This window comes from Miscanthus floridulus, chromosome 4 (genome assembly GCF_019320115.1).
Source record: "Miscanthus floridulus cultivar M001 chromosome 4, ASM1932011v1, whole genome shotgun sequence".
NCBI lineage: Eukaryota > Viridiplantae > Streptophyta > Magnoliopsida > Poales > Poaceae > Miscanthus > Miscanthus floridulus.
Window position 1 is genome coordinate 45,881,999 of NC_089583.1, and position 72,089 is coordinate 45,954,087.

At 43.8% G+C, this 72,089-nt stretch overlaps 1 long non-coding RNA gene and 3 pseudogenes across 2 annotated transcripts; 1 reads left to right on the top strand and 3 right to left on the bottom strand.

Annotated features, from left to right (window-relative positions):
* Nucleotides 1-17,206: 17,206 nt before the first annotated feature.
* LOC136549663 (uncharacterized) lies at nucleotides 17,207-21,545 on the bottom strand. Of its 2 annotated transcripts, XR_010781990.1 has the most exons (4): nucleotides 20,877-21,545; nucleotides 18,276-20,610; nucleotides 17,880-17,964; nucleotides 17,207-17,543 (listed from the first exon to the last, which is right to left on the bottom strand). It is a non-coding gene; the product is annotated as an uncharacterized lncRNA (long non-coding RNA). The 2 variants fall into 2 exon arrangements; XR_010781989.1 differs by having other exon boundaries at nucleotides 18,276-21,545.
* Nucleotides 21,546-47,443: 25,898 nt separating this feature from the next.
* Nucleotides 47,444-50,930, bottom strand: LOC136549662 (FBD-associated F-box protein At1g66310-like; annotated as a pseudogene).
* Nucleotides 50,931-52,681: 1,751 nt separating this feature from the next.
* Nucleotides 52,682-55,508, bottom strand: LOC136551459 (uncharacterized; annotated as a pseudogene).
* Nucleotides 55,509-67,565: 12,057 nt separating this feature from the next.
* LOC136551460 (cis-prenyltransferase 4, chloroplastic-like) lies at nucleotides 67,566-68,628 on the top strand (annotated as a pseudogene).
* The last annotated feature ends 3,461 nt before the right edge of the window (nucleotides 68,629-72,089 follow it).

Below are 72,089 nucleotides of genomic sequence, written 5' to 3' on the forward strand. Positions count from 1 at the left end.
TCTTGTAAGGCTTCTGGGGTCCATAGAAATTCTGACTTCTCTGCTGAGGTGGCCTGAACCTCGTGCCAAGTGCCGATGGGCGATATGGAGGACAACCTCCCGTAGGTGCTCTAGCTTGGGACGGACCACCTTCAAGGGCTCTCTTGCTTGTCTTGGCTACGGTGCTGGCGTTGTTATTCTTCTCCTGCTTCAGACAGTCGCTGATGAAGTCATTGAATCTAACGCAGTTGTTGGTACCAACATGCTTCATCATTTTTGGATTGAGTCTCCTCTTGAAACTGGCTATTCTCTTAGCGTCTGTGTCAACCATGTCGGGAGCATAACGACATAAGTTGTTGAAGGCATGCAGATATTGCGTCACGGTCTTGGTGCCCTGATTTAACGCCAAGAACTCTCCCAACTTCATCTCGGTCAGCCCAGGTGGAATATAAACTCCACGGAAGGCCTCAGCAAACTCTCTCCATGAAATCTAAGCATTTGGAGGGAAGGTGGTGCGATGGTGCTTCCACCACATTCCCGCTGGTCCTTGCAACTGAAGTGCAGCATACTTCGTTTTCAACAACTCAGTCATCCTCAACACACGAAATTTATCTTCCATAGTGTTGATCCATTCCTCAGCATCGAGTGGCTCTATTGCTTCCTTGAATACTGGTGGCCTGGTGTCCATAAAATCTTTGAAGCTGCTATATTGGTTCACCCTAAGGCCACCACCCTGATTATTACCACGTTGAACGTTGTTGGCGATGGTACGCAGAAAATCCTCCATGTTCTTCTAGGATTGTTCCGCATTGCGCTGACTCCTGAGCAACTATGCGAGGAACATCTCGGGGGTAAATGGGGGAGGAGGTGGCAAATGTGGTTCATGGGGAGGTTCATTGTTGTTGCTGTGGTTTCCACCACCACCACCGGTCCCCGCACCGTTAGCACCGGTCTCAGTGGCCTCATACGTGGTTCGGCGAGTGTTTGTCATCTGCATATTTTAGCAACAAGTAATAATTAAGTGAAGCTGTAATAATTGTGAGTGAAGGAAAAATTATGCCATACTAAATTTACTGGAGAGAATAAATTCATACAATAAAATAGAGGCACAACAATCGCATCCCAATTAAAATAACATCACTTAATCAAATTACTTCAACAACAAACATCACGTCCATACAACCAAATTGCCAACATACATACACTGGACTTTTATGCGTTCAAATATCGCATTCCTAATCAAGTTCCAACCACATGCCAAGTCTCATAAGTTCAAAGCAAAACACATTAGGTTACATGCCAACAAAAGAAAGGTCATCGCGATAGGACCTAGATACTAGCGCAAGGCAACTAGCCTACTCCTCAGGGCCATCATCGGGATCGGAGACGTCACCATTGCCCCTAGGTGAAACTACAGGCTCGTCCTCGTTGTCGTCATCGATGTCCATGCCAGCGGCGTCTGGTGGAGCATATGGGCCAACCCCATTGTAGAGCGCATGAAACTCCTCATGCAGGTTGCCGTTGTATTCCTCTAGCTCATCGACCCTCTGCAGCAGAAGGTCCCTCTCGTCCTAGGCTTCATTCCTTTCCTGAACCAACTGTCCAATCATGCGGTCTGTATTGTTGTTGGCTTGAGTCAACATATGCACCCGCTGCATAGCTCTATCACCTCTCTCAACCGCCTGGTCTCGCTGTAAGTTCATATCAGCCAACTGCTCCTACAAACTAGCTATAGCACGTGCCTATTTCTTCTTCTACTTTCTCCCCTTGAGCTTATCCTGACCACGCAAGCCAGTCAAAGTCCAGTAGGTACTCTCGAGACCCTCATACGCTCTGATGGCGGCGAACATAGCACTCATAGAATGGTTGTCGCTAGCCTGTCCCTCAGCTGGACCTCTGACCAAGGCACTTCCCTGGGGCTGAACCCAAATGGCATCACGAGGATCATCCCTAGGAAAAGTGCCAGCTAGAGCTGCTACAAGCTCACTAGGAAATCTGCTCATGATATCCCTGATGACACGGAAAGCTGCTCCCTCTGCACCCTCAGCAGGAGTGCAACCCTCAAACTCCAAGTGCCAGCCATCCCAATCTAGAGCATCCCCGAGAGCAGGAACCATGACCTCTACCACTGTGAGTCCATCCTTTGCTAACTGGCTCTCATTCCAGGAGTACACCGGTTCTTGACCCTCTGGGTACCCCACATCATGGAGCACTCTCCAAAGCAAAGTCAGCATGCCAAACTCGCTCAAGGTGTCCATGGTGCGGTGCTCCCTCAGGGCCAACGGACGTTGAGGTGCTCTTCCTCCGGTGGACTTACATGCAGTCTGCTTCGTGCGGGCCATCTGTAGCAAAAGTTCTTTTATTACCTCGTGGAAACATATTTTAGGTGATACAACTTTTATCAAAATGAGATAATCAATTTATAAGGGGAGGAATGCATGACATGAATGAAATGCACAAGTAATATGATGTATGTACGTGCCATACGTTCTCACAAACTTATGAAATGAATAATTTCTAACGACGAATTCGGTGGCATACAAACGATCTCTCAAATACGTAACTAATACGTTCTACATGATAGCGTTGTTATGTACCTGCAGAAGATTCATTTCAGCCCAATTCCCAATGAATGCATAAAAGCAGTAAAATTTTATCTACATGCTCTACACGAATCCTGCTGAGGATTATACGAAATTAAGTAAGAAAATCATCCGCCAGAGCAGACAATTTAGCGAACTTAAGCCCGTATAACCCGATAGTCCGTGAAATCACGAAGGATTTCAAACCAACTTCCATTCCAGCCAAGATCATAATAAGTTTAGCGGTCACCATCATATATTACATAAAAGTTTGCATCTCAGATACATCAGAGTTTAAACATAGTTATTACAAAACAAGTTCGAATAAAAGTAGCGGAAACCATTTGTTCAAACCACACACACTCACACGGAGTTCAAATATAGTGCTAGCGAATGATCATCTCCAACAAAAGCATCAGACGAGACATAAGGAATGACCATGCCCATAGTCCTAAGCATCACCCATCGTAGGATAAAGGCAGTTGATACAGTAGCCGTAATACATCTGCCCATCTGCAACAAGTGGGAATAAAACCCTGAGTACGAGAAGGTACTCAGCTAGACCTATCCGACATAACCGAAAATAAGTGACACCAAGGATTATGAAGGCTTTATAGTAGGGTAGCTGACTCATTTGCAAAAAGAAGCATTTTTAGCATTTCAAGACCCTATTCAAAAGCATTATTGTCAAGTTAATTGTCATTAACCTGTCGACTAGATTTGCACCTATACTAGAGCAAACATGTGATTAAGCAGATAATGATAACCAATGATCATTAAACAACTTCCATAATGTCATATTCATTATAACTGTCCAAGTGTTCCATCAACATTACTACGATGAAGTAACTCAAGTCAAGTGCTCACTATCCAGGAGCGATGGCGATTCGAATCGATTCCTAACCAGCTGGTGATTTATTCCTTACACAAACCTCACTCACCCGCTAAAGTGAGATATTGATCACCGAGTCAACTATCCAGGAATCTTGAGTTTGCCAGGAACCACATGTACCCGGGGGCCGACCGACTGCACTTTGGTCTTATCATCTCGCCTCCTGTGTCCTACCACACCTGCTCCGGCACAGTGCGCTGCGGGCAATCTAATCGGCCTGAATAATCTCCCAGCTTTGCGGTCGGAAGGTACTTTATCCGGCCAGCTAAATGTAAGGCATGCGTTCAACATGACTCGAGGCCCAACAATGACCGGTCCTTAATCGACACAGACGGAAAGCACTACAGTCCAAAACTCTACAAGTCTCCGTCTGGTCTCAACTTCATTTAACACTTAGTTATACCATGACTTCATAGTCATCCAAGCAGAACCAGGTAACCACCTATAGCTCGCAGGTGACAGGAAATCACCCAATATCTACCGGTCTAAGCCAGCTAAGCATTGACTCGACTGCGGATACTAGGGTAACAAGGATATAGTATAACAAAGGTAGACAAGGTATAATACAGCAACGGTTGCAAACAACTCCGGAACGTAATACATCAATTAAAGTAAAGCATTGAATTAATAATTGCAAACCGGGAGAAAATGCTCCGGGGCTTGCCTCTCTCGAAGGAGCTCAGGCGGTGATCGGGGCACTCTGGAAGTTCCTCAACGTCCTCCTCGTCGGCTTCAGGCACTTCCTGCGGCTGCACCTCGAGCTGCTCCTCGGGCTCCTCGAGTATGACGACTGGGTTCTCGGTTTGCGATCCTGTATGATGCAATATGCGTAAGCGCTTATGCAATCGATGCATCGAATGAGATGAATACAATGGATATGTTTGAATGCAAGGTAGTTAACATCATCCAAGAACATATACTACAAGCACATGTCATCTACTGCATTCTCTTCTACTACTAATATGTTAAGTCAACACATCTTATTAAATGCTTCAAAGATACACCAAAGCTTCACTAATTTCTTAATCACACATAAAGCAACACTTGATTAAACCCTAATTAATAATAGGTTTGAATAGCAACATCTATTTTTATTGCTTAGAAAAATCTTAGAAAATTACTATAGCACAGTACTACCCTAAATAGTCTACCATCAGATTTTCATGGTATTTGAATGAGTGGATTAGCCTACACAAAAATAACAAGCTATGGCATGATTATGAACATGAAAATATTTTGTACTGTGAAAAGTGTCAAACAATAGAGTTAGCATTTTTCCTATGATCTTCATAGCATACAATCACTGTACAAAAAATATCACATGCATATTTTATACAAAGTTTGTTCTCTAGCAAAAATAACAAAAATCAGCCATTAAAGGCACTTGAACTATACCTCAAAATTTCTCTACAGCACATGCATGACACATATTTTTCCTAGGAAGTATATTACATAAGAAGATTAACAAACTTAGAAATCATATTTTTCTGAAGCTTATAGGTTTTTCTACACATTTTTCAATTTATCAGCAATATCCATGATTAAATAAAGTTCTACAGAAAAGTATCTAAAAATGACATGCAATAATTTTCCCAAGTAGATCTGGTGATAAGGAACCTAGCAAAATTTATTTCAATAGATTTGGAGCAATTTTGAGTATCCAAACATTTTCCAAATCATTTCTTTTTTCAAATAATAAAGAAAAACTGAAAATAAAACATCATATTGCTACTGGGCCAGCCTGCGGGAATCAGCTGGCCCACGGCCACACTCGGCCTGCGTGGCCCGAGCGAAGGGAAAGAGCGGCGGCCTGGCAGGGGCTTCGGCCCACGGCCTCTTGGCCCAGCTCAGCCGAGGCGAAGAGCGTTCACGCCGGCGCCGAGACGTCGCGGCGGCGCGGCTCGGCCAGTGGGCCGGCGGCCATTGCCGGCCGGGTCAGGGCAAGCGGGCGAGCGCCTGAGGTTCGCGAGGAGCTGGCGAATGCGGGCAGGCAGCTAGGCAGGGAGGAGAAGGGGAGGAAGGGGGAGTTCCACGGCGGCCAAGCACGGTGGCGCCATGGCCGACGGTGGCGAGGCGCGAGAATGCGCTACCTGGGCTCAACAGATGGCACAATCGCGAGCACCAAGTGCTGGAGAGCGAGGCAGAGCTACTGGTGCTTGATTGCTGGCCGAGGTGGAGGAGGGGTGGCGAATTCGCCCGGCGGCTACGGTGGCGCTCGGTGGCGAGCTGGCTGCGCGCGGGAGGAGAAGCGAGCACGGGAGAGCAAGAGAGCGGGCAGGATGGAGTGGAGAGGGGCACAGCGCGGTCAGCAGGTGTAGGCGGGCACGTGGGGGCGACTGTAGGCCAGCTGCGACGCGCAGCGACGTCGACGGCGCATGGCCGCCACGCGGCGGGCGTGTTCTGCCGTGGTCGGGACGCGGCGCGGGCGAACAGCGCGGCTCAGCGCGGTCAGTAGGCCAGACGCGCATGGGGTTGGGCTGGGCCGAGGCGAGGCGCGCGGTGCTGCGGGAGGCTCGCTGGGCCGGCTTCGGCCGTGGGCCGAGAAGTGGAGCGGCGGCCTGTTAAGCGAAAATGAAAAATTTTTCTTTTTATTTCTTAAATAAACAGAATTAAATTCCCATTTTTGAGCCATTTAAAAGCATTTTCACAAATTGGTGTAAAAATGAAATTTGTTCCATTTTTCAATATCTACAACTTTGATTTATAACCAAAGTCCAATTCTTGATAGATTTTGAATTATAAAATTAAAGTCAATTTTAACTCAAAACCCTAATTTTGGAGAATTATTTTTAAAACAAAAGTTGGCAATAATTTGAATACAAACTTTGCTCCAAAAATTATACTAAATAATTCTAGATGATTTACAATCATAACCAAACAAGTTCTACTAACCTAGCAAGCATAATCAGGGCAAAACAACTCTAACAAGTGTATGCATCATTTACGTTTCACAAGCATGTTTTGTATGTTTCGAAGCAGTGTTTCAGTTATTATTTACATGATTAGGCATGTATGATTATGATGCTTGATGATGCATGATATGCATGATTTGCAGTGCCTAAATGCTGGCATAACACCGGGGTGTTACAGTGTGTTACGCGACTGCTGAGCCTGGTCGTGTCAGTATGCTGTGTGTCGGTGCACATAATCCAGGCGGGGCTGTGTGGCCTTATCGACGTTGTACCGGCTCTGCCATTGGGGGGATCTCAATTTCCCCATCCTTATGCGTGCATCTGACATTGGCTATGACCTCCCGTGGTTTGGCACGCGGCGCGGGGGTCTCGGGATGCTCAATCTGCCTTTGGACCTATAAATAAGGGCCTTTCTTCCGTTTGAACCACCTACAGCTACTTCTATAGACTTGCTCTTAGGCTAAGCGAGGGAGAGAGAGATCCTAAGGAGATAGTGAGGTTTCTAGCATGCGACCTGCTAGGGGTTGCCCCTTCCAACAACTGGTGCTAGGAGTCTTGCGAGTGGGGGAGGACGAGGTGGTGCGGCCTCTGAATATATGGCCTTGTGACCTCCCCATCTTCCAAGTCCTATAGGCTCAGATGCGTGAGGTGGTCCTAAGCTTTGGATGGTTTCATGGCTCCATGCTCGTCCTGGTGGGATGACGGTGGCATGGTTTTTCCCTAGAGATCAGGCAGCCGCATCATATGATGGTTCTTTCCTGCCCCTATTCATACCATGGTGGTGCACTTGAAACCTCACAGGTGTATGTGGGGTGTCTCTAGGACCACCGTGCTTTCCGCCCCTTGCCTTGCTTCTTCGGCTTCGTAGGCTGCGGTGCCGGAGGGGGTTTTACGAAGTGTCCCTTTCCACCAAGATTTTCAAGCGACGTCAGAGGGGAACATCCCGCAAGCCTCCTTCTAGCATCGTGGCCTTGGGAGGTTGCGACCTGTCCACCGTGTTGGTGTCATCGGGATTTTGATGTGGCGTGTGGCTTAGCCGCACTTGTAATCGCTGACCACGGATGAATGGAGATCCTTTGTCGGAGAATCACGATTACTTGGGGGATCACGGCAGGCCTATGAGCCGTTTGCTCGGGTTTAGGTTTCTTAGTTCAAGGTCATGATCTTCGAGCAGGTCGTCGACTTACCGCCACACTAGATGGGTGTTGGCGATCCTTATAATTTTAACCGCCAACATTTGTATAAAATTCACTCAAATAAAAACCAAACCTAGGAATAGGGCCTTAAACTAATGATTTCCATAGGTTTTGGTAAGTTGTGAATTTGCAGGATACATACATGGAATACATATGAAAAACAGTCAAAGTGTGCAACCAGGAAACTGTAAACACAGACTCTACACAAAGGAAGAAGAAGAAGGCCCACTTACCTTAAGAACCTAGGCCCAAAACCTATGTGGCTGCGCTCCTGGCCCAACAACAAACTGTCATGCAGAAGGCGGTGGCGGCAAGGACACACCTGGGTGTGCCCGCACCACTAGCTAGGCCAACCACCTCCCGCTACCACGTGTCGTCTCCTGGTGATCCCTCCATGGCGGTTGCTTGGGTGCATGCAAGGAAATCCTCCCCAAACCGACCATCTCAAGACTATATATAGATGGGGGAGGCCTCCTCATTCAACACACAACACAAGAGACAACACCATGTGACAAGAAGAGAAGAGCTACACTCCTATTTTTAGTTTTAGCTAAGTTTAGTGTAGGGAGTGAGTGAGGAAGATAAAGAGATGAAGAAGTACCGGAATTGTCGGATAGCTCCACTTGTGTACCGAGGCCCCTTTGTACACCGAGTGGAAGGAATGCCGAGAATGTTGGCTCCCTCTTAACTTGTACGTCGACGAATCTAGTACTATTTAGACTATAAGGTTCATGTTTATCTTCGGTGGTGAGTTCTACTTTAAGTTAGTCTTATTCATTATTCACTTACGGGTTTATCGTTCGTCCTTGTGATGAATACTCTAGTAGAGGGCCCTAATAAAGATGGATAACCCTGATCGATACTAGAGTAGTAGTCGATAGTGTAGACATGGTGTCTAGGCTAGAGGTTACCTTCATTTACCTCGTATCCTTCGGTTGAGGGGTAGGTGATAGGTTGTGATAGCCATATCCATCCTTCGTAATCTCCCACATTCGAATATGGCGTAGAGCTATAGGTCGGCAATGCTTGGCAGACCAAGTGTTATCTGGCACCTGAAGCAAGTATATAGTGGCAAAGCCATCTTAACTTAGGATCTCTATCCCTAGAAAACCTCGCTACATGAGCTATCCTTCTTCTTGTTATCATTAGATGAACTAGCTTAAGAGACTCTTACACCTCTGTTCCTCATGGAAACACGATACCCTGAATACTTCCGGGTGAAATGCTACAATGGTAATTCCATGTGCTTGTGGATTATTTCTATATGCATTAAGAAATACCAACAAGCCTTTCCGACATAGTTGCCGAGGAATGGTTGGTGTATTATCTCGGAACCTAGTTTACCCGTGTATCCTTGTGTTTTACCTTTCAAAAAAATACATTCCCTTTTCCTTTTTATCATGAAGCCTTCAACTCAAAATCTTTTTGCTCCTAAGGACGAGTTCTTAGAGCCACCACCATCGAAGCCAATCACAACTTCTGGCTATGAACTCTGTCCTAGCTTTATAGCCATGGTTCAGGAACAAACCTTCTCATGTTTAGTTTATGAAAACTCTTGCCATCATCTATGGGAGTTTTGAGAAGCTCTGTGCATGCTTGACAATCTCAAGCATGGCACAAGAAAAACCTTTGGTAGAAATTGTTTCCCTTCTTTTGAGACGGCAAAACAATCTCCACCCACAACGTAGAGAAGGTAAACAGAGATTAGAAAGAATTGAGGAACAAATTCTATTTTGCATTCTTCCCTATATCTCAAATCGCTTCCCTACGATAAGAGATTCTCAGCTCCCGCCAACATGAGAAGGAAACCATAGGTGCAACCTGGGCTAGATTTTCAATCTTAACACACTCTAGCCCAGCCTTGTCTATACCAGACCATGTGTTGTTATAGCACTTTTGGTCAAGTCTTAGCAAGGAATCTACCCTATAGCTTGATATCATTACCGGAGGGTCCTTTGACCATAGAACCTTAGCAGAAGGAGAAGCGCTTCTAGATCACATCCTAGAAAACACTCTTTCCATCGAATCCCTTCATTTAGAAATGAATCAAGCCATGAGGAAGTATCTTCGGCTAAGGCTAAACCAATACCTCCCATATAGAGACCCTCACCCGAACTGGATACTCCAGAGGAACTTTTTTGAATATCTTGGAAATACCTTGAATCAATCAACAAAACCGGGGTCCATTTGGATTTCCACATCCTTGTTAAGCCTCAATTTTGATCTTCTCATAGGCTACCCTTTCAAAAAACTTCCAATGGGAGCCTTGATGAAGAGGTTGGGAAAACTGTTGACGCCACGGTTATAACTCCCTAGAAAATCATATGGCGAAGCATAATCACAAAGCACCAACTCTGGAGACCTTGGAGAAGGTTTTCACCATTGAGCATGAGAGTTTCTCTTTCGAGACCCTCATGTTTCATGCTCACTTTTGAAATCTCTAGAGTTCGTCTCGCTTAGTGTCGCTTGCTTCTATGTGGATCGCAACCACCCCTTGACCCTCATCTTTTAAATTTTAAAGAGGATGGTTGTGGATGCTTTGTTTTCCACAAATTTTGCAAATCCCATAGAAGCATTGTGGCACTAACCTTGCAGCTTGAATATTAATGCTAAATGTTTGGTGGTGAAGCTAGGGATTATACAACCATTGATAGCTGCAAGATGAAGTCCCCATGGTCAAGCTTATGACCATAAACTAAGCACTGCCGAGAGATACCCCGGATTATCATGAAAAAAAATGAAAATAAAAAACACACAATCTTTCTTTTTTAATAAAAGCAAGAACATGTTGTCAAGTTATTATGCACCTTCGGGCATTCTTGGTCACTAACCATTACAGGTTGAGATAAAGAACAATGGTACATATGAAGCTAGAAAATGTGGGAGCTACATTAACCATACACCTCGATGCTCTTTGATGATGGAACACACTCAAGAGGATGCCCTGACTCTACACACATGACTTTTACACAAAAAGTTCAAGTATGGGGGAGGATGGTGGGAGTCTCACTACAAAGTTCCATCCATGCCAAAGGCCATCCAAAAGAAAATAATGTCAGCTCTGCCTTGCTAAAAAAAGAGAGAAAGGAAGGAAAAATATACTCAGACTACGTGGTAGTGGCAGCAAACACCCTCATGTCCTTACAATCCAGGCACATTATCAACGGCAACCCAGTCACATCATCAATCGGCGTCGGTAGCTCAACAATAGTGGGCGGAGGCACAGCAACAACAATAGCAAGGGGTGTGGGTTGCAGGAAAACCCTAGCTGCGCTTGACCACCGAGTGCGAGTGGTAGATGACGACGCCTGCGACATGAGAACTTGAGAGAGCAGGGATTCATTAGGCCTCACACATCAACTGGAAAGGGGGAAGGTGAGTGACGGGGAAAGGCAATGGAGGGGGGATGAGGGTGGCACTACCACAATGGCGCACCTGGGGACTAGGAGCACGCTGCCAACCAACGAGATGAAGTCACCGCCGGTCACCGGAGATACGCGCTCCGCTGGGCGGGCATGCAGCAGATCTGTGCGCTGGCTCTGCCCAGAGGCCGTCGCGCCGTCAGTTGGGGAGATAGGGAGCTGGCTCCGCCCAGAGGCCGCCCATCGCCGTCTTCGGTTGGGGAAATGGGGAATGAAACTGGTCAACAGAGAGGGGTCAAGGGTCCACCTCCTATTGGGGGTATATTGATGTTGGGGGCCATCATATTTGAAATAACAAACAGTGACGCTCCACAGCCGTCACATAAAAACAACACATCATCATAAAAACACCACCGCCAACCGGCTCCTGGCAATTTATATTTTGTGACGACACTTGGTACCTTTATGTGACAAAAAAAATAGTGTCATCATAAATAGTTCTGACTGTCCTGATTTTATGACGCTACAGACTTTTGCGTCATATTATGATATATTATATGACAAAAATTTGCCCCGTCATGAGAATTTTTGTCATAGAAAGAAGGTTTTCTTGTATGACTCCAATTTAGTGCTCTCCACATGCATAGTGCTTAGCGAAATATTAGGTGATTAGCGTAGATGCTTTGTGAAGTGCTTAGGTTAGTTAGACCACCGCTCATGCGCTTGCTCTAGGTTTAGGCCTAGTGTTTAGTGAGATTTGCACACCTCTTGCCACTCGGTGCATGCGCGCACCATTGTTGTACTTGGCGAGGCTTATAGTCTTGCGAGACCACACCAACCGTGTTTGTGGTGTGGCCGTCACCGTGTACCGAAGGGAACAAGGCCCGCGGCGATTCGGCCGAAAGCTTGATAGTGAAGACGGCGGGGAGCGATCCGGGAGAGGCTTGCCAGAAGGCACACCGGAGACCCACTTGCTCGTGGGGAAGGCCTAGGGCTATCTACAGAGTTACCCGACCGGGAGCTTGGCCCTTGCGAGGGATTCCTTACGAGGGACTCCAACGAGGACTAGGGAGAAACTTGAGTGCTTCTCGATACCTCGGCAAAAATATCGGAGTCATCGATGGGAGTTTGCATCTCTACCTTATCTTTACCTTCCGCATTTATATTGCTACCTTTTGTTATGTGCTTTACTTTCCTAACTTAATTGATAGGCTAATTGATAGGATTAGAACCTAGGTTGCATAACTCTTTTGCGGTAGAGATAGCAACACACCTAGTAAAACCATAGTTGTATATTTAGATAGATTATTTTCTTGCATATGTTTTGACTAGGTAGAATTAGAGGCTTTAGTTAGAAATAAAATTTTAAGTTGCCTAATTCAACCCCCTTAAGCATTACGGTCCCTTACATGGACAATGCATGAGATTTTCTAGAAGAAAATGGTGGGGAATACCTGTTACTTATGGCTGGTGAATCTGCTTTTTCCGGAGGACCTGGTTTGGGAGCTACGCTCGTTTGGCGCGCGTCCTTCCGTAAGCGCGCGGAGCTCTCCCACTCTTTCTTCTTTCCTTATCTAGCAAGCAGGTTTGGTTGGTTTCCCAAAATGGAGTGTGCAGTCGGATAGTGGGTTTCCTGCACGCCCAGGCCGTAGTAAAGTCCTAATTTGTTTAGAGGCGACGGGCAGGGGCACGGCAAGGGCGCCGGTAGCGGAGGGAGCAAGGGCAGCAAGGGGAAACCATATCCCGAAGGCAACTTGGCAAGGGCGTCCTATCCCCTTTATACGGTGCGGGTGGCCAGCCACCGTCTAGACCTACTGGGCCTAAAGGCCGCCTGTGTTGTGACCCAGGTTTGACAGGCCTAGCCAAAAATAAGAAGGAAAATAAAATGGGAGAGAAAAAGTTGAGAGGGAGGGGGTGCTAATATTGATATATCATCTGCAATAAAAATAAGTTATTTTCCTTCCTAGATGATGAGTCTAGGGATAACCTCACAACAGAGTTTGCATCGGCTGAAGATAATGATTCATTTACATAACGGAACCTTCGAGCATTTAAGTAGTTAACAAACACAAACATGGATACATAATAAGTTCAAAATATTTCAACTGTCTTGAGTTCCAACCTCTAATTCTTAATTGTAAATATATATATATAGATATATACATATAAATCAGACACCTAACCTGTATCTTACTAGCGGGTAACCCCGCGCTTCACACAGGTCGCTAACCGACAATATACACGATACGCAACAGATTTAGGTGGAGCGGCCAAAAGCAGTATATATTAGCCAATTATAATTCAAACGTAAGATTTAGTCTGTCTTGGAAGGGGATAAATTAAGCAATACTTGAAGACCAAAACAATATCAAAGAAGTAAAGTAGCATGAGTTACGTAAGGGCACACATAAGTAAAGGTATGTGTAACCGTGTATAAAGAGTTTACAAATAATGGCATACTTTGTACATGGAGAATAGGACCATAAAACTTAGAAGTATTTGTGCTATGATTAACAATTGGTATAAACAGCAAGAACCATGGAAGAATGAGCACAGGGCAGTAAAGGGGCCAGATAAATGTTTGTGCATCTCTTGTATGTTTATACCAGCTATGACACTACGAAGTAGGACATGGAATGCATAGAGATAGGCAGGCAGAAGACAGTAGGAGATTTTGTAAAGCATAACAATAATACCAAAGGTAACCAAGGTGTCAGAAATCAGCAAATAGAGTAAAGCGGATCATATGTATATATATTTTTAGGGAAAAAATATTCAGGCAGGTAACAATGCGTGGGTCCAAGGAGCTGGAATGTACAGGTAGTGAAATCCGTAATATTTGCTGCGCAATGTGCACATGAACTTTTCTCTGCAAACTGCATTCTCTTCTTTTTAGAACGGATGACAAAAGCTTTGACGTAGATTTATTAGACGATAGAAAAGAAAAAAAAGAGAGATTTACAAGTATTTACAGGACGGCAATAGACTCCGTAGAGCTACCACAACTAGGGGGTCGACTACCCAAAACTGCAAAAGATAAGACAAAACACCTGAAACTACTGAAAACTGCACATGAAACCAGCAACAAGAGACTGAAGACGATCACCACGAGGACTTTAGGATTCAGCCACAAGTGCCCTTGGCGCCATGGCCAAACTGTATTGCATAATCTCATCTTTGCATAACCCGGCCACTTGAGTTGGACTATATTCTTGTATTCAAATTATGTACAGAAGAAGACTGTAGTTAGGTCGATAGTTTGACATTCACCAGCAAGTATAGAGTAGGGAAAATATTCGCAGGTGCGGCTAGCAATCTGTCAGAGATATTCCCTACAAAAACAAGGTACTTCAGTTAGAGAAAAAACTTTTTTTTTTTGTTTGCAGGCTGGGCATATAGCAAATGTTCAGTTTAGCTTTGGATATTTGACTGTGATCCTGTGCAAAAGAAAAGAATACATAAGGTTGATGTGCTTATATTTCTCTTCCTTCCTGCATCTGTGTTCCAACAGTCGCACCCAGCTTCTTTCTGAATTCCATGAGTTGGACAAGAATGAATCATGAGAACTGAACTCCAGATAATCCAGTGATGCTATACGTATAAGATTGGTTACGAATCAGGATTTAGCATTCATGAGCACTGAACTTTTTGACAGGTTTGCAAGATAGCTTTGTCAGACTCACTGATTCATAGTACGTTCTCTGATTTTGAATGTTTATCTGATTTGATATTTCTTATCTGTGCAGTAGGCTGTAGAAGTTAATTTGTAAGGCCATTTGTGCTCCTCTGAATTAGTGAATTGTTTTACCTTACTGTGCTTATGATATTTTCGGTGATGTGTACAAACAGACCATTCTTGTTCTTCCTTGTGCTAGTACACCTTTACACAACCTTTCTTGGCTGTATATAAGGGTTGTTTGCTAGCAGTCTTGTTCTACCCTAATTAAAAACATAATGACAACGAGACCTTATTGCAGCTGATGACGAGCTGTTCTAGCAAGATTTGTAATATGAGTACCTTAACGCTTTGCCGAGATGTAAGGGGCCATTTTCGGATCCCATTTCTTAGTACCATGACCAAAACATCATTCCCATATTATTTAATGTTCTCTAAATTTATTTGTTGTGTGCGTTGGGTATATACACATTTGCTTCATTGATCTACTAAAACACATTGATTTCACAGAGCCAACGGAAGATGAAAAGTTGAAAACACACTTATAGGTCCACAAAGAGAAATTCCAATGAAGAATCCTGTTTATTTACAGAGAAATATTACAAGCTCAATGATGTCCCTGGGCTGAGGTAACAAACCATATAGATATAAACTGCACTCTCAGCTTTTTATTTTGTACAAGCAATAAGTACTATTATACTCTATTTTTTTACCTTTCTCAGTCACCGTTCTAGAGGATTTGAGATACAATTTATATTCATTTTATAAAGATAATACATTTCAGTTCCTACAGACAGTACATTTCTTTCGGTTCCTACAGATTTAGATGTGTGCTTCCCTACATCCCTAAACATAGCTCGGTTCTCGGCTCCCACCAATCTCTCTTAATTTGCAAGGTTAACATAACAAACTGCACCATTGCTTGTGCTGGTTGATGTGCTACCTGTGCGACCAATTGGCAAAGAGTTGCGATTCACGAACACATTATGCAAGCGATTAGCGATTGAGGATTCCTTCTGATTGGTTGTAGTGATTTCTTCTCTTCAGGTGCAGTGGTCTATGGACCTGTTGGATCCAATTTGATTGTTTTCTGCACCTCTACAATCATTTATCAGGTTAGCCTCATTGTCATTGGAACCTTCATGCTTCAGTTATCCATCTGCTCAAGATCAGTTTTAGACATTATCTAGTTGATTGCTATTTGGCTTATAAGGAGCTGGTTGATATCATGAAAGATGGGAGGTAAGGTTGCTTCCAATGAGCACACATGGCCCATGGGGGTTCATTGGAGTTCCAAAGTTTGTTGCTCTTCATCTAGTTTGAAGCACTGGCTTTTATTATAATTTTTTTGTTCTGAGCACTAGCTTTTATTTAGGTCTTTACAATGTTATAACAATCATTTTAACAATCATAATGTGCTTGCCTAATAAGTTAAGCATGCATGTTATCTCAAAGGCTGAAACATGAATCTTTTTCAAAAAGCAATACCTTTCTGAGGCAACCGTGCATAGGATACTTAATTTTTAGGTGTGGTAAATAGTTTGTAGAATACAGAGTTAGTTCCGTTCACAACTATTTTGATTGTGTTATGTAGTAGACCCCAGATAGCTTCTGATATTCAAATTAACTGTAATAAGAACCAACTCATTTTATCTAATCATCGTAAGTATTTGATGATTGCATATAGAATATATGTACTTATTATCTTTATGTGACTACTAGAGCTTGCAATACTTCTTTCCTGGAGATTAACATAAGTGAGAGAAACAATGTGTTTTGGCGCCCATTACAATATAAGATTTTCCACTAGCAATATCTAACCCTAATAAAGCTTTCATGTCTTTCAAAATTGGACCAGCTTTCTTTTTATTTGTATTAACAGAGAAAGAAAGGCTTGTGTAGTGCAGGTGAGTCCCTACTCCCTGGATATGGTTCTCATGCTATCAATAACATTTGTACGTTGAGGCTATAGTTGTGCTTAAGCTGCAGGTAGCTTCATTGGCTAGTAGCTGCTAAATGCGTCTAATGCTTGGACAAAGTCTGCTGCTGCCTTCCTGATGACGTTGCATTTTGTGCCGTGTCATCAAATCGTCTGCTTGCTGCTTGCTTTTGAGTTGCTGTATTGGTATTGTAGTAAACATACCAATGTGAGAGAATCATGGAAGTGCAGATTCTGTTTGAGTTTTACTTCTGAATAGTTAATCTGTAAATATCTATGAAAATATTTGCACTTGAGTGAATATGATAATTGTGACTCTTAGATTTCTCCCGCAAAAATGGGCGGGTGCCATCTATTATCTATTAATACATCCCATCCCTAAGCTAAATCTGAAACTACAAAAAAAATTCTAGCTGGATAAGATCATGACCAAATTTCAGCTTCTCCGCACTTATATTCATGTGCAACACTAAAATAACCACTGGCGAGCTCAAAGATGGCGCAGCCACGCCGCGCCCTGAGTTTTCTAGTAACTAGCCAGAACCCCCGTGCTTCGCGCGGGTAGATACTAGGGTTGTGTGGATTATTTGTGTGTGATTGTATGCATACAGAAGCATAGAAGTTTGGTATGCAACCATAAGCAACGATTGTAAAAGTGTAAAGGACGATGAATCATATATCTGTACATATTGCAACCAAAGTATGTTTAGTACACATAGGGGAAGTACTGCAAATAGTAGGAATTTTTGGTTCTGTGAAGGGGGAACACAGATGGCTGGCAAAATATTGGTGTTACATGTTATAGTTGACCAAAAGATGCATATATTTGTCTCGATCTGTCGACTCGTTGACAATTGGTTGTGACTGCAAATATTCAGAAGCAGCTTTGGTACTTTGGCACCACATACGGGCAGGACATGCAGATCCATCATGAGCCCACTCCCCGACTGTTAGTGAAATGAGTGGGTGTAGCTGTATTGCTGATTGTGTGAAATGCAATGAAACCTGAAGTAGAAAGAGTTGCATTACAAAATGAATAATTAGAGACAACTGCTGGCACAGGAAAATAAGTATAGTGGGAATATATCATCCTATGAGCAGGGAGCTTATATCATTGTCTTTGTAAAGAATTTAATTCATGAATAACTATGGTATGTGCGTTAAAAAAATCTTTCAGCAAATATGTTAGGATGGCATGTGTGTCCAGGCAACAGCAATAGCAATAGCAATAGCAAAGGGGGAGAATCAAAACAGGACACATGACTGAGGACATGACATGCTGTGCAAGGCTGGGCCTGTCAGCCAGAGCAATGATTTGGCACTCTGATATATTATACTTACCCAAATTAGTAACCAAACAGGATATGATGAAGGTTCAGATTGTCCAAAGCAATTTCATAGTTTCTAAAACTGTCAGGTGAACAGGCTGAAAATAGAACACCCATTAGGTAAACAGAAGCAGCACAGAGTAAGTAATGGATAAATTACTCAAATTGTTGAGATTTGTTTCATGAGATCAAGCTATAAAAGCTGCGTCATGGTCTTTCATGAGAGCAAGCTTCACATAAATCTGTAAGGTAAGCAGAACTATAGGAAAATGATAGCCATAAGCAGAGTCACCATGTTGACTAACTGGAAAAGAACCGTGATTATAAGAACCATCCTAAATCCTTCCAAGGCATCATAATATTCATAGTTATTATTGCGGTGGGAATTGTATAGGGAAAAAATGGACACCTGTTTTAGTTCAGCTCAGTCAATCAACAATTGTCAGAATGGCTATGGCCATGTGGAAAGTCGTCAATGTAAGTGGATAATGACCTGCAAAATAATAGCAAATGCAACCAATGTGTATCATGTCAAATGAAATATATGGACGGAACATCTGGGGTACGACCGAAGTCAAAAGCAATACAACACATCACTTTATTTTGCCAAAGGAATAATAATTTTATAAACCCGTCTGTTCCATTAATCGGTAAGTGGTAAACAACCTTGGCTTCAACCATGAAATCTGCTTTTGTGGTACTCCATAATAGCATTGAGAGGTTTAAAGGATCCTGTTCTTAATAATTGGTTCCTGTTTGTGTACATAAAGAAATAAAAGGAATGATTCACAGTAAGGAAACCTAAATATGTCCACAAATCTGAGTTTAGATATCCTGTTTTATTCTATTTCATGCATCATATTGGGCAACCACTATGGAAATAATGGGATACGTTTGGTCATGCACATAAAAATGGAGCAGATCTACGAAGGACCAAATATCGTGGTATGTGGAGACGTTCGAGGTTGGGGAGCAGGTCGTCTGACAAAACCAAATTGCCAAACCTGCTCTGATGTTTACTATTAGGCACCGAAACATTGGTAATATCAGGAAAATGTGGACATGGTTTTCATAAACATAAACAGAGCAGCAGGTGATGGCATAAGTAGTTCTTTAGGATAATTTAGAAAAGTAATAGGGTGAGGTTCAATTAACCTGTTATGAATAACATAAAGGACTCCAAGGGACAGGGCGAATCATTTTTTCAGGAAAACATTCATATAATAGCATCACACAATGTGTAAATGAGCCATTGTTGACTGTTGCTACAAAAGGAAACCCAAAGCGTAGATGAGATTACTCCTGAAGGAAATCTAAGTCTGCATAAATTTCTTAATAGGCCATATTAGAAAAATATGACCATATGTTGGCAAAAATTTGCTTGAAGATATGAGATACTGAGCAATGAGGGTCATATTCCAGGTTGTCCCTGGATCACAGCACCTAAATTAGATAACATATTTCACATTTCTGTTATTTGTATGTACTCACTACTCAGGATATGTATGATTTGGCTTGGTCCCCATCTTGGCTGCAAAAGTCAGAATGGATGCACATATGCCACCAATAACAAATTCTTAGCACAACTCCAGGAAAGGGATGTGCTGAAAGGTACGATGCATGAGGTATTAGTGCAGAATTTCACCAGTTCAGTCCCCCTCTTCAGCATGTGTGGATGCAACCAGGAGGGATGCAAAAAGTTCGGAGAGGCCACCAAAATTCACATCCTGTATCAGGCAACAGTATACATCAGTGGCTGGGTGAATGCATTTATCTATGTGGTAAAATCAAAGATGCAACCTGGAGGGATGCAAACAGTTCAGAGAGGCCATCAAGATTCACATCTTGTATCAGGCAACGGTATACATCAGTGGCTGTGTGAATGCATTTACCTGGTAAAAACAAATGCTCTGGATCTTCTGGTTGGAAACTATTGGTACGTAAATTCCTTATAGCCCCTATTAGGAACATACTTTGGGAAAAAATCGTAGCACTTGAAAAATCAAGTTGCACGCACCAAATCGAAAGGTATAGAAATAAAGCAATCAAACTGGACCTCAGACATGGAGATCTACAACTATAAATCACTGGATGCACAGTGCCATAGCTTAGTAAGGCTGGCCAATATAATATTTCACTGCAGCTCTGCACGTAGATAGGGCCAAAAGGTTGACTGGGGCTGTAGGTTGAGTAGTTGTGATGGAACTATGGAAGTAACTGCATGAATACGATACAGAGTGAGGATAAGAGGTGCATATTCGGCCCATATTAAAGGTAGTAGAGATGAATAGCATGTAGGGAATCGAAATAAGCATACTGTGTACAGTATGATGGTTACATGGAAGCAAAGTTTAGTAGGATTAGAGAAGCCATTTGTTTGTACGGTAGTCTAAGCTTAAGCAAATTTATGCCATGCTTTGTAAGGGTATCAGGTGCACAGGATCAAATTTTTCAGCGTGCGTGTTTTTGGGACAGCACTGAAAATATTGTGAGGGTGAGAGTAAATATAAATGATCAATGTTGCATGGAAAAAAATATCAGCGTGCATGTTTCGAGGAAAAAATTGCATGTTTGGCAAAAGGAATGTGAATACCCAGAGGAGAGGTTGCATTGACGAAGGCTGGAGCACCGTAACGAAGCAGCATAGACCGACGCCTCAGTGCTTCACGATGCAGTGTTTCTGATTGCGATATTCTTTGTCCATGGGCAGAGAAGTGTTCCGTTGGCCGCGGCGTCATCGTTGGCTACCAAAGATGCGCGGAGTATTTTGAAGCAGTAAGGCAAAAGCACCGAACAAAGATAGGGTACATATGGCATACGCGACAACAAACCTGGTGTAAATAAGTTTAAAAGCAGTACCATAACACAATAGGACACAGGCAGACAAATGCAAGTTGCAGCTGACAGGAGGCAATTGGTATGCACATCTGAATGCTTATGTACTGAATCGGCATGTGTATATCGTTTGGAGAAGCTGAGGAAATAGGTAGAGGAAAAAAGAAGGTCGCACCTGTTGCCGAGGGTTGAGGACCAAAACCATCTATATCTGAATGCTTACGTACTGAATCCTGCCTTCGTCGTCAACCGCCGGCTTCGGCCCACCATGGCCGCCCCTGCCTCCCGCCATGGAGGACGAGGATGACGGGCCAGGAGACGCAGCACCCGCCACCGCTACCTCTCGGAGCACCGCATCCTCTCCGACGACCACCGCGCCGGCCACCGCCCCCTCGACGGCCACCTCTCGGTCTGTCCGCAGCCTCCTGGATGGCCACCTCTCGGTCAGCGGCCTCCTCGACGGCCACCTCTCTGCCCGCCGTCTCTCCTACGGCCCCCAATGGAGGCGCGCGCGGAGAGCCAGGAGGCGCTGCAGCCACCGCTTCCTCTACGTCGGCCCAGACCCGGCGGCGTCCCGGGGCCGCGAAGGCGGCCGCGCTCGCCCGAGCAGCAGGCGCGTTCGACGTACCTGTGGCCCGAGCCACCGCCACGGGTGCACCGAAGCGCACCGCCCCCATGACATCCGAGGTCCCGCGTCCAGCTCCCAGCCCCAGTGCGGACCATGACTGCTACGAGGAGAGCCGCCACAGCCGCGGAGGGACCAGACCGTCGCAACACGAAGAGGTAATTTGGTAATTTCGTTGGTTTGGTGGTGAATTTGCTGGCTACTGTGGTTCAGGATACCTGTAGGAATATATTGCTAGATTGCCATGGTTGCAGGATAGGTAATCACCAGATGATTTTATATAGAAGCTGATGATTACGGCCCGTTTGCGTGCCCTTAAAGCCGGCTTGATCCGCTTTTTTTTTCATCCGGAATCATGTTTTCCTCTTACAGATTCCTCCAGCATTCCTCCAAACCATCCAAATTCCTCCAGAATTACTCTAAGCGAGCAGGCCCTCCATGTTTTACTCTCGGTGGGGATTGAAGTCGCTATCGTATCAATTATGTCAGCCTGACAAAAGTGTTTGGTTGGCAATTAAGTTTAGGCAAGATTCTTTTGGGTTTCGCGTGTCATAGTAGACTGAAAAAGTGTGGCAAGATTCCCTTAGGCATGGCACAAAGTGTGGCTTGCCATTTCTTGGACACACTTGCCTAACATTAGTTGTGGCAATCCATTTCTAGGAACCGGTTGTTGTTAGTTTTTCATCTTATGCGCGGTTGCTATAAATTCTGCATCGTTCTTAGTATGGCATCGGGCACTGGGATTATGGTTTTGTTCATCTAGTTTGCTGTCAGTTTTTCATCTTGCAAAAACTACGTGTCAGAGGGCTATTACATTCTTTTTGGCTGTTGTAAGTGTTGTAATTGTGCTGCTTATTGATTTGATGTGTGTAACTAAATGATCTATGTTGGTTGTCTGTTGTATACTGATTAGCTGAAACCACTTTCTAAGAAGTACCGTTAAATTCTTGTTTATTGTTTGTTCTAAGAAGCTAGCTCTTATTTAAATTTTTCCGATGTGGAGGAGAGAAGTAGTGAGATAGCCTCACATAAACTCCCAGTCATAATTGTGGTGAGATGTCTCTCATCTCTTTTTATGAAACAATAAAATAACATATACTTGAAGGGGTCCACGTAATTGATACTACATAGTTGATAAAAAGTGATGACATGGTACATTAGAGATAGATCTATCTCTTACTTTTAGAGGAGGCCTAATTTTGCTACTTATTGAGTTGACAAGTGTAACTAAACGCTCTCTGTTGGTTGACTGACTAGTTGAAACTTGAAATTAGGTTTTAGAGTTGTCGGGTTCATAAACCCAGGGTCCCTCGTGGACCGGCTTCCCAACAAAGGCTCGGCCCAAGCAGACAACACACAACTCATGGGCCGACCCGAGTACCTGAACGATAGGCAAAAGGCGCGACCCAATCTCCGACCGGAAGGCCTAACTGAGGAGGAATGACACCCGTTTTCCATCTCCGGCCCACCTCTCTGACTAGAGCGCTCGCTTCAGTCTCTAGCTCGTCTCCGGACGGCCTCTCCGACCGAAAGGCCTGGCCAAACACCGCTTCAGACTCCGACCCACGTCTTCGACCGGGGATGCGCCAAAACCCCTGCTCACTGCTCTTCTCCGACTGGCGCGATTAGAGCCGACTGGGACCGACCGATCGGGGACGCCCGCTCGATAAGGACCAGGAAATGGAAGGAGAAAGTAGGGCTGGGCGTACAAGTCAAACCACAATACCAAGGTCCGTACCCTGTACACCTGCAGAAATAGTGCTCTGCAACTCCCCTGACATGGCAGAGCCCAAACAGTATTATAGGCGCCGACATTTTCCCCTACAGTGTTGTGGGCGCCATTAACTCTCATACGGTAAGGCTCCCCCCACATGCTCTCTGGACATCGACAGTGTTGTGGGCGCCGGCATTTACCGTACCGAATGAACATGGTGAAACTCTTCACATGCCTCTAGGCATCAACAGTATAGCAGGTACCGACATCTGCCATACTAGAACAAGACGACGTAACCTCCCACGTATATCTGGCACTCAACAGTGTTGTGGGCGCCTACCATCATCATGTACCTGCCGGCATGGGCAGCAAGATTCAGTAGCATACGTACTCTCTCCCTCTCGCTTGTAAAGTTATCCCCTTCATCTATAAAAGGGGATACGCTCTCTCCCAAAAGACCAGGTCGATTCAAGTCATTCCGGTCCATTGAGATCGATCAAGTTCATTAGTCCACCACAATAGAACTACCAGGTTCAAACCACGAGCACACACTCAAACACTTAGCTTATAGCGGGGTTCCTGTCGCTTTCGGTCCCTCTAACCAGAGTCCGTCCGGACCTCTTGTATCCCCCATCTTTCTCCTTCTCGTTTGTAACCCCACAGCAAACTTTGAGCACATGGGCTAAGGAATAAAGTCACCGACCGACCCAAACTGGACATAGGGCACGTTGCCTGAACTAGTATAAACCCTGTGTCATTGAGTGCTAGCCCACCTCCGATCACAACGTATGGCAAAATTACAAATATTTACTTGTTGGTCACTTTCTGCACCGACAAGAATACTCTTATATTCTTTTTTGCTGTTGTAATCGTGCTGCTTATTGATTTGATAAGTCCAACTAATGCTCTTTGATGGCTATGTCTGTTGACTGACTAGTTTCATTTTAAATTTCATGAAAGTCGACTTTGCTTCTTAGTTTGAAAAACTTGCCAATTCTGTGGCTACTATTGGTGGTGGATTTGGTGTAAAGATTGTTGATAAGGCAGAGAAGGAAAGGAGAGCTGCAGAAGAGAAGGAAGCTACTGAACACAAAAGGAATGATGAGCAGAAGGCTTTAGAGGAAGAGAAAGCCCTTAGCCCTGAGGATGCTGTGATCTGGCAGAAGAAGGAGGAGGAGGAGAAGAAAAAGGAAGAGGAGGAAGAGAAAGAGAAGAGGGTGGCATTTCTTTTAGCCATACCCAGATGCCTGGTCAATACTTCAACAATTTTTCATGGAATCAAGGAAATTGCTTCTGGTGGCAGAGATTCAATTTTCACGGTGAGTACCATGATGCGAGGCATCCCATCTGTAATGGCATGGAAAAGAGGCAGTGCCATGGGATCTAGAAGAGAAGGCCATGAAAATATGACATCTGCTGCAAGTCTTGGTACCAGAACACTAGGCCTAAGGACAGCAATTGATAGATAGATCCTGACAAGAGCCTATGATGGTAGGATTGTAGTTTATAGATGGTTTTGGTCCAAGGAGACAGACAATTTCTCGTAACCTCATGGGTACTCTCCTTATTACAACTATGGCAGAACTTAATCAAGCAATTGCTGACTTCAAACATGGCATCTTAAGTCAGCTGGTTGACATTGGCAAGAAACAGGTGACTTTGTTGACAGCGTATCATATGTGGCTTCTTCTATGCAGTAAGAATCTTACAGGCATTCTTCATCCAAATTCTCCTTTGCTAGAGATGGCACTGAGAGCAAGTATTATCTTGGAAGAAGAACGGGCTGTCAAGTCTCGATTAGATGATATTCATAATGCGACAAGTGGACTTGATTCTCTTATTTTGGGGCTCAGAGATAAGCTCGAAGAGAAACTCCCAAAGGTGAAGTTAGAATAGAGAAGTTGGGAGACAAAATATGTTTCCTTTCATAGGGGCAATACTACTTGAGATCTGGTCCTTCTGTTGTTGGACTCGCTATGCTCCAACCTGCATAGCAATCTTCTTATGATCTGATTTTGAAGTTTTGCACTTTTGGGCATTGAAGTTGTAGGGTGTTATGATTCTGAACTTTTGCAGTTATGGACTCTATTTCAGCTGTAGGGTGCTATGGTTCTGAACATTTGCAGTTATGGACACTGTTTCAGCTGTAAGGTGCTATGGTTCTGAACTTTTGCAGTTTTGGACATTGTTGTCTGTTCATCTGTAGAGTGATATGGTGGGCACTGAACATGGTTCTGAACTTCTGCTGTGGAATTCTTGCGTCCTGTCAATAATTCCTTTTTTGGAGATTGTTCCTGATTCCTTAGGAATGTTCTAATACAAACTTAGCTAGAGGCTATGTGCAACATAGCCTGCACATAGCCTCTAGCTAAGTTTGTATTAGAACATTCCTAAGGAATCAGGAACAATCTCCAAAAAAAAGGAATTATTGACAGGACGCAAGAATTCCATAGCAGAAGTTCAGAACCATGTTCAGTGCCCACCATATCACTCTACAGATGAACAGACAATAATGTTCAAAACTGCAAAAGTTCAGAACCATAGCACCTTACAGCTGAAACAGTGTCCATAACTGCAAATGTTCAGAACCATAGCACCCTACAGCTAAAACAAAGTCCATAACTGCAAAAGTTCAGAATCATAACACCCTACAACTTCAATGCCCAAAAGTGCAAAACTTCAAAATCAGATCGTAAGAAGATTGCTATGCAGGTTGGAGCATAGCGAGTCCAACAACAAAAGGACCAGATCTCAAGTAGTATTGCCCCTATGCAAGGAAACATATTATGTCTCCCAACTTCTCTATTCTAACATCACCTTTGGGAGTTTCTCTTCGAGCTTATCTCTGAGCCCCAAAATAAGAGAATCAAGTCCACTTGTCGCATTATGAATATCATCTAATTGAGACTTGACAGCCCGTTCTTCTTCCAAGATAATACTTGCTCTCAGTGCCATCTCCGGCAAAGGAGAATTTGGATGAAGAATGCCTGTAAGATTTTTACTGCATAGAAGAAGCCACATATGATACGCTGTCAACAAAGTCACCTGTTTCTTGTCAATGTCAACCAGCTAACTTAAGATGCCATGTTTGAAGTTAGCAATTGCTTGATCAAGTTCTGCCATAGTTGTAATGAGGAGGGTACCCATGAGGTTACGAGAAATTGTCTGTCTCCTTGGACCAAAACCATCTATAACTGCAATCCTACCATCATAGGCTCTTGTCAGGATCTATCTATCAATTGTTATCCTTAGGCCTAGTGTTCCAGTACCAAGACTTGCAGCAGAGGTCATATTTTCATGGCCTTCTATTCTAGATCCCATGGCATTGCCTCTTTTCCATGCCATTACAGATCGGATGCCTCGCATCATGGTACTCACCGCGAAAAGCGAATCTCTACCACCAGAAGCAATTTCCTTGATTCCATGAAAAATTGTTAAAGTATTGACCAGGCATCCGGGTATGGCTAAAAGAAATGCCACCCTCTTCTCTTTCTCTTCCTCCTCTTCCTTTTTCTTCTTCTCCTCCTCCTTCTTCTGCCAGATCACAGCATCCTCAAGGCTAAGGGCTTTCTCTTCCTCTAAAGCCTTCTGCTCATCATTCCTTTTGTGTTCAGTAGCTTCCTTCTCTTCTGCAGCTCTCCTTTCCTTCTCTGCCTTATCAACAATCTTCACACCAAATCCACCAAAGATTTTTGCTAAGCCACCACCAATAGTAGCCACAGAATTGGCAAGTTTTTCAAACTAAGAAGCAAAGTCGACTTCCCTGAAATTTAAAATGAAACTAGTCAGTCAATAGACATAGCCATCAAAGGGCATTAGTTGGACTTGTCAAATCAATAAGCAGCACGATTACAACGACTGCAATAGCCAAAAAGAATATAAGAGTACTCTAAAACCTAGTTTCAAGTTTCAACTAGTCAGTCAACCAACAGAGAGCATTTAGTTACACTTGTCAACTCAATAAGTTGCAAAATTAGGCCTCCTCTAAAAGTAAGAGATAGATCTATCTCTAATGTACCATGTCATCACTTTTTATCAACTATGTAGTGCCAATTACGTGGACCCCTACAAGTATATGTTATTTTATTGTTTCATAAAAAGAGACGAGAGACATCTCACTTGATTGGCCCCACAATTATGCCTGGGAGTTTATGTGAGGCTATCTCACTACTTCTCCCCTCCACATCAGAAAAATTTAAATAAGAGCTAGCTTCTTAGAACAAACAATAAACAAGAATTTAACAGTACTACTTCTTAGAAAGTAGTTTCAGCTAATCAGTAAGATATATACAACAGACAGCCAACATAGATCATTTAGTTACACACATCAAATCAATAAACAGCACAATTACAACACTTACAACAGCCAAAAAGAATGTAATAGCCCTCTCACACGTAGTTTTTGCAAGATGAAAAATAAACAGCAAACTTGATGAACAAAACCATAATCCCAGTCCCCGATGCCATACCAAGAACGATGCAGAATTTATAGCAACCACGCATAAGATGAAAAACTAACAACAACTGGTTCCTAGACATGGATTGCCACAACTAATGTTAGGCAAGTGTGGCCAAGAAATGGCAAGCCATACTTTGTGCCATGCCTAAGGGAATCTTGCCACACTTTTTCACTCTACTATGACATGCGAAACCCAAAAGAATCTTGCCTAAACTTAGTTGCCAACCAACACTTTTGCAAGGCAGACATAATTGACACGATAGCGACTTCAATCCCCACTGAGAGTAAAACATGTAATCATCAGGCTTCTAGATGAAATCATCTAGTGATTACCTATCCTGCAACCACGGCAATCTAGCATATATTCCTACAGGTATCCTGAACCACAATAGCCAGCAAATTCACCACCAAACCTACGAAATTACCAAATTACCTCTTCATGTTGCGACAGTCTGGTCCCTCCGCGGCTGTGGCAGCCCTCCTCGTAGCAGTCATGATCTACACTAGGGCTAGAGTTGGACACGGGACCTCGGATGTCATGGGGGCGGTGCGCTTCGGTGCACCCGTGGCGGTGGCGCGGGCCACAGGTACGTCGGACACGCCTGCTGCTTAGGTGAGCGCGGCGGCCTTCGCGTCCCTGGGATGCTGCCGGGTCTGGGCCAACGTAGAGGAAGCGGTGGCTGCAGCGCCTCCTAGCTCTTCGCACGCGCCTCCATTGGGGGCCGTAGGAGAGATGGCGAGCAGAGAGGTGGCCGTCGAGGAGGCCGCTGACTGAGAGGTGGCCATCCAGGAGGCTGCGGACCGAGCGGTGGCCTTCTAGGAGGCTACGGACCGAGAGGTGGCCGTCGAGGGGGCGGTGGCCAGCGCAGTGGTCGTCGGAGCGGATGCGGTTGTCGCAGAACTGACCAATTTATAAGAGTACAAGTATAATGGCAGCCCACAAGTGGTCGCACTGTCATACTTGAACCCATATAAACTCGGTAGTCCGTCGAGTACCACAACGGGTCTCGATAAACGATTTACAACAACCAAGATCGTACATGATTCAACATACATGCCACATATTACATAAAGTTCACAGATACATTTCATCATCAGAGTACGAATAAAAGTTATTACAAACCGAGTTTGATAGATAAAGCGGAAGCAATTAAGTTCGAAAATAAAGTTTCCAACATAGTTTGATACAGTGCCAAATAGGATCACGGTCCACAAAAGCAAGGATAGGAATTAATAAAGAAGCATGCCCAAGGCTTACTCCTCATCCACGGCGGGATAGAAGCAACTCTTGCAATAACCATGATACACAGTGCCATCTGCAACAATGGGAAATAAAACCCTGAGTACGAGAAGGTACTCAGCTAGACTTACCCATCATGAACCAGAAATAAAATGACTCCAAGGATTATGCAAGGCTGTATAAGTGGACGTAACTAGACAACATTTTGCGTAAAAGGCAATTGACTCATTTTACAATTATGATTCCTTTATCAAGTTAATTATAACTATCCATTTCTAGATTAGCAACTATCCTATGCCAAACATGTGGTATATCAATTTAAAAGTATACAATAGTAACTATAGCAGGTATTGTACTTCCATATTCATCCGAACCATCATGTTCCATAACACAGTTACTATGATGTTGGGACTAGCCAAGTTTCTCACTATCCGGGAGAGATGGCGATTCGAATCGATTTCAACCAGCTGGGAATTTATTCCTAACACAAACCCAGGTCTACCAACCATGATAGCCTTAGGTCACCTTTGGTACAACTCAGGTACACATTTCGTGGGTCCGTACCGTGCCGCATAATCTGGAACACCAGATGCCAAGACGTTCAGGCCTAGCCTGCCCTTGGGCTCAGTCTGATTGTTCCCCGGAAGGAGCGCACAATAGAATGGGTCCCGGCCTAAGTTGAATTACTCGGCTTCGTGGTCAGAACGAGTTATCCGGCCAACTAAGTGAGAGGCATGCGTTCAATCTTGTCAGAAGCGCCAACAACGGTACGATCCTTAATCGACACAGACGGGGATAGATCCACACCCAAGACCTCCATGTCTTGTTACTTCTCTATCGACATCCCGCCCGGTCTCGATTTTCTTTTACCCTATGGTTCTGTTCCATGATAGCAAATATAGCCAACCGTGCTCTGGTATCCACCTATGTCTCGTAGGTGATAGGACATCACCCGACTTCTACCGGTCTAAGCATGGCTAAGCATATATTCGATCCTGGACCTATACCGGTTAAAGGTGTAATATCTGGACAAGGAATTTATATGCATCAAGTGGTTACATTCAACTCTTATAACCTAATGCGTCAATCATAAGTACTTAAGTAAACATTTGTAAAAAACTGGGAGACTTAGAATGCTCTGGGGCTTGCCTTTCAGAAAAGAAGTAGGGCAGTGGTCAGGACACTCTAGAAGATCTTCAGGATTCTGCTCCACGCCTTCGGGAGCTGCGGCTTGCGGATTCTCCTGCTGGTCCCCTTCCTCTGCTTCTTCGAATTCTAACAACGTTATCTCTTCCTCCGATCCTAGATGCATGAATATGGCATAAGTATTACGAATGCATATATGTTAACAAGTGCATCATGTTTATTGAGTAGGTGCATATCTCTTCTCGATTATTTAATTACTACTTCCACAATGCATCTACTATATCACAAAACAGCAGCTATTTGTTTCACTTATAACTAGAGTTCTACTAATCCAAATGCAGTGATCCTAGATTTTCTGGAAAGCTTATCAAATTATCTACAACTTTATTATTAACCATTTTTACAGTAAACATCATCCCTATCATGCAACTTATAAAACTACAGAATCTATCTAGAATCCTTTTAAATTTGCATTTTAAAGCAACGATACTTCTACTTTATGTAATCACCCAAAATTTGACAACATAAAGTCTACCAACAGTTTAAGCATACCAAATACATTTAAGATAATATAATGGTAAAGCCCAAACTATTTATTTAAATGCCTTTATTATTTTACTTAGATATTTAGGTTAAATAATAAACATATACCAGATGTACCTCATAAATTCTCAAAAATTTACAGTGCCTTACTAATGCTATCAAAGGACTACTGTAAAAGTTTTATGCCATTTTATTCAATAAAACACTCTATACCAAAATGACAAGACAGAAAGGCTTACAATAGCAAAAATAGAAAACCCTAGTGAAAAGTGTCAAGCAACAGATTTCTTATTTTTCTTAGCATCCTTATGGTACTAGGATTACCTCCAACAAATTTCATGAATTTGGATTCATAATTAATTTTTAAAAATTCATACAAGGATTAACTATTTATAAAAGAAAAATCTATAACTATAAATCTACACATGCACTAATCTTCAAATTTTTACCAGAGTTCATACATGATAAGAATAGCTTACCACAAAAATTTCATAATTTTTGGAGCACAGGAACACTAGATATAAAATAAACAAATTTGCATGCATTCAAAAACACATTTCAAATCTCTATTTAAATCTCCAAAAATTTCTACTATAAATGTCAAGAATATATTTTTCCTAAATACTACCCTTCCTAAGGATCATAACCAAATTTATTTCCCAATTTTTGAAGCTACCAAACTGAACATATAAAAATCACAAAAGAATTCAAAAACTAGAATCAAATGAGCTAGCTTTCAACTATAGTGTCGCTGACCGATGGGACCCGTCAATCAGGGGACCCCACATGTCATTGAGACGAAAATAGAGCCGGCGGCGCTACTCTACTGGCGCGGCCAGAGCTCAACGGCGGTGAGTTCACCGGCGGTGACATCTTCACCGCGTGACCTACATGACCTAGCGCACCGGTTGAGCTACACAGTGGGACCTCTCGTCGGTGCTAGCAACAGCGGCGGCGCTCATGGCGGAACGGAGGTGCGGGCCAACGGCGAGACGCCGGTGGAAGCTATGGCGGCTCCAACTAAGGCTTGGACGAGCATCTCTAGACCATGGCGAACCTATATCACAAGCTATCACAGCCAATGGTTGCTGAGAAGATGTTGATGCGGTTGCGGTGGCGAATGGGTGGCTCAGCGCTGGCTGGAGCTAGCTATGGCGACGGCGGAGGTGCGGGCCGAGCTCGGCTATCGCTGCGGTGAGGAAGGAGGAGCAGAAATTGGAAATGAGGCACGGGATGGATCGGGCGGGCGCTGGCGGTGTTAAAGCCGTGCTCTGGCTCGTCACTGCCGCACTGGACAGAACGCCGGTGACACGCGGCCAGCCACGACATCCACGCGGCGCGCGGACTCTGTTCCGGTCGGCCACTGAATCCACCGATTCAGTCGGTTCAGAACCCGAACGGGATGCCTGACAGCCGGTTTTCTTGACGATGCAGCTGCTAATCCGTGGCTCCAACTCGTAAACCGTCTTACAACAATCATAGCCCTATGTACCAGCTAAAATTTTCATTCAGTGAACTCGTGCTAAATCACGACTAAGACTGAGTAAAATCACCCCCAAAGTCAACCTATCAGTCGGTCAGTGAACATGACTTAGAAAATTTTTGTTAAGTCATGAGATGTTGATTTTTCTGATTCTTATGATACTAATTCAAGCATGTTAGAAGCTAAATCAGTCAATGACCCAAAAATAAAAGTTGTTCCTTATGTCAAATACTACAACTTTGCTTTAGTGATCTCCTCCATGCAAGGTCTCTAACACCTAGTTCAAACTTGGTCAAACATATCACATTTAAATGATGGTATACATCAAAGCATGGCTTAATGACCTTTTTACCCCTAACCATGAATATCAAAGTTGTTCATAATGATATTCTAAATATGTTTAAGCAATTTGCAAGGTCATTCAATCATTTCATGTAGTAGTCACTCATAGGGCTAGCTAGTGTAATCACATGAAGCTTAAGTGTTGGTTCATGAAATGTGACCATTAACAAAGTCCTATTTGCTAACCTAGGTGTTGCTATATGTTTGTGTGACTCACATCCACCAAGTACCTGTGTCCACTCATGATCATATGCATAGACACATGGAGACATGAAATAACGAGAAAAGTTGCATATGTTTAAGAAACATGCGATAACAAGCAAACGTTGCAGATGTTTCAATCCAATGTTTCAATGGTAAATGCTTGTTTATGAATGCTTGATGATCATGCTCATGTTATGCAAGTCAAGTTATGCAAGGCTAACACCTAAGGTGTTACAGCCCCTCCCCCTTATAAAAATCTCCTCCCGAGATTTGCAAGACCTACCATTCTTAGAAAAAGGCGGGATAAACTTCTCGTAAATAATCTTCTCTTTCCCACGTAGCATCTTGTTCACTATGATTGTTCCACATCACCTTATAGAACTTAATAATCTTACTCCACGTTACTCTCTCCATCTCCTCTAATACTCAAATTGGCTTTTCTTCATAGGTCAAATCCGATTGAAGCTGCACGCTGGTGGGTGCAATAGCTTCTTTAGGTACTCGAAGACATTTCTTCAACTGAGAAACATGGAACACATCAAATATTGCACTCATCTCTGGTGGAAGTTGTAACTTATACGCAACATTTCCTTTTCGTTCCAGAATTTTGTATGACCCTACATATCTTGGTGAGAGCTTCTTTTTCATCTCAAATCTTTTCACACCTTTCATGGGTGATACTCTCAAGTATACATAGTCACCCACTTCAAAAGTTAGTGGTCTTCTTCTTCTATCGGCATAACTCTTTTGTCTTGATTGAGCTGCCTTCATATGTTGTTGGATGATACGTACTTGCTCTTCGGCTTCATTGACAAAGTCAATACCAAAGTATCTCCTTTCACTGGGCTCAATCCAATTCAATGGAGTTCTACATTTTCTGCCATACAAGGCTTCAAATGGAGCCATCTTGATACTCGCTTGATAACTGTTGTTATAGGAGAATTCAGCTAAAGGTAACCATTTCTCCCATGAACCCTTTGAAGATATAACACAAGCTCTAAGTAAATCTTCTAGGATTTGGTTCACTCGCTCGGTCTGTCCTGAAGTTTGCGGATGGTATGCCCAAAGCCTGGTGTAAGTGCTCCTAGAAATGAGCTATGAACTGTGGTCCTCGATCTGAGATTATAGTCCTGGGTACTCCATGTAGTCTCACGATCTGGGAAACATATATCTCAGCGTATTTTCCAACTATATACCGTGTGTTCACGGGTATAAAGTGTGCTGACTTGGTGAGACGATCAACAATAACCCATATTGAATCATGACCTTGTGGCATCATTGGAAGGCCTATGATAAAGTCAATGCTAATTTCCTCCCATTTCCATCCTGGAATAGGCAAGGGCTGAAGTAGTCCGGCAGATTTCATATGGACAGCTTTTACTCTACTGCAGTTATCACACCTAGCAACATAGGCTGTGATCTCTTTCTTCATCTTAGTCCACCAAAAACGGGTTTTCAAATCTTGATACATCTTACTACTACCCGGATGGATAGACAATTTGGACGAGTGAGCTTCATTTAAAATTTGATTCCTTAGCTCATGGTCTTTTGGTACCACAAGTCGGTCCTCAAACCATAATACACCTCTTTCGTCCAATCTAAAATGTTTGGTTTCCTGCTCTTGCATTTTTCTCTTGATGTGACTTATTCCTACATCTGTCTGCTGTAGCTCTATGATTTTGCTCTCAAGTGAACAACTGATCGTGATATTGTGTAGTACAGCAGGATGTAACAAGTTGAATCCACCTTTCAACAATGCTTCCACAGTGTTGCAATGGGACTTTTGACTAAGTACATCGGCTACTACATTAGCTTTACCCGGATGGTAATGCACTTCTAAATTGTAGTCCTTAATCAATTCCAACCATCTTCGTTGTCTTATGTTTAGCTCTGGTTGGGTAAAGATATACTCGAGACTTTTGTGGTCAGTATATATATGACATACATTGCCCAACAAATAATGTCTCCATATCTTTAATGCGTGAACAACTGCTGCAAGTTCTAAATCATGTGTAGGGTAGTTGACTTCATGTTTCCTCAATTGCCGAGAAGCATATGCAATAACTCTCCCTTCTTGCATAAGCACGCATCCCAAACCTATGCCTGATGCATCACAAAATACATCGAAAGGCTTTTCAATGTCTGGTTGTGCCAGCACAGGTGCTGTAGTCAACAAAGTTCTGAGGGTGTGAAAAGCTGCTTCACATTCTGGTGTCCAATTGTACTTCTCATCTTTCTGAAGTAGTCTGGTCATAGGCTTAGCTATCTTTAAGAAATCTGGAATGAAACGATGATAATATCCTGCTAACCCTAGAAAACTCTGAACTTCATGAACCGAAGTTGGGGCTTTCCAATCCATGACCTCTTGTACTTTTGATGGGTCTACTGAGATTCCATCTCTTGATAAGATGTGACCTAAGAAAGGTACTTTGCTCATCCAAAATTCACACTTGCTAAATTTTGCATATAGCTTATGCTCCCTCAATCTGGATAGGACAATCCTTAGATGCTCTTCATGATCTGACTCATTTTCTGAATAAATCAATATATCATCTATAAACACGACAACAAACTTGTCAAGTTCGGGCATGAATACCGAGTTCATCAGGTACATGAAGTAGGCTGGAGCATTTGTTAGTCCGAAAGACATAACCAAATACTCGTATAAGCCATACCTAGTAGAGAAAGTAGTTTTAGGTATATCCTCCGGTCTGATCTTTATCTGATGGTAGCCTGATCTCAAGTCAATTTTGGAGAATACCTTTGCCTTCGCTAGCTGATCGAACAAAATGTCGATGCGGGGCAACGGATATTTGTTCTTGATGGTCACAGCATTGAGTGGCATGTAATCTACACACATTATCAATGATTTGTCCTTCTTTTTCACAAACAAGGCTGGACATCCCCACGGAGATGAGCTAGGTTGGATAAGACCCTTGTCCAATAGATCTTGTAATTGAACCTTAAGTTCCGCTAACTCATTGGGTGGCATTCTATAGGGCCTTCTTGATATGGGTGCCTGAAAGGTCCTAATGGCTAGAGGGGGGGTGAATAGCCTAATAAAATTTTTACAACAACACTTAACAAAGTGGTTAGACAATTATGAGGCGAAGCGAGTGTTGCGCTAGCCTACTTAAAATGCAAGCCACCTACCACAATTCTAGTTTAGATAGTGTCAATTCACACAATAGCAAAGACACTATTCTATGTTAGTGTGCTCTCAAAGACTAACTAAAGAGCCACACCAACCAAGCAAGCAAGCTCTCACAACTAGCTACACTAAAGAGCTTGTCAACTAGTTTGCGATAAAGTAAAGAGAGTGATTAGGATAGTTATACCGCCGTGTAGATGAGGTACCAATCAATCACAAAGATGAATAACAATGATGACCAATCACCTCGGAATCAATGATGAACACAATGATTTTTACCGAGGTTCACTTGCTTGCCGGCAAGCTAGTCCTCGTTGTGGCGATTCACTCACTTGGAGGTTCACGCGCTAATTGGCTTCACACGCCAAACCCTCAATAGGGTGCCGCACAACCAACACAAGATGAGGATCACACAAGCCACGAGCAATCCACTAGAGTACCTTTTGGCGCTCCACCGGGGAAAGGTCAAGAACCCCTCACAATCACCACGATTAGAGCCGGAGACAATCAGCACCTCCGCTCGACGATCCTCGCTGCTCCAAGCCATCTAGGTGGCGGCAACCACCAAGAGTAACAAGCGAAATCCGCAGCGAAACACGATCACTAAGTGCCTCTAGATGCAATCACTCAAGCAATGCACTTGGATCACTCCCAATCTCACTATGATGATGAATCAATGATGTAGATGAGTGGGAGTCCTTTGGCTAGGCTCACAAGGTTGCTATGTCAATGAAAATGTGCAAGAGATCTCCCTTGAGCCGGCCATGGGGCTATAAATAGAGCCCCAATCAAATAGAGCCGTTATACCCCTTCACTGGGCAAAATGCGCTCTGACCGAACGCTCCAGTCATACTGACCGGACGCTGGCCCTCAGCGTCCGGTCGCCCGATGGACGCCACGTGTCATCGCCTTCAAATGCTGTTTGTCAGATTCCAACGGCTACGAAGCTAACCGGACGCTCCGGTCAAAACTGACCGGACACTGAAGCCCCAGCGTCCGGTCGTTTCCAGTAAGCTCCCCGAGGCATGTTTTTTCGACCGGACGCGTCCGGTCCACCTTGACCGGACGCAGACTAGCGTCCGGTGCTTAACCCTACCCACTGTGTCGTCTGACAGCTCGACCGGACGCAGCCCTTCAGCGTCCGGTCGCTGAGTGACCCAGCGTCCGGTCAGTAGACCGACGCCAGCATCAATTCGATCAACTCCATTTCAACTCTAACTTCTTCACCCTTGCTCCAATGTGCCAACCACCAAGAATTTTGCATCCGGCGCAATAAAAAATAGACATTTCATTTTTCCAAAAGCGCCGAATCCCGCCTCGCAAGCTTGGCAGGAGGGAGAGAGGGACCCAAACCCATCTCAACCCTACAAACACCTTGTGCACATGTGTTAGCATATTTTCACAAATATTTTCAAGGATGTTAGCACTCCACTAGATCCTAAATGCATATGCAATGAGTTAGAGCATCTAGTGGCACTTTGATAATCGCATTCCGATACGAGTTTCACCCCTCTTAATAGTACGGCTATCAAACCTAAATGTGATCACACTCTCTAAGTGTCTTGATCACTTAAAACAAAATAGCTCCTATGGTTTATACCTTTGCCTTGAGCTTTTTGTTTTTCTCTTTCTTCATTTCAAGTTTAAGCCCTTGATCATCGCCATGCCATCACCATTGTCATGCTATGATCTTCATTAGCTTCTCTACTTGAAGTGTGCTACCTATGTCATGATCACTTGATAAACTAGGTTAGCACTTAGGGTTTCATCAATTCACCAAAATCAAACTAGAGCTTTCAGTGCCGTACCTGGCACTAACTCGATCTTAAATTCCACGTCCCTATCCGGTGGTAGACCTGGTAATTCCTCTGGAAATACATTCGGAAACTCACAAACCACTAGGATATCACAAAGTGTGGTGGTTTGGATAGCATAAGCTAAATGTTGGAGTTTGAAATTGCGGGAGAGTGGTACTAGAAAAGCATTCCCTCCCGTGGGTTCCCTCAACATAATAGTACGGGTGCTAGTGTCAATAAGAACACCATGATCCTTCATCCAATTCATGCCTAAGATTACACTTATCGATAACCCAGGCAATATTATCAAATCTATTGTGTACTCCCTCCCTTGTATAGAGATAAGTACATTTTTTACTATCTTTTTGGTAGTAATAGTTCCCCCTGCTGAACTTATATTATAACCCCCTTTGCTTACTTCAATTATTTCTTGATCATGTCTAGATGCAAATGCTTGACTCATAAATGAATGAGAAGCTCCCGAATCAAATAAAACAACAGCGGGATGCTTGTTGACGAGAAACATACCAGCCGTGACAACTTCTCCAGCGGGCACTTCCTCAACAGCGGTATAATGCACGTATCCCGGATGTGCCCTTGCATTCGCCTGCCTCTGATTGTTCTGATTCTGGTTGCCATTTTTCTTAGGGTGGGGGCATTCCTTGGACCAATGACCCAGTTGGTTGTAGTTGAAACATGGTTGATTATTTCTGAATCCGGTGGAGCTGTCCTGACTGCCATTTCCTTTTGACAAGGCAATAGTGAACGCCTTACGGAATGGTTTCTGTGGCCTGTTATTCTGAGCTTTAGGTGGTGGAGGCCTAAACTTGGGTGCAGGTGGATGGAATTGTGGCCTAGCTGTGATAGGCACTTTTGATTGGAAAGATCCGAAGGCACCGGCCTCATATGCCCTCTTGCGACCCTTAGCAACTGCATGCATGTTGTTGTGGTTTTCTTGGGTCAAGGCATCACTAATAAACTCATTGTACGTGGCACACCTAGAATTGGCCATGGTCTTCATCAGTTTGGTACCCAGACCTCGCTTGAAACTCTCTATCTTTTTCTCTTCAGTATCCACAAAACCTGGAGCATATCTGGACAGGTTGTTGAATGTGTGCATATATTCTGTGAGTGTCTTCGTTCCTTGAGTGAGCCTCATAAATTCGGCCGCTTTCATGCGCATTAGGCCCGGGGGAATATGATGTCCCCTAAAAGCCAGCTTGAACTGTTCCTAGGTCACTCACGCATTAGCAGGCAAAGACGACAGGAAATGTGTCCACTAGATCCCTGCTGGTCCTTGCAGCTGATGAGAAGCATACTCAGCTTTCAGATGCTCTGTGACCCTCAGCAGATGAAATTTCTGCTCAATGGTATTTAGCCACTTGTCAGCCTGCTGTGGTTCCTCAGCCACCTTGAAGATTGGAGGCTTCGTATTCAGAAACTCCTTGAATGTACTGTGCTGATTTGGCTTGGCCCCTGGTTGATGTGGGTGGCCACGAGCGGTGTTTTGCGCGATGAGGTGCAAAGCTTCCTCCATTGTCCTCTAGCTCCCCAAGAACTGGGTAAAGAACTCCTGAGTGGATGGCGGTGGTGGGGGTGGCAAGTCATCATGGTTGCCATCCTGGCTGCCACCAGCTCCAGCACGTGTGCGCGTCATCTGCGAAGTTGCAATAATAAGCTATTATTGGTTGATGTCAAGAGATTGCAGATGAATTATGTACTCATGCCAAACTGAAATTACTGGAGAAAATTCTCAAAATCATAATAAAAACAGAGGCATAACAATTCATTCTCGCAACATGACCTCCCCAATTTGACCACTTATCGCGCTCATAACGCATGCAAATTTAAATCATGATTACCAACAAAGGACTGGAATCGCATTGATGTTCAACCAAACGTGCGATAGTCGTGCGATTAACGACATTACATGATAGTCGGATTACTAATGCCAAATTTGAACTACAGGTCCATTACATGAATAAAGGTGATACATTAGCCCTTCCACTAAGTACTAAGCAATCTAATCCTCATCATGATCACTATCGAGGTCAGACGTAGGATCATCTCCTTCTTCAGGCTCCACTTCTTCCTCTTCCTCGTCCTCCTCTAGATCCATCTCTGTGGCTCTAGGCGGAACATAAGGGTGGAGCTGGTTATTCAGCAGATGAACCTCTTCATGTAGGTTATCGTTGTATTCTTCCGCATTGGCCAGCTGCTGCTCCAGCTCAAACTGTCGAGCTCTCAAAACATCTTCCCTGGACCAGGCTACATTCCTCTGGTGAGTTAACCGAGCCATCTCTACATTGAGCCTCTCAATCTCAACGTCGTGCTCCCTCTGAAGCTGACGTCGGTCCTCGCGGGCATGACCAAGAGCACCGGACACACGTCTGAGGCTACCTTCTACTCCATCTAACACCTTCATCACTGCGAACATGGCGCTCATGGTAGAGTTATCACTGTTCTGCCCTTCTACTGCACCAATCTCCAAAGATCTTCCTCTTGCCTACTGCCATGAGTCAATGGAGGGGTTACCCCTTGGAAAGACTCCAACCAAAGCGGCTACTAGCTCCTAAGGAAAATGATCCATGATATCCCTCAGTATCCCAAAGGCTGCCCTGCCAGCTGCTTCTTCAGTAGTCCTGCCAGTTGACTCATAACATCAACCTGTCCACTCAGAACCGTCACCTTAGGGACGAACAATGGCCTCCACAGTAACCAAGAGACCTTCTCCCAACTGCTCATTCACCTAGAAGTAGCGGGGTTTCATTCTATCAGGATAGCCTACATAGCTGAGCACTCTCCACAAGAGTGTAGGCATCCCAAACTCTCCAAGAAACGTATGGCGTTGATAGGTATGTGGAGCAAGCTGACGGCTGAGAGCTCTGCCTCCGGTGGACTTGCGAGCGGTCTGCTTTGTGCGTGCCATCTGCACCATTAACATGTACCACTTGGTGAGACAATGCCATAATGGATAAGAGTTACATAACCGAGTAAGAATTTTATAAGGGGAGGAACAATTTAATTATGTGAATGGTAATTATCATGATGCATGCTCGTTCCGTACGTCCTCACAAACTTAGGAAAAATTTGTTTCTAACGGTAGACACGGTGGCATACATACGTTCTCTCATATATAGCGTAACTAGTCGAGCTACACGTTTCGTTGTTAGTGTACCTGTATAAGATTTCATTTCAACCCTAAACCCATAATGAAATATGTAGAATGTAATTGTAAATACTTCCATATATGTATACCCATACATATACTTCCGTATCAATCTACCCGACAATAATTTAAACCCACAATTAAATATGTACCATATACACATGCAAGCATGCATACATAGCCGTACCAAAGCTAACTCTTCCCGACCGCACGCTCACATCTTGCGGTCATACACTCATCATCTTACCTTGGCATAGAGGCATTTGATCCATACATTACCACTTAAGTGAATGGCATCCATACTATAGCACGCCGTATGGACGACGAAGTAAAAACCCCCATGTTAGTACTTAAATAGCCACCTAACAGTCCTTAATTTGGGCATAAGGAAAGTGATCATTGGCACACTTTAGATTTCAAATACCTATTAATATAACTATTAGTTGCTAGAGAAGGGTTTTTGGAAAACAAAAAATTTTGTTTTAATTACACATGTGACAATTAACGTTGAATCTTGCTCTGATACCAGCTATCGCAGAACCGACCAATTTATAAGAGTATAAGTACAATGGCAGCCCGCAAGCGGTCGCACTGTCATACTTGAACCCATATAAACCTGGTAGTCCATCGAGTACCACGACGGGTCTCGATAAATGATTTACAACAACCAAGATCGTACATGATTCAACATATATGCCACATATTACATAAAGTTCACAGATACATTCTATCATCAGAGTACGAATAAAAGTTATTACAAACTGAGTTTGATAGATAAAGCGGAAGCAATTAAGTTCGAAAATAAAGTTTCCAACATAGCTTGATACAGTGCCAAATAGGATCACGGTCCACAAAAGCAAGGATAGGAATTAATAAAGAAGCCTGCCCAAGGCTTACTCTTCATCCACGGCGGGATAGAAGCAACTCTTGCAATAACCATGATACACAGTGTCATCTGCAACAATGGGAAATAAAACCCTGAGTACGAGAAGGTACTCAGCTAGACTTACTCGTCATGAACCAGAAATAAAATAACTCCAAGGATAATGCAATGCTGTATAAGTGGACGTAACTTGACAACATTTTGCGTAAAAGGCAATTGACTCATTGTACAATTACGATTCCTTTATCAAGTTAATTATAACTATCCATTTCTAGATTAGCAACTATCCTATGCCAAACATGTGGTTTATCAATTTAAAAGCATACAATAGTAACTATAGCAGGTATTGTACTTCCATATTCATCCGAACCATCATGTTCCATAACACAGTTACTACGATGTTGGGACTAGCCAAGTTTCTCACTATCCGGGAGAGACGACGATTCGAATCGATTTCAACCAGCTGGGAATTTATTCCTAACACAAACCCAGGTCTACCAGCCACGATAGCCTTAGGTCACCTTTGGTACAACTTAGGTACACATTTCGCGGGTCCGTACCGCGCCACACAATTTGGAACACCAGATGCCAGGACGTTCAGGCCTAGCCTGCCCTTGGGCTCAGTCTGATCATTCCCTAGAAGGAGCGCACAACAGAACGGGTCCCGGTCTGAGTTGAATTACTCGGCTTCGCGGTCAGAATGAGTTATCCGGCCAGCTAAGTGAGAGGCATGCGTTCAATCTTGTCAGAAGCGCCAACAACGGTACGGTCCTTAATCGACACAGACGGGGATAGATCCACACCCAAGACCTCCATGTCTTATTGCTTCTCTATCGACATCCTACCCGGTCTCGATTTTCTTTTACCCCATGGTTCTGTTCCACGATAGAAAATATAGCCAACCATGCTCTGGTATCCACCTATGTCTCGCAGGTGACAGGACATCACCCGACTTCTACCGGTCTAAGCATGGCTAAGCATATATTCGATCCTGGATCTATACCGGTTAAAGGTGTAATATCTGGACAAGAAATTTATATGCATCAAGTGGTTCCATTCAACTCTTATAACCTAATGCATCAATCATAAGTACTTAAATAAACATTTATAAAAAAACTGAGAGACTTAGAATGCTCCGGGGCTTGCCTTTTAGAAAAGAAGTAGGGCGGTAGTCAGGACACTCCGGAAGATCTTTAGGATTCTGCTCCACGCCTTCCGGAGCTGCGGCTTGCGGATTCTCCTGCTGGTCCCCTTCCTCTGCTTCTTCGAATTCCAGCAACGTTATCTCTTCCTCCGATCCTAGATGCATGAATATGGCATAAGTATTACGAACACATATATATTAACAAGTGCATCATGTTTATTGAGTAGGTGCATATCTCTTCTCGATTATTTAATTACTACTTCCACAATGCATCTACTATATCACAAAACAGCAGCTATTTGTTTCACTCATAACTAGAGTTCTACTAATCCAAATGCAGTGATCCTAGACTTTCTGGAAAGCTTATCAAATTATCTACAACTTTATTATTAACCATTTTTACAGCAAACATCATCCCTATCATGCAACTTATCAAACTACAGAATGTGTCTGGAATCCTTTTAAATTTGCATTTTAAAGCAACGATATTTCTACTTCATGTAATCACTCAAAATTTGACAACATAAAGTCTACCAACAGTTTAAGCATACCAAATACATTTAAGATAATATAATGGTAAAGCCCAAACTATTTATTTAAATACCTTTATTATTTTACTTAGATATTTAGGTTAAATAATAAACATATACCAGATGTACCTCATAAATTCTCAAAAATTTACAATGCCTTACTAATGCTATCAAAGGACTACTGTAAAAGTTTCATGCCATTTTATTCAATAAAACACTCTATACCAAAATGACAAGACAGAAAGGCTTACAATAGCAAAAATAGAAAACCCTAGTGAAAAGTGTCAAGCAACAGATTTCCTATTTTTCTTAGCATCCTTATGGTACTAGGATTACCTCCAACAAATTTTATGAATTTGGATTCATAATTAATTTATAAAAATTCATACAAGGATTAACTATTTATAAAAGAAAAATCTATAACTATAAATCTACACATACACTGATCTTCAAATTTTTACCAGAGTTCATACATGACAAGAATAGCTTACCACAAAAATTTCATAATTTTTTGGAGCACAGGAACTCTAGATATAAAATAAACAAATTTGCATGTATTCAAAAACACATTTCAAATCTCTATTTAAATCTCCAAAAATTTCTACTGTAAATGTCAAGAATATATTTTTCCTAAATACTACCCTTCCTAAGGATCATAACCAAATTTATTTTCCAATTTTTGAAGCTACCAAACTGAAGATATAAAAATCACAAAAGAATTCAAAAACTGGAATCAAATGAGCTAGCTTTCAACTACAGTGTCGCTGACCGGTGGGACCCGTCAGTCAGGGGACCCCACATGTCATTGAGACGAAAACAGAGCTGGCGGCGCTACTCTACTGGCGCGGCCAGAGCTCAACGGCGGTGAGTTCGCCGGTGGTGACATCTTCACCGCGTGACCTACGTGACCTAGCGCACCAGTTGAGCTACACGGTGGGACCTCTCGTCGGTGCTAGCAACAGCGGCGGCGCTCATGGCAGAACGGAGGTGCGGGCCAATGGCGAGACGCCGGTGGAAGCTATGGCGGCTCCAACTAAGGCTTGGACGAGCATCTCTAGACCATGGCGAACCTATATCACAAGCTGTCACAGCCAATGGTGGACGGAGGCGACGTGGCCACGGTGACGGGGCTAGCGGCGGAGCTCCGACGAGGCGTTGTGCGCTGCGGTGGCATACCAAGTTGGAACAGCGGGCAATGGGGGACGCAGGGAGTTGCTGGGAAGACGTTGATGCGGTTGCGGTGGCGAATGGGCGGCTCAGCGCTGGCTGGAGCTGGCTATGGCGACGGCGGAGGTGCGGGCCGAGCTCGGCTGTCGCTGCGGCGAGGAAGGAGGAGCAGAAATTGGAAATAAGGCGCGGGATGGATCGGGCGGGCGCTGGCGGTGTTAAAGCCGCGCTCTGGCTCGTCACTGCCGCACTAAACAGAACGCCGGCGACACGCGGCCAGCCGCGACGTCCACGCGGCGCGCGGACTCTGTTCCGGTCGGCCACTGAATCCACCGATTCAGTCGGTTCAGAACCCGAACGGGACGCCTGACAGCCAGTTTTCTTGACGATGCAACTGCTAATCCGTGGCTCCAACTCGTAAACCGTCTTAACAACAATCATAGCCCTATGTACTAGCTAAAATTTTCATTCAGTGAACTCGTGCTAAATCGTGACTGAGACTGAGTAAAATCACCCCCAAAGTCAGCCTGTCAGTCAGTCAGTGAACATGACTTAGAAATTTTTTGTTAACTCATGAGATGTTGATTTTTCTGATTCTTGTGATACTAATTCAGGCATGTTAGAAGCTAAATCAGTCAATGACCCAAAAATAAAAGTTGTTCCTTATGTCAAATACTACGACTTTGCTTTAGTGATCTCCTCCATGCAAGGTCTCTAACACCTAGTTCAAACTTGGTCAAACATGTCACATTTAAATGATGATATACATCAAAGCATGGCTTAATGACCTTTTTACCCCTAACCATGAATATTAAAGTTGTTCATAATGATATTATAAACATGTTTAAGCAATTTGCAAGGTCATTCAATCATTTCATGTAATAGTCACTCATAGGGCTAGCTAGTGTAATCACATGAAGCTTAAGTGTTGGTTCATGAAATGTGACCATTAACAAAGTCCTATTTGCTAACCTAGGTGTTGCTATATGTTTGTGTGACTCACATCCACCAAGTACCTGTGTCCACTCATGATCATGTGCATAGACATATGGAGACATGAAATAACGAGAAAAGTTGCATATGTTTAAGAAACATGCGATAACAAGCAAACGTTGCAGATGTTTCAATCCAATGTTTCAATGGTAAATGCTTGTTTATGAATGCTTGATGATCATGCTCATGTTATGCAAGTCAAGTTATGCAAGGCTAACACCCGAGGTGTTACAGCGGTGCTCCGAGAGGTAGCAGTGGCGGGTGCTGCGTCTCCTGGACCATCATCCTCGTCCTCCATGGCAGGAGGCAGGGGCGGCCGTGGTGGGCCGAAGCCGGCGGTTGCCATCGGAGCGGACGCCTTCGCGGGGGAGGCGGCGGACGAAGCGGTAACCGTCGGGGAGGTGGCGGTGGTTTCGATCCCCAAGGGAGAGGAGGCTCGCGATCGTGACAGCGATGAGATTTTGTGGGGTCCACCGACGATGAGACCGCTGTAAAATCGCCGCGCTCCGGCTAGGCTCGGGTGATCCTGGCGGTTCAGATTCGCTCCAATTCCGGTGACGCTTGGATGGGTGGGGATGGGGATCGGGATTGGGATTAGATAAGGAGATATTATATCCTAGCCCTCCGTTCTTTATATCTCATTTAATCTTAGCTATTCATTCATTTGTCTATTTCTATCCCATCCCCTGTGTCCTAATATCCAGCACCTTGGATTGGAGGGGGAATCAAATTCCTGCCAATGCAAGCCAAATAACCCTCGAGAGAATTCCTTATTTGACACTGGGAAAATGAGTCGTTCCTTTCTTGGTCCTGAAATTTTATTCATTCCCTATTTGACACTCACTTCAACTTTCATCCCTAATTTGACACTACCGTCAAATCCGTTAGCTAACGGTGTTAACTGGCTGTTAAAAAGACGTTTTTGCCCCTAGAAAAAAAAGCGGCGAAGCAAATTTGAGAGGAAAAAAAACCCGCGCCCGCCTCTGATGCATGCGCCCAGCTGCAAAAAAAAAAGCACAGGTTTTTTTTCCTCTCAAATTTGCTTCGCCGCTTTTTTCTAGGGGCAAAAATGTCTTTTTAACAGTCAGTTAACACCGTTAGCTAACGGATTTGACGGTAGTGTCAAATTAGGGATAAAAGTTAAAGTGAGTGTCAAATAGGGAACGAAAAAATTTCAGAACAAAAAAAAAACGACTCATTTTTCCAGTGTCAAATAAGGAATTCTCTCGTAACCCTCTCCCCGGGCGAACGCCAGAGGCGGCACGGACCTTGCTGCTGGGTGGAGGGGGATTCAGGATTCTCATGTGGATTACAGAAGCAAAAGCTAAGGCTGTTGATAGTGGATCTGGGGAGCAGAGGCTGGATTGGAGCTGAGATGGAGCACACGCACTTGGGTCGGAGCAGAGCAATCAGGTGGCCGAGCTATGGACAAGGCTGCACTCGCACATGCTGGAGCTCTCTAGCTGTGCGTCTTGGACTCTTGTTCAGCACAAGGACGTCTACCAGTGCTGTTGCTGGCCAAGACCTGTATGAGCATGTCTATGGTGTTCTGATGAGGTATTTCTTTTTGGACTAATTGGATTATAGAAATATGTGATTTATATGTGCTGGCCTGCAGTTTATGGTGTCTATGGTGTGTGCTGGCCTGCAGTTTCAAATATTACTGTTACTTATAGAAATATGTGATTAATATGTGCTCAGATGATAGCTTGGTTCAATTTATGTCTGCTTGTGCTTTTTTTTTGGGGGGGGGGGGGGGGGGGGGGGGGGGGGCGGGGGCAAATGAATTCACCCTGAAGCTTATCTCATTGAACAATCTGCTCTTGTTTGGCATGTTTTGTGTTGCTGCCAAGCTGTAATTGTACATTGTACTCTATATATTATATCTCCTCTATATCATTTTGTAAGCGTCTGAACAATCTATTCATCGACTATTTGGCTTTGGCATGTCTTTGTGTGCCCTTTAATGCTGCCGAAACGTGGCAAAAAGGAATCAGGGCGCATGACAAGCAGAATCGTATATAACTATGGTGAGTAGTTCAATTTGTGTAACTACTCAATGTCATATGAAGGAAATGGAGGAATAAATAACTATTATCATTTTTTCATAAATTTTATTGTTCTTATGGAAACATATAAAGTCACTTGGTTGTTTTAAGTTGTGTCTGAAATGTTGCCGCACGGGCACGCTAATAGTGTTACAAGGACCAATATATATTTTTTTACATAGATTTGATTCATCACATGCCCAGATGATAGAAATACAACTAAAGAATAGCTGTGCCTGCACATCATTCGACCTCTCGCACAGGGTCACTAAAGAATTCCTACAGAATATTAACTTCCGTGCCAGGCAAGATTTTTCCATTAAGCTTACTTCTAACAGAAGCTCGACTAGCCAAGAAATCTGAAGCCGTACAGCTACAAAGACCCAACTTCTTTCTTGGATCTATAATTAAAATCCTTAGGGCAGGGGCACTTTCCACGATATGTGCTAGAAATTCAAGTTGTCCCATAATCCGATTAAACCCTGTAATATGCACTTTCCTTAGATAATTATATGGATGAGGCGGAAGACTCCGCGGAGTTCCCCATCCCACACCATACAAGCAAGATGCATCAAACTGCAAGAATTCAATGAAAAAGTATGGTCAGTGTACTTATCATTAAAGATATGTTTATTCTGATGTCAAATTTCATTATCAGTAATTGAAGTTTAAGGGCGTATTTATTAAAAATTTGAACTTAACGAGACAAGTAGTCTACGAGCAAAGTTTACACTTTAAGCATCAGTGAAGTTCATAATGGGTGACGTGTCTGTACAAACGTGAAGTACATAGCTATGACAATCAACAAGTACAACCCTCCATGAGACTGATAAGCATGCAAACAATCTACATGTAAAATGACAAGCTAACAGCAAGTTACAATATCGGATGGGACCTATTTGTATTAAACTCCCAATTACATAGGCACAATACTTCATTATTGGCCTCTCACCACAAGTCTCCAAACTAGACATGACATTACATGAATTAGCATAGTGTTCCACTAGAAAGAAAGGTACGGAAGCAAATCTCCTATGTTTAACTAAGAAATAACTAATAAATATGATATATTCATATGCATGAGATCACTGCTGGCAGAGTGCAACCCAGAAAGAGTACTTACATGCACCTCAAGCTCCTCAATTAAAGGGGTAACAGCCGTAAAAATCTCAGCTGGGAAAATCTACCAATGTTTTCCAGTAATAAGGGCATCTGGACGATAGAAAACTGTCAGATCAAAACTAAAAAGTGAGTTAAAGATTCATAATATGTTGCAACAACATACCTCTAATGGTAGATAATTAGTCTGCAAGGTGAAGTTTTGCACACCTGGGAGCACACTTGGAAGTACACTTAGGACATACTCAAAAGTGATACCGTACAAATAAAGTTCTGCTGTTTCTAGTTTTTTAACTTCGCCAAGGTCAATAGGTAATTGCACCCCATGGTATACAAAAGTCTTGAGATTCTTTGCATGTAATTCTACCTTTTTAATGCTGCAATACGCAATGCGCAAGTACAGCAAACGGGACAATGGCTGTTTTACCTTTAATTCATCATTCACAATGCATCTAATGAAGCTCAACCACTCAAGATTAGCACAACCTGACAGCATGTCATCAAGATCCATTTCAGACGCATCAAATAGATGCAGATCAAGCTTCCGCAGGTTTGGGAAACCTCTAAACAGGGGACGTGGTCTGAAGGATACGCAGCTAAGCTTAATATGTTGTATCCGAGATATGGATGCACCATCGAACAATTCAATGGGAAACATGTACCTATCCTTGACACCCACAAATTTAGCTGGTGCTAAATCCAGAACTAGATTCTTCACAAGTGATGACACAGCAAAACTAATCCAATTGTTCAGATGATCAACTAATATGCTCTCAAATTCAAATTTGACCTCAAGTTCTTCAACCACCTTGCCACGAAGCTGTTGCAACACCGTATTAACACCATCAATGAATTCCTTGGTGTAGTTTGGTTTGTTGCAGAAATATCGAGGTCGGCCAAATATTGTAATGCCATCAAGCCTTAGTTTGGAAGAAATTGCCCACATATGCCTCCACTTACTTGACAGCACACTGGTCCGAACAACCTCGTTGAGCTGCAATTTTGAAAACACCCTGTCTATCACATCCTGCAGCAAAGCAATGATGTCCCATCAACCCCATCCCAAGTTTGGAAATTTAATTTACTCTCAACATCATATTTAAAGAAGAAAGTTTGTAGCATACCTCCGGCAGGTCTTCAAGTTTAATATTTGGTCGCCGTGTTCCATGAGTTGATTGTGCACTTCTGCATGTAAGGTTGTTTCCTTTCCCTATGCTGCACAAGACAACGGCAGAACTTCCATTAGTCTGATGTCATCACAATAAGATAGCTGAGCAGTCAGGACTGATAGATAATAGAAACTAAAAATGCCATGAGATGAACTATGACAAAGTATGTCAACAATCTGAAAATGCCATAGTAACTCCTTAGTTGAGCCCTGAAAACATGACAAACTTATGACTGACTTGGAAGTGAATATTTTCTCCACTAATAAACAACTGATGTTAATGGCATATATACTCAAGTTCTTATACTTTGACCACTATTATAGAAAAAGTTTTTAGAAGTAGATTCGCTATCAGAAGTCCTTCCGGTTTGTCTCATAGCTTATTTAGTTAAAACAAAATTCTCTTATGGGTAGTATTCCTTCTAGATGAAAATCGAACATCTGGCCTTGGATCTGTATCCTCTGCTATCAGGTCACAACTCACAACAGAGCACAAGTACCTTTTTGTTTGGTACTTATGCGTCTGAGGGATATAAGAGGATCTGATTTAATTATGTATTATCTAATGGTGTCTTAGTCTTTTCCTGAAACCATCTTGATAAACAAATTTAATAAAAAAAAAAGGTTTGAAATAACCACCCTTTATTCAGTCAAAAACACCAAAAATCCTGACCAAAGGTCGCAGCTAAGGCCATGAGGGGGCCCCCAAATGAAACCAGCAAAAATTCATGCAAATACAGTATCATTTGACTTCCCCCTATTGCTACTTTGCGAGGATAAGGTCGTCTGTTCAGATCTATCAAAACGAACAACTAACAATCACTTGGAGTAACACGTGGCCAGTTGCGAGATACCGACCTGACAGGACGGCCGTCGCCGACACGTACCAAAACGCTGCCGGTTCGGTCGAGAGTACGGCCGGCAGGGCAGATACCCGCAGGGCCGCCAACGCCGCCGTCCACAATCTCGGCTATCCCGCCGAGATTGCCGGACGCACCGCGACGGCAGCTGCCGGCGGTGCCAAAAGAGCCCGCCGCAGGGGCGAGCGCGCAGGCCACGCGACCGAGAACGCTGCTGACGCCTTTCAGAGCTCTCCATATGGGGTCCGGATCTACGCCGTCGTGGCCCTCCGCCGCCTTCGCCGTGCGGAGCGGCGTAACCGCCATGGTTCCCGACTGCGGAGCGGCGTGCCGTGCGGATTAATTTGGGAAAGTTTATGGGTCGTTTCGTGTTCGGCTCCGGACAGGCGATATTATTGACTGGTGAGCCCTATGTAGTGTAGCACCGATACGTACGTCGGGGTGGTCTCGTTTCCCGTATCGGATACGTAGGCCGTGTTTGATTGCTGGCCGTCGGCCTGGCCGAGCCCGTGGGCAGCAATATGTTGTGTTTGATTTGCTGGGTCCACAGGTTCGCCGCTGGCTCTCAGAAAACGGAATCCAGGTTCGTTTTCCGACTGGCTTTAGCGTGCGCACGCTCCAGTCACCTCCCGGTGGCGTGCTGCGGGAGCTGCGTGTTCTGGGGCGTGGCGTTCGTGGTGGCGCGGAACCCGGCGGCGGTGGGGGAGCTGCGCGGGACCGTCGCACCCTACGTAGCACTGGTATTATAACCATGTCCGAAAAAAAAAAAACAAAATGCGCATAAAACATTTTAGTAACGTCGGGTTCATTAACCTAGGTCCTCAATGGACCCGCTTCCCTACAAATACTCGGCCCAGTAGAACGGCATAGCGACAACTCTCGCCTCCTGAGCCAGCCCAGATACATAATGACAGGCCAGGACAACGATCCGATCCCCGACCGGAAGGCCTGACCAAAGTAGGACCACGGTCCGACTCCGACCTCCTTTTCCGACCAGGGATACACCAGACCTCTGCTCGCGGCTCTTCCTCAACCGACACGGTTGGGGCCAACTGGGAATGACCGACCAAGGACGCCCGCTCGGTGAAGGCCCAGGGATCAGGCGGAGCAGATAAGGTAAGGCACTCAAGTCAACCGTAATATAGAGGACCGTACTCTGCCATGCCATGTGCACCTACAGGACGGTGCCACCAGGCCATGCCAGACGGGCACTATGCAACCTTCCAGACGTGTCAGAGAACAAACAATATTGTAGGCACCGACGTTTGTCGTACCAGGCGAACACGGTAGAGCCTGCCACATGCACCTGGACATAAAACAGTATTGTGGGCACCGACAACCATCTCGTACCTAACAGCGTGGGCAATAAGACTAGATAACACACATATTCATTTTCTCTTTCTCTGACTTGTAAGGCCATCCCCTTCGACTATAAAAGGGGATGAGCTTACTCCTAAAAAGCTATCTGGCTCTCGAAAGAAAAAAGAAGCTAGATGGTTCAAGGACTCGACGACCTGAGGACTCAAATAGCTCAATAGCTCTAGGACTTTAAAATTACACAGAGCATACGTTCCAATACTTAGCACATGTTAGAACACCCGTCACTCTCAGCCATTCGGTTCAGAGTCCGACCGGGTCTTTAATACCCCATTCTCATTCCTACTCGTTTGTAACCCCACAGCAAACTTACAGCACCTGGGCTCAGGAATAAAGTCACCGACCGATTGAAACTAGACGTAGGGCACGTTGCCTGAACCAGTATAAATCATGTGTCATTGAGTGCTAGGCCACATTCGATCACAACGCACGATAAAACTATAAATATTTATTTGTTGATCACTTTTCGCACCGATAATTAACGATGCATGAAAAATGTATATGTAGCATTTTACATGTTAGCTGTCACGTGTGGGGTAGCTAGATCTAGTTATTCGATTGTTTCCTATTTGTCCTAATGTCTATTAATATAAAAAGTTATGAACTAACTAATAATAATTATATCCGTCTATTACCTCGTGTGAGGTAATAGGTCACCTGATCTAATAAAAGAGATGATTCTCGGTTATTTTGGAGTATCATAGAAACAGGTCTGAAGTCGAACTTACGTTGATGGAGATTAAGTTGAAGGAGACTATCACAAAGCGAAGAACGTGCATACAGCGAAAATCTTACCTTCTGCACACAACTACGTGTTTGTGCTCCTTTGGACCACTCTAATTACAGGGCATCTACTATTTGCTCATGTCGAGAAGATGGAAGAGAAACTAATTAAGTTGAGTGCTGTCATCTCGGTAAAACCTGGTGACAAGAAGATCATTCAGGAATTCATTTCCTTTGAAAGTAAACCATAGGTAAAAGTGGAATAGGATGTTCAAGGAGTTCTATGATGAATTTACTGGAAATGGTTCAAACGATCAGAAAGAATTTAAGGTTTATCCTGATTTATTTTTTTCCTGAACCTGCATCCGTACACTGACATTCCGCCGAGTCTCTATAAAAGGCAAAACACTTTCGCTGATTGATGTAGCTTAGAGTATCTGTATCGTGAGTGAAGTGTCACAGCAGTTTTACAAGCCACAGTTTTAATTCTGCTGGTTTTTTATGGTTTCAGTAGCTGAGCTGTTCCAAATAGATGATGATGTCAATGATACATTATAAGTATTGTGGTGGGTAGCTTCAGACCTTAGTGGATTTATTTATCCGGCCAGCAATGAGATTTAATTAATATAGTTGTGAACTTTATTGCATTGAGAAATTTTCAGCTTCCGTGCCATGGCAATGCACGGCAACAGACCTAGTATAGATACAGCTTTCAATAAATTACAAAATGGCAATAAGCAAGCTAGTCTTACATTACACATATTGCATACGTCTTGGTGCTTGTTGCCCATGGATTTTTCATCCTCAAGGCTGGACAACTGTATTTTCTTCATCCAAACTCTGTTCCTCCCTGGTTAAAATCCCAGCATGCGAAAGCAAGGCCCACAAATGAGTAAGGAACTCCCCACCATTTGCCAGATGTTGTATATGATCTCTTGCATTGTCTGATGGAGCAATGTACAGTATCATCTCGGTCCAGAGATCTACCAGTACCTTCCAGCACCTGGCAGGACCTATTTCTTCCAGCTGCTTCCCAAGCAGTATCCCCTTCACAAAAGTTCCCTGATGTCGAGGTAATAGCTGGTTGAAATTTTTCATCTTACTATACTTGCTTTCAAGTGATATCTCTTCCCGTAGGAACTCTAGGGCATCCTTCCTTACTCCATGAAAGCACGCGGTAGTGTCCAAGTGATGGTCAGGAAGCAGTTCTGGGACAAATGCCAGTAAGTATGCACAGTATCTTGACAGTGATCTAGCGATGTTAAGGTCATCATCACTTATACTTCTCTGTTCCGCTGTGACTGACTGATGCACATGTATGATCTCACAATCCTCTGTTGCAATGTGCCAAATTAACATGGAGTTGGCATGGTTTTCCTGTCTGCATGCCCATTTAAGCCTATTATATTGACCATTGCGCCTCAAAGATGATGCTCCATTAGACAGTTGACCAGCATTGCGTTTCAGAGTTTGAGCAACTGCTAACTTCACATTGTCCGACAACCTAATGCGGTCTGGCCCCTTAATACCTGGGTTACTGATACCTCTCGAGAAGGATGTTTCCTGACACTGAAGAATCTTTGCAGAGATACACCAAGACAGAGTTCCTAGCATGTCATGTGTGAATGATCGGTGGTGTAAATCCTTGAGTAATGAGAGCTGACCAATCTTGTTTTGCCACCATCTAAATATCTGCGGAAGCCTATCCCAGAACAGGCAACCAATGTCACAAGTGCCGTCTAAAGAACACTCAAGCCGACAAATAGATCGTAGCTTAGCCCAATCGGATGACAAATAAACATACAGTTGTAGTAGCTCTAGTGCCAGAAGTAACCCCATGAATACTTTACTAACATTTTTGTGCTTTAAAATTGACCATAGTATTGCATAACAATAAATGACTGATTTAATGATACTTAGGATTATGATAGGTTTACCCAATCTAGTGTTGAAAGAAGCAGAGCTGGTAAACATGTGATCATGAGCAAAAACCAATTCTGCCTCAATCACCCGGAATGTAGTTCGGTAATTCTCTTCTACATTAAACAACAGTCCATGAAAAATAAGGTCATGAGTTTTCTGAAGCTTTGATTCAGGACAAGAAACCCCAAAGAAACGCCTCCTTAACAGCTGAAATAAGGCGAAGGAAAGGGACAGCTCCTTTAATTGTACATTGATCCCGCTATCAAGCCAGATGTCGCTGACAGTTATCTTATCACCTACCAATGGAAACCTTCTTAATCCGTCACTTGATACACTTCTCCAAGATACAAGGTAGTTGTAGCCTTTTAGAGTGATAGGGTCATAATTGGTAGTCTTTTTGTGCTCATGCTTCGTATACTCTGCAAGATACAGGCTTCGGTCGTCTGAGAAACTACTTGCTGTCTTACTCGCATAAATCCTTCCAACATTCAGAGATAGAGTAAATACCAGTAAGAAACTATAAACTAAATCCAGGAATGTCTCGAGTTTTAAATGGACCTTAAGCATGGCAAAGAAGTTAATCACATACAAAAGTTGCTGAACAAAATGCCTCCAGTACTGCTCATTGTCTTCAATGACATAGGCCGTCATACTATTTGTACCACCAATGGCCACGAGCAACGCAACAGACCAAACATGAAACAACTCACCATTAACTGAAGACAACTGCATAAGGCCAAGAGTGTAGATCACCACAGAGGGTGTCGTAGTGTAAGCAAGCCAGAGCAGGTATTTGATGAATGAACTGTGGCAACAGCGTCTCCACCAGCCAAATATAATCTGAATGGCGAAAAGTATTATTGAAAGAGGTACAAGAACTTCAGCTTGGGTCATCAGTCATCACCCCTCTCTCGCTGCACAACCAGGCCATGAAAGTATCCCATTCGTGTGTCATGTTCTTTTGCAACCCATTTAGTTGCATTACATCTGCTCTGGTCATACTTGCTCGCCCAGACTGGATCCTGTGTATTAACAACATTACAAAAACTAACTATCCAAAGACAACTAAATGTGTAGCATGTCAAGAGAAGTGTACATACCTTGAAATGGAAGTTCAGAAGGTAAGGTCAGGAGATGCAATGTAGCATTAGTATTATCAGTACTTAAGAAGCAACACACATGTCCCTTATAGTTAGGAGTTGCAAGAAGAGTATTACTTCAACGCATAACACCAGCAGAGACAACAAGAGAATTGTCCAAGAGAAGTGAACAAACATGTATTGCTTTCGACCGGCATGTGTATTTGTCTTCTTCAGTAGAGGAAACTGAAAGAAGCAACAAGCAACATGAACACTGTCCAAAAGATGTGAAAAAAATGTGTATTGCTATTGACTGTACTCTTTAGATTGGCCACCCAAGTCAATATCAGAAATGAGCTGATCATTAGAAACAAAATTGTTTGGTTCCATCTGTACCACATAATGTACTCTTTAGACCGGCCATCCAAGTCAATATCAGAAATGAGCTGATCATTAGAAACAAAATTGTTTAGTTCCATCTGTACAACATAATTTGAATCAGGCAATATCGAAATTTAATGGAAACTACCTACAGGGCTACATCAATAGTAAAAAAAAAAGAACGAGCAATTAACTACAATTTCGACGGGCACGGTTGAACTGGATATCTATAGGCATGTCATCGTCAACCATAAACACCAAAACGCAGAGGAATCAAGTAATTTTGCCTCCATTTCGTCACTTTTGAATGCAGCCAAAGGAGCAGCCGGCAGGGACAACGACTCAGATCGATTGACTAGTGCAAGAGGTGCCAAGAGTTCGCGGCATTAGTTTTACATCTCAGCAGATAAGTTTTTATCCGGTCCTCACATAGCATCCAAAATCCATACTACTCGGTTGTGCAATGCAATTATGCAACTGAATACAGTAGGTTCTGAACTCTGCAGGGCAATCGAAATCGATTCAACTCTGCTGAAACTAGAACGCTTTCTCATGCGCCGCATCTGAAGTGTGAGGCGTATGTACACACCTTGTTGGACCCGGCGTGGCGAGGGAGAAGCCGCCGCCGGTGCGGGGCACTCCATCGAGGCGGAGAGCAACTCTATCGCAGCGGCACACACCTCCGCCTGCGGGTTGTTGACAAGGATGCGGGCGGCGACGCTCGAGCTTCACCTTCCGTGGCACCAACGGCGGAACGGCCTTGCTCTGACCGCAGCCATGTCCGCGCAGTCGCTCACGCTGGCGCCGGCGAGGCAAAGGCCGTCTCCACCCTGAAAGCTAGGCTATTGCGGGTGGTGGTTATGGGCCGTTGTGAAGGCAGGCAGAGGCTGGTTTGGCGTGGGCTCATGGGCTGTGTAGCTTATACTACTGCTCCCGCCGTCCAAAAAGAACTTTGATGTTTTAGTTTTGTTCTAAATCAAATTGTTGTAAATTTGACAAAATCTATAGAAACATTTTCTAACATTTATTATACTGAATAGATATACTATAAAAAAATATTGCATGAAGGAATGTATGATATTTATTTAGTAATATATATAAACATTAGTTTTCTAGTGTGTAAATTTGGTCAAACTTTAGATAGTTTGACTTAGAACAAAATTAAATCAGTTTTTTTGCGATAGAGAGAGTACTTAAAGTAAAAATTTATTTATTTTAGTGAAAGTTGCAAAAGTCCATGCAAAAAACTAAAACACAAGAATAAAATGTTTCCAAGAAATTAAAATAGTATAGCTTAAACTAAACTCTTAATATAGTATAAACCATTCATGATCGAAGCACTTTCATACCTCCACCCAACCAAATTTAAAGGAAAAGGAAAAAAGAGTAGCAGAAGAAGCCCAGAAGAAAAGCATGAAATAGGAGAGGTGGACGGTGGATGCAAGCGTAAAGCCCCATTTGATACAGCTTCTCCACCAGCTTCGAGGACTGCTTGGCACGATTTTTTATGAAACAGGTAAAAAAGAAACAGCTCATCATCAAGTGGAGCCCCTTAAAACATGGTCTTACAAGAGGTGGGCACCCGATGGAGCTAAAAATACCAATTTTCTCACAACCCTCTTTCTCATATCTACTATGAGAAAGTGATTTACCAAATGCTTTTTCAAAACAAATTTAGCTCTAATAGTAGAGCTACTTATAGAGCTCTACCTATGTTTTAATATAGAAAAAATCACTCCCTTTATCCCTAACTAAATCAATTCCTGAAGTATTAAAGTGAAATTATGTATGTTTGACCGAATTCGTAGAAAAGAGAATAAATATTTATGACAATAAATGAGCATATTGTAAAAAAGTATTTTATGATGTATCTAGTAATACTAATCTGGTTTCGTAAGTCTTAGTCCTTATTTATAAATTTACTGACTTAAAAAAAATTAACTTAATTAATATATATAACTCTAGACTAGAAGGGAGTACGTGCTAGAACCTTTCGCACGCCACCTAGAACCTTTTTATCACACGTGGAAAACACCAAAGCCGGAGGATAGGCTCCGCGCGCGGTTACTTGTACAAGTGGTCTCCAAATGGTAGATTTTGCAACTCGAAAGGTTAAAGGGGTTGTATATCTTTTATATCTGAAAGCACCAATTGAAACTCTAGTATCCAGAGGGCCAAATAGATACATACTCTCTCCATTTAAAATTATAAGACGATTTGGTTTTTAGAGATATAGTTTTTGCTATGTATTATTATTTTTTATGAACCTCTATGAACATACGTACGTAACCCTACCCATATAAGCACCTTCGAAACACACGTACGTAAACCCTACACCTATAAGCACCTCCAAAACATGCCGGCACATCTTGAAATTGACAAAGTCACTACAAGTGACTCGCTGTTGACAAGAACGTCGCCTATCAACACACGTACATAAACCCTACCTGTATAAGCACCTCCAAAATACTGTACCGACACATTTCGAGATTGATAAAGTCACTACGGGGCACAATGTCGTTAAATCCTAAAATAAATTCAGAAAAATACGAGCATCCGTGTTAAATCGAGGACTTGAACCCGGATGAGCAGCTTTTATCACAAAGAATGTTTTTACTATATATATTAAGCTGTACAGTATATTACATATATAGTAAAAATAATATGACTAAAAAGTTAAAACGTCTTATATTTTAGAATGAATGGATGGGTAGTTCTTTTTTTGATCCCGTATTCCTATTTCTAACGGTCCACATGCTACAATGCTAAACTTTGGATTCTCTGCGCAAAAATATGGCCTAAGCGTTTGCATAGGTCTTGACTTATTTGTGTATTACCCAAGTCTGGCTCACATATGGGAGCCAGGCCTTTGGTGGGGTAGGCTAAGTGTATCTATGCATATGCAACATTGTTATGATGTTTAGTTGCTTGCATCTAGCTAGCGTGTCAAAATTAAAAACTCTCACGTGAATATATTGCATAGGATAAAATTAACGTGTTGTTTGGTAGATGCGTTGGTAACGCAAATATAATGGATTTAAAGCTATGGATGTTACTACCAACGCAAATATAATGGATTTAAAGCTACGGATGTTACTGCAAGCCATTCGATTTGAACTATTATTATTTCCGTTTGCATTATTGTAGAGTGAACCAAACACTGCCTAAGTAAATAAACATAATCACGTTATTATTCCATGCAACTATTTTGTTTATTATGTTTTGAAATACATTAATATCAATTAATATACGCTACGTACACACTGGGTACGCCCTTTAATCATACACTAATAATGTTATTATTTAGTTAATTGATCGTATTTAGCAAGCCTAAGTTTGACTGAAGTATACGTAGCTAACTAAGTCAATATAGTGTTCTGAAAACCAAAAAGAAAGGCAACAGCATGCGTATCTCCTGCAACTAAAAAGAACAAAGTGTGGACAACGTTTTTGTTCGTTCATCTGCCACCCCCATGCGATTGATCCCACCTCCCACGTTGTCCAACGGACGAGCGAGAAAAGGAAAACCCATGAATTGTCTTCTTGATTGAATATTGCATGTTTGCAAAATAGGAAGTAGAAAATTATTGTGCTATCCATATACATATTGCATGTTTGCATGCACCAGCATACATGGCAACGAGCAAAAGGAAAGAGAATTAACACAGAAGGAAAGAAAATTAAGACAAAAGGAAAAGGAGAGACTGCTATCAATCCTCTGCTATAAATCATGTGGCCTTGCCATAGCGCCCACCTTCGCCAGCTTAGCTCGCCCTCGCTTGCACCGGCCTCCGCCCTCGCGCCCTCCCTTGCCCATGCTCTGACTTGTACATTTTGATTAATTGGACATTATCTTTCCATGATTTATTGACGAATATTTAAACAAGATGCTCATAGATTAGCCAAACAAGCTTGACAATTTGCTTCTCAATCTTGTACTTCTACCTGTGAAAAAAATAATTATTCTGGTGTTTCTATAATGTATTAGGGCAGTCACAATGCTATACCTATTAATTTTCATAGACACTGCATATAGAAACCATGGTCCTAATGGATAGTTTCTACAGAACAATTTTTTATCCAACCACATATATTCTCTCTCCATTCTTTACCAATCACATCCATTCATGCCTTGGTTCTCGTGTAGACATGTCCCAAGAATCTGATATGTGTCATGATTTCATAATTACATGCTACTCCCAGGGCTGGATGATGAGCAAATGGTTTCTTTGTGCCCAAACTACTTGCACGAAGCAGTGAGGTCCTGGGATCATGCAACGGGGAGGTTGTATAGTTTGGAGAGGATGGTTTAGAAGCAGAGCTTGTTGAAATCGAGCATGGAATGATGCTTACATGGTGTTGAAAACTTTAGATATTTAGAGGTTAGCTGGAACTGGATGGTGCTTGGGAGGTAGTAAAACTGACAGCCATCTCGCCTCAATGAAGAGTTGACGGTTGACTTTGTGCAGCAAATTAAAAAACATTTGTGTTATAAGGGGGCAAAACTTGAATTTATGGTTTCTGAGCAGATAATTTCTCCTTGTGAAAGTGTTTCTAACTAATTCGAGTGGACCAATGAATCTACAGAAAATTAATTTCTCAATTCCAACTTATATGACGCTTTGACTTTTTTAGATATATAACTTTTTTTATATGCTTAGATATACATAATTAAAACAATATATCTAAAAAACCAAAATATCTTATAATTTTGAACTAAGAGAGAAATTTTTAATTATTATTTTATAGTGAATTAGCTTGTACCCAGACACAATGCATGAAAATGATATATTTTGAAGTTTACCTTGACATCACCATCTTAAAAAACTAGGAAGAATCAAATGTACAATTATGATAACCTCTAATTTACTTTTATCCGTCGTTTGCAATAATAATACATATGATTTAACCATTTCTATATATTGCTGATGATGAATCTTGCCGTAGACACTCAAGTGGATACCTTATTCTACAGTATATGTCTGCATGAAATAGGCCTAAAGCCACACATATTTATACGATGAGTATAACATACTTAAGATATTATAAAAGATTTTTCAAGACACACAGTATTACCCATGTGACAGGAATTAATATTTATATATATCCTCAAACTTGTATACAGGATGGTATGAAGATGCGACTGAACTTATTCGTGGATTTATTGGCGTACGAAAGAAATAGACATCGAAGATTTCTTTCCGACGATACAAAACATTATTTTAGTCGCATCACGGAAAAGTCTATAAGTAGAGTTTGTGAGCTTGCGATGCCGCGCTCCGTGACTGTGTTAATTTCACGAACTTTGCCTTTTAGATTAAATATCACTTTGATGTCGGTATTTAATTTTATAGTATTGTTATCTTATCGTGCGATTCATGTATTTTTAGTATAAAAGTTTAGCTGTCCCATAGCAACGCACGGGCACGCTACCTTAATGCATATTTGTTAGTTTAGAAGGTTAACTTTCTTTGACATATTACTATTTGTAGGGCCTTAGAGCAGTAATTATCAAACTCATATAGTTTGTTTAAAGGAAAAAGTCTACTTACCTTTCATACATGGTCTACTTCACCCTCAACTATGAAACCGTCTGTTTTACCCCTTGAACTTTCCAAAACCGCCTATTTTACCCCCCGGGCGGTTTTTGACAGCGATTTTGCTACAGTAACAGCGGTCTTGCTACAGTACGGTGGGTTTGCTGCGGTGCTGTTGGGTTTGAATTTTCTTTTTTTTTTATTTTCGGTGAATCTTTAAAAAAGCACAGTAAATTATAGAAAAATCATAAAATAAAAAATCTAATTTTATTGGACTCCACATGAGTAGATCTACATAGTGAATATATAATACGGTATGCTTTAGTATAAAATTTTTACTGTAGCATTAGATTAATTGGAAAATCTAATTTTGTCTGTAATTAATTGGAATAATTAATAACTGCAGCTTCTATGGTCCAATTGTGGTGAAATTTTTATGGTACGCTAATTATTGTATGCTTGAACTATAGTAAAAATTTCGTACTCATTGGACTATGTATAACTTAGTTATAGATAAATTCTAATTAATTACAGATAAAATTGGATTTTCTAATTAATCTAAAGCTACAAAAAAAAATTTGTACTAAAACATACCGTATTATATATTCACTATGTAGATCTACTCATGTGGAGTCTAATAAAATTAGATTTTTTATTTTATGATTTTTCTATGATTTACTATGATTTTTAAAAAATTCACCGAAAATAAATAAAAAATTCAAAACCACTGGTACTGTAGCAGAACGTTAGTGTAGTAACCCGCCGCTGAAAACCGCCCAGGGGGTAAAATAGACAGTTTTAGAAAGTTCAGGGGGTAAAACGGACGGTTTCATAGTTGGGGGTGAAGTAGACCAAGTATGAAAGGTGGGGGGTTAAGTAGACTTTTTCCGAGATATAATATATAAAGTACAATGTACAATTACAGCTTGGCAGCAACACAAAACATGCCAAACAACAAATAGTCTATGAGCAGATTGTTCAATGAGATAAGCTTCAGGGTGAATTCATTTGCCCCCCAAAAAAAAAATAGCACAAGCAGACATAAATTGAACCAAGCTATCATCTGAGCACATATTAATCACATATTTCTATAAGTAACAGTAATATTTGAAACTGCAGGCCAGCACACACCATAGACACCATAAACTGCAGGCCAGCACATATAAATCACATATTTCTATAATCCAATTAGTCCAAAAAGAAATACCTCATCAGAACACCATAGACATGCTCATACAGGTCTTGGCCAGCAACAGCACTGGTAGACGTCCTTGTGCTGAACGAGAGTCCAAGACGCACAGCTAGAGAGCTCCAGCATGTGCGAGTGCAGCCTTGTCCATAGCTCGGCCACCTGATTGCTCTGCTCCGACCCAAGTGCGTGTGCTCCATCTCAGCTCCAATCCAGCCTCTGCTCCCCAGATCCACTATCAACAGCCTTAGCTTTTGCTTCTGTAATCCACATGAGAATCCTGAATCCCCCTCCACCCAGCAGCAAGGTCCGTGCCGCCTCTGGCGTTCGCCCGGGGAGAGGGTTATTTGGCTTGCATTGGCAGGAATTTGATTCCCCCCTCCAATCCAAGGTGTTGGATATTGGGACACAAGGGATGGGATAGAAATAGAGAAATGAATAAATAGCTAAGATTAAATGAGATATAAAGAACGGATGGCTGGATATAATATCTCCTTATCTAATCCCAATCCCCACCCATCCCAGCATCACCGGAATTGGAGCGAATCTGAACCGCCGGGATCACCCGAGCCCAGCCGGATCGCGGCGGTTTTACAGCCGTCTCATCGTCGGTGGACCCCACAAAATCTCACGGCTCGTGGGGATAATAGGGATGGATGCCATTTCGAAATCGTAACCGTTGTCACGACACGATCGCGAGCCTCCTCTCCCTTGGGGATCGAAACCGCCGCCACCTCCCCGACGGTTACCGCTTCGTCCGCTGCCTCCCCCGCGAAGGCATCCGCTCCGATGGCAACCGCCGGCTTCGGCCCACCATGGCCGCCCCTGCCTCCCGCCATGGAGGACGAGGATGACGGGCCAGGAGACGCAGCACCCGCCACCGCTACCTCTCGGAGCACCGCATCCTCTCCGACGACCACCGCGCCGGCCACCGCCCCCTCGACGGCCACCTCTCGGTCCGCAGCCTCCTGGAAGGCCACCTCTCGGTCCGCAGCCTCTTGGATGGCCACCTCTCGGTCAGCGGTCTCCTCGACGGCCACCTCTCTGCCCCCCCCCCCCCCCCCCGTCTCTCCTACGGCCCCCAATGGAGGCGCGCGCGGAGAGCCAGGAGGTGCTGCAGCCACCGCTTCCTCTACGTTGGCCCAGACCCGGCGGCGTCCCGGGGCCGTGAAGGCGGCCGCGCTCGCCCGAGCAGCACACTACTACACAAACTTTATTGGAGGCGGGCATTTTCGGTTTTCCGCGGCGGGCAAAGCCGTCCGCCGCGGCCTAGAGGCCACGGTAAATCGTGGCTTAACCGCGGCGGGCGGTGTAACGTGCCCGCCGCGGTAAATATACTTTTACCACGGCGGGCACGTTAGGATGCCCGCTGCGGTTAATCATTTTTAAAAAACAAAAAAACTAGGAGCCCGTCGGCGAGCCTGTTCTCGAGCCCACTGGCGAGCCCACCGGCGACGGATCCGGGCTTCCCACGGCCGCCACCACCTCGCCAGTCGCTCGCAGGGGACCACACCGACGCCTCCTCGTGGATCCCTATGCCTCCTCGCGGATCCCGCCGTGCCGACGCGTCCTCGCCCGCCGTGGTGGAGGTCCCAGCGTCGTGGCCATGGTGGATCCCGGCGTCATGGCCGTGGTGGAGATCCACCGTCGGATCCGGTCGCTCCACCGCCAGATCCACGGAGGAGGAGGGTGCAACCGCCAGATCCATGGGGGAGGAGGTCGCCGCCACCGGATCCGTGGAGGAAGAGGTCGCCGTCGCCGGATCTAGAGAGAGGAAGAGGGAGGAGTGAGGGAGATGGAGAGAGGAAGAGGGAGATGGAGAGGAAGAGGGAGATGAACTCACTGGATTTGAAACCCTAGCCCCGCGCCATCGTCGTTCATGGAGGATCCATGGGGGAGGAGGAGGGCGCAGCCGTCGCCGTCGTCCCGCGTGCGCCGCTGTAGGGGGCGGCGCTATGGAGGAGAGCTGCGCTGCGCGCCGCTGCCTGCATCGAGGGAGAGTAGTGGGAGGCAGAGAGAGAGTGGGGGAGGCGGAGAGCTGAGAGAGAGAGTGGGGGAGGTGGGGAGCTAACAGAGAGAGAGTGGGGGAGGCGGCGACAATGGTGCGACAGCCTCGGTTTATATTGGAGATGGCTACATTTACCGTGACGGGCATCTTAATATGTCCGCCACGGTAAATCGATTTACCGTGGCGGACACCTTACGATGTCCGCCACGGTAAATAGGGTATTTACCGTGGCGGACATATTAAGAAGCCCGCCATGGTAAATCGATTTACCGTGGCGGGCAAAAGTGTCCGCTGCGGTAAATAAAGAATGCCCGCCGCGGTAAATCGTGGGATTTACCGCAGTGGGCAAAAATAGGTGCCCGCCACGGAGTGCAAAAGTGCAACGCTGCGCATATTCGTTTGTGTAGTAGTGGCAGGCGCGTCCGACGTACCTGTGGCCCATGCCACCGCCACGGGTGCACCGAAGCGCACCGCCCCCATGACATCCGAGGTCCCGCGTCCAGCTCCAGCCCCAGTGCGGATCATGACTGCTACGAGGAGGGCCGCCACAGCCACGGAGGGACCAGACCGTTGCAACACGAAGAGGTAATTTGGTAATTTCGTAGGTTTGGTGGTGAATTTGTTGGCTATTGTGGTTCAGGATACCTGTAGGAATATATGCTAGATTGCCGTGGTTGCAGGATAGGTAATCACTAGATGATTTCATCTAGAAGCTGATGATTACGTGTTTTACTCTCAGTGGGGATTGAAGTCGCTATCGTGTTTTACTTTCTCGACATAAGCCTCCGCAATCATAACATTTTTCAACAAAAGTTCCATGTCTCGACACAACACATTTATTGGACTCAAGCACAATTTTAAAGCCATCGCAACACATCTGAGAAGCGCTAACAAGATTCTTCTTGATGGAGGGGACATGCTGCACGTTCTTTAATAGCACCGTCTTTCCCGAAGTAAACTTCAGAACGACCGTACCAGCACCAAGAACACGTGCATGCGAACCGTTTCCCATCAGCAAGGCTCCACTCCTGCCGGCCTGATAGGAAATGAACAAAAAAACATCAGCACACACATGAATATTAGCACCACTATCCATCCACCACTCAGGTGAAAGATAAACTGAAAGAACAAAAGGTAAAGAATTACCATACCCAGATGTTCCTCCTCTAGTCTCGCTAATTACCATGTTGGCTGATTTCTTTTCTTGCTTATATTTGCGGTCTAGGCACGCACTTGCCCAATGCTCATCACTCCCGCAAACAAAGCATCATCCACCTTTTTTGTTGTTTTTCTTCGTAAACTATGCAGTCTGCTTAGGCTTTGCATTGTTGTTCTCTTGCATGTTCTTCTTCTTTTTATTATGAGATGCAAATGAGTTTTTCTTCTGCACCATATTGGTAGCAGAAGACTTAGCTCCTTTTCCACAGTTGTCTTTTGCTCTCGTCCTCTCCTCAACATCAAGAGATCCAATAAGCTCAGCCATGCTAAATTCTTGTCTCTTGTATTTTAGAGAAGTAGCAAAATCCCTCCAAGAAGGTGACAGCTTAGCGATTATACCGCCGGCCACAAACTTGTCGGGCAACAGACATGGGAAATATTTTAGTTCCTTCACTGGCGCCTGTATCTCATGAGCCTGTTCGATCACAGAACGGTTTTCAAACATTTTGTAGTCATACAGCTGCTCCATATGGTACAACTCACTGCCAGCATTAGAAACCCCAAACTTTGCCTCAAGAGCATCCCATAACTCTTTGCCTGATGTGCAAGATATGTAGTTTTTCTCATACTTGGGATGAAGTGCACTAATCACGACGTCTCGAAACAGGTTATCGGCAGCCAAGAACTTTCGCTCCTCCTCAGGAGTAAAATGTTCAGGCTTCCCCTGTGCGGCGTAATAGCAGTTCATCGCAGTCAACCACAATACCATCTTGGCACGCCATATCATGAAATTCTTGCCATCAAAATTATTTGGCTTCAAAGCAGCAGCAAAACCACTGATAGAAAATTGTATAACATTAGATTTTTGGATTGTTAGGAACTTAGGCAATTTCATTATCAGTTTAATCCAGAAAAATAACATCAGCAGGTTTGTGACGACATATACGTATATGTGTATATTTCTTAAGAACACTACAACATGTAGAGATGACATACTGGTAAATACAGTAAAAACACAAAGTACAGAAATCACAAAAATTAGACTGTACCTAGCGGAGGGTCCCATGCCTAGGGCATCGTAGGCTCCATTCGCACTAGTTGACATATATTGACATTCGCACTAGTATATTTCTTACTAAGTGGTTTACTGTAACGTTACGAAAAATATCCCCATGTGTTATAGTAACCCAACTATCGTAAATATGTATTGACATTATCATAAATTAGTATATAAAACTATCGTAAATGAAGGATAATTTATTTTGTAGCTGCTACCGAATATACTCTCCCTATATATATAGGGAGAGGCTATTCAGTAGCCAGCTACAGAATAAGTTATTCTGTAGCCACCTCCATTTACCATAATTTTATATACTAATTTACGATAATGTCAATATATATTTACTATAGTTGGGTTCCTATAACACATAGGGATATTTACCATAACGTTATAGTAAACCACTTAGTAAGGAGTTACTATAATCTCATAAATTAACATAGTAATTATAGTAACTCAAGGTGGCTACAGAATAGGTTATTTTGTAGCCAGCTATAGAGTAGTTGTTCTATATATATATATATATATATATATATATATATATATATATATATATATATATATATATATATATAAAACTGACCTACTGAGAGGCTCGCAGACTGAGAGCAAGAGCAGACCCAGAACGCCAGAACCAAAGCTCCCACGATGCTGTCGCGCTTTCTGTCTGTTACTGCTCGCCGCACGCGCCACTCGGCTCGCAGACTGCACGCCGGCGCGGGCGCCGTCGTCGCTCCTCCGCCTCAGGCGCTGGTCCAGAGCGGGATCCGGCCGGAGTCGCTGCCGCGGCACGTGGCGGTGGTGACGGACGGGAACAGGCGATGGGCGGAGGCGCGGGGGATGCTGACGGCGGAGGGCCAAGACGCTGGCCGTCGTGCGCTGGAGCACACGATATCTCCCACGCCTGGGGCATTCGCGCGCTCACGGTGTTCGCATTCTCCCAGGAGAACTTCGGGCGCCCCAAGGCATGGATCTCTTCACTCCCCTCACTAACTTTCTTACTTTCTTCAGCACCGACGCGAACGGATCTTGTGTTTATACACTGTTCTCGCATTGCTTTGAATCTGAAGATGGAGGTCGATTACTTGATGGGAATGATCGAGCGGACGATCCGCGATAACATCGACGAGTACGCGAGGTGAGCGTGCATTTGCACAGCAGATCGCACATCACACAGTGACATACGAAGTTAGTTTGGTACGTACTGCAAAATGCACATCATCAAATGAGTCCGTTATTTTGACCTGGACAGGAACGGGATTCGGATGCATGTCATCGGCGTCGGCGACCCCTCAAGACGTCCGGCTTCTCTGCAGAACGCTGCTCGGGAAGCGGAGGAGATGACGAGGAACAACTCGCAGTTCCACCTGATGCTGGCGACCTGCTACAGCGAGCGATGGGACATCGTGCGAGCGTGCCGAGAGCTCGCCGGCGAGGTGCAGGGCAACCTTCTCAGGCCGGAGGACATCGTTAGTCGTAGCTTGCTAGCAAGCTCGCGACAAGCGTGGCCGGAGAGTTCTCGTGCCCGGACCTGGTCATCAGAACCAGCGGCGAGGTGAGGCGCCTGAGCAACTTCTTGATGTGGCAGTCCGCCTACTCTGAGCTCTACTTCACCGACGTGATGTGGCCTGATTTTGGGGAGGCCGAGTACCTACAGGCGTTGACCTCATTCCAGAATAGAGAACGGCGGTTTGGTCAAATAAATGCTTAACGCCCTCTTCGCTGAGCCATATTTTTTCAGTCAACGAACAATATTTTTCTCTCACAACAAATTAACCAACAGTACTTTCAGCCATGGCTTACAGCCAAACGAACATGGCATAAGTTTCTCGCTAGCAGGTGCGGTACGCCGACATGGAAACTGTAGTTTTTTTTCCCATAAATGCTCAGTTGCTTGGAATGAGACAATGAGTAACATTTTCTATAACAAACTTGGCGTTGTTGTGCACTCGAATACATGTTTGATTTTGTTTTGCATACACAGTTCATGATTAGACTTAGAGCGTACTATCGATCCACATTTGCGCTAGTTTTCTGGTCATAACAGATTTTAACATCTCTTGCATCTTCCGAGTGGATACAGTTTCAGTTTGTGACCTAAGTTTTGAATCTGCGAGGGAAATGTGTTCATGATTCATGCATTCTTCACACATCTTAAGGCCCAGTTTGATAAAGCTCCAAGTCTGAAAAAATGATATCCACCATGAAACAGCTACAACATGGATTTGGGATCTCACTGTTGCTGACAAAAGTGTTTGGGAGAGCTAAATGGTAAATCTACTGGGCCGATCTATTTATCCAATTGTAGCCCAACAGCTAGCAGCCAACCAATTATCTCACTGACACCTTGGGCCCACATGTTAGAGTCTTCATCCCCTTCCTCTTCCTAAGCAACGCATCGAGTTCGGGACTGCGAGGGGCGAGCGCACGCCTAGCCCATGCGAGCTTGGCCGGGGCCCGGCGCAGCTAGGCCTCTGCGTCACTGAGGAGGGGTTGGCACGAGCGAGGGAGGGGGAGCTCGGCGTGGCCTAGCGCGGTCGATGCTGGCGTGGCCAGGGGCTAGCGCGCGTGGGCCGGTGCCACCAGGGAGGAGTTGACGCAATGGGTGGTGCGAGCTCTCTGCTCAGTCATGCAGGGAAGATGACAGGAAAAAATAGGACGAACCGTTTTTCCTATGTAATGGATGACAATGGTGGGTGATTACCACTCAACTTCACAAGGAGGTATGAAACGATCTTACCCCTTGAGGTGCTCCATGGAATCTGTGCATCTGGCCTTGAGATCTGGATTTTTCATTGGATCCAAATTCCATAGTGGAGAGGTGTTTGGGTAGAAAATGGGATCCGGGACTGATTTTGGTGAATCTAGAGCACTTGGAGCAGTGTCGATAGGACTAATATGAGAGGAGTGAACTCGGCAGATACTTAAATGGCAACAAGGCTTGTGTGAAGTCTACTCCTCGGCAGATACTTAAATGGCAACAAGCGGTTTTGTTTTGGCTTGTGTGAAGTCATTTCTTCATACTTCCGTAGTACCTCGTGGCAGTAAGCTAGCTCTGTCCCTAAATATCTATCGTTTTCGTTTCTTGAGAAATAACTTTAACTAAATATATATTAAAAAATATTAATATTTATGGTACATAATTAGTATCATTGAAAAGATTATTGAATATAGTTTTTTTAATAAATTTATTTGGAGATACAAATTGTTGAAACATCGATTTCTAACAAGGGTGAGAAGTGGGCGGAGGCCTTCGTCTTAGGTCGGGGTCTCCGCCCGAGATGGGCGGAGTCCGGCCTCTGCCTAAGACGGGCGGAGGTCCCTGAATGCAGCGCACTCCTGTCGGACAAAATCCTTTGTCGAAGGCTCCAGACAGAAGGTCGCTAAACGAGGGATTCAGTAGGCTTTGGCCAAGTAGGAGTAAGAGAAAGGGGCGGAGGCCCTCAGCTTTGGCCGATGCTCCGGACTCGGGCTTTGGCTCAGGCTCTGCCTGAAGGATAGAGTGAGGATCAAGTACCGACTCACAAGAACTAGGGTTTCATAATTGCTTCACCAACCTCTCTCTCACAGTTACACGTGTTCCCTATTTATAGGGCTCAACTACCACTTTACAGAGTTTACAACAGTGTCCCTCAACTGCTACGGTACATTCCAGGAATATTCCAGCCCTAGTGTCTAACCTCAGGGGTGTTCTCATCACACCGTCTCGCGATGTCTTCATCTTGGGCCTAAGCCGACGCCCACTAGAGGCCCATCAACTGTCCTCACGTATGCCTTGCTGACCTGATCGTTCCTTGATGGGCCTCCGCCGCCCTAGGGAACACCTTCGCCATGATTACTGCGCTTGGCCTCCGCTGTCCCGGGGAGAGCCTCCACCGTCATTCTTGTACTAGGCCTCCGCCGTCTTGGGAAGAGCCTCCGCTGGCTAGGCCTCGCCGTCTTGGGGAGAGCCTCCGCCGGCCGGGCCTCCGCCGTCTTGGGGAGAGCCTCCGCCGGCCGGGCCTCCACCGTCTTGGGGAGAGCCTCCGCCTGCTAGGCCTCGCCGTCTTGGGGAGAGCCTCCGCCGGCTAGGCCTCCGCCGTCTTGGGGAGAGCCTCCGCCGGCCGGGCCTCCGCCGTCTTGGGGAGAGCCTCCGCCTGCTAGGCCTCCGTCATCTTGGGGAGAGCCTCCGCCGGCTAGGCCTCCGCCATTATTCCTTCATCAGGCCTCTTTGAGGGGGAGTTGACCCATACTCCGTATAGGCTCCCCCAACACAAATGTTGCATGTATTTTCTACAAATCAAGTCAAATTTGTGGTACGCACATCAATGCCGATAATTATTTAGGGACAAAGAGACTAGGCAATTGAGCCAGCGGTCCTCCATCCTAGGTGCGATGCGACCTCGCTGTGCTGCAGTCACCTAATCATGTGAGGAACCGATGGAGAAGAGTAGCTGGATGGACATCATCTAATTATAATAACATATAAGATGTGATCGAACGGCTGAAATAATATTGATGATTAGGGCGGAGCTAGAGAAAATTCGAGAGGACGCACAGGTGCAAAGATTTTATGATCGGTGGGTGCAAATATGGTCAAAAATTGACATTTATCATTGCTTTTTTTTGTGTGTGTGGGTGTGGTGCATGTAACTCTATCCCTGTTGATGATATGGCTTCACCAAAAAAAATGAAGAGACACTACTTCAAAATTGATTTTTAGAAACACATACTATATATTGCTTTTTTAGGAAAACCTCATTTTTTTAATAACGGCAGCTCTATTTAAAACCGACTCTAAAAAATAGTTTTGAAAACGACCCACCTCTAAAAATCCATTTTTAGAGGTGATTATTATTTTCTAGAATGTCCCTATCTTAGAAATCGATTTGTAGAGACTGCTGAATCTAGAGGTGTTTCTAAAAATAGGTGAAATACACTAAAATTTATAGCCTTTTTAAACGAAGTTAGATGAATATAGACTTTATATCAAATTTGAAATCATTTGGATCCTGTAAATTTTGTTTCAAGTTCACATATTTTGATATTCAAATTTTTTGGATTTTTCAAATGGCCTCAGATGGAGAAATGATCAAAACCAAAGTTATGGATTTGAAAAAGATCTAAAACATTGCAGTTGATAACTTTTTCATTGAAATAATCTGTGGTCCCAAAATTCAATTTGAGGTCCTG